Genomic DNA, 72,089 nt, shown 5'->3' with positions numbered 1-72,089 from the left:
CAGTTCTTTCAATGCAGCTTGTGTTGGGAGTCAGTTGCTTCCTCTTCTCTATTACAAGGGTGCCATTAATATCCAGTGCCACTACAGCAGCTAGCAATTCTTCACTGCTAGAGCAGGTGGAGATGAATGATGGACTGTTTTCCTCATGCAGAAACAGAGTTCCTGGGCTCTGACACAGACTGGCAAGGGAATTGCAAGAAAGCAGAGTGGAGAAAAGCCTTAAGAGAGAAGCCAAGAGTGATCTATAATGGAAAAAACAGAGACCCATCTGATTTTTTTTATAGTAGCTTTAAGAGGTATTAATCAGTGATTTATGGAGAAAAAATTACTGTGATCTTTGCTCAGATACTATATGTCATTATTACTTTATTACAGACATTTATCCAAACAGGGCTTGCTATCCATCCTGATTCCTCCAGCATAAAATGCCTCCAATGTAAATTCTCCTAGCTGCACGTCTGCAGGAAAACTAGAAAGCAGTTACGAAGGGGAGCCAGTGAGTGTTTCTTGGAGGTCTTTTCATTAAGGCAGGTTAGTTTTAGTGTATATGAAGTCAGTTCACTAAGCTGAACAGAAGGGAAGTGAACAATGTGACACTCGTAAAAGGAAAAGTCTCTCTTTTTTCCTTAAATTTAACTAGTTTTAGTTGAGTTTCTGTGGTGTTTGGTAAACTGCCTCTGACTTTTGCACTTACCTAATAACAAAGACTGTTTCAACCTCATTTTTAATATGTGTATTGTTTCTTTCCCTACCCAAAAGAGTAAAAATCAACTGATAACAGTCTCAGACTCTGCAGGTCATAGTTGATACTGAGCTTCTGCCCACATAATATTTTCCAGATGAGAGACTGAAAGCTTGCCTTGCTTAGAGGAAACCATTCATTCAATCCATAAGGAGCGTTTGGCCCCTACCCAGGAATCTGAGTGGATTCCTTATTGATACTGTTATTGTTTTCAAGAAATATCTGTGTATTGAAAAGAGTGGAGAAAAAAAGATGAGATTAAAAACCAAAACAATCATGTTAGTGTGATTTGTTTGCATAAAGGGTATTTTCAGGAATAAAACACTATGGCACTAATAAGAAGCTAGGTGGTTAATAGTGTGTTTCAGATGCATGAAGTGTTTGCAGACTATCACAAGGAATTATGCATATCTATCAATCCAACAATAAAGTATGTGATTATGTTGCAGAAGACTTGCTTCCAAAAATATTAAGTTCAGCCTGGAGTCTATAAACATTTACACATGCATTTAACTTCATTACATAGCAAACAGCTGTAACTTCCTTTACAGCTATCCACCATTCTTGCTCTTGAAAGACCTCTTTTGATCTCTAGGGGCATGGAGTTTAGATTTTCTTCAGGTCTGGTGCTGACCAGTAGAAAGGAGGAAATTCTCCTCTTTGATTGCAAAAGCGCTAATGAAGGGTTTGATGCTCCAAATGCAAACTTGTATGTCAGCTTTACTTAACTGTTCCATTGTTTCCACAGGAACAGTCTCCAAATGTAAGTCAAAATATATAAAGCTATTGAAGATAATGAAGAATAAAAAAAATCATGGAGGAGTGGGAGGCTAGATCTTTTCCCTGTACAATTTTACATTGTCTTTAAATGTTTAGGCAAAACAGAGGGGTTTCCTATGATGAATGTTGACACAAATTTCTACAGGGTGCCACATGCCAATGATTCCTGAGCTAGTACTTACCACGATGAGATTTTCTACCTTCAGGGTGTTTTAAACATTGGCCTGCTCCAGCATGAACCCTTCCATTGCATTACTTGTCTGCAGAATCAGATATGGGATCAACTACCACCCAAACCCGGATACATTAAACCTCCAAATCACTCTCTGTAATCTTAACTCATCTGTCAGCTGAGATGTGATAGTACTGTGACTAAGATCCTCTTCACTTGAGCCTTCAGTCCAGGATGCATGTGATTGGAGAAGACCAGCTACTGTCACTGGGGCTTCTACTGACTTTCTGAACCAAGCAAAATCACTTGTCTTTTTTGCTGCTTCTAGTTCTGAGTTGATCAGTTCAAGACATTGTCCATTTAAAGCAAGGCTCTACATACATAGTGTTAAAAATGCTCTTGAATTGGCACTATTGCTAACGACACTATGCCTGGGACCAAGGTATTTATCACCAATACAATGTGTTTTAATTTTTTTTTATGCTGTTTGAAAACATCTCTTTGAAATACTTCCTTTTGAAATGGAAGACAGTACCATTCAGCATGATATGGTTTAGCTTTTTCTATGTGATTTGACTTATAAGTTTTTGTGAGATACAAAGATACACAAGAATAGGGTGAAATGAGAAATAATTATGGATTATGGAATTTACCTTTTAAAAGGGTTCTGGAAACAATCCTACTGGGGTGCCCTAACAGCCAGTTACTGGAGTTAATCTCTCTGTCTCAGTGAAAAGGGCCTCACTGTGTTCTACAAAGTAAAGTCCAACATCTGAAGCTCTAGTTTCCAATCAGATCCTTGTTCTTCAGGTATTACTTAGCTATCAAGACAATGTAATTCTGGTATGACAGTTCTCGGTGGAATTTTTGATCTGTGGTCCTATGATTCTCATTCATGAGGGGAACCCTCTTTGTATCATGTAGGATTGTCGTGGTTTAAACCCAGTCAGGTAATTCGTTCGCTCACTTCCCCCACTTTCTTTCCCTCCCCCTGCTCCCGGAGGGACAGAGAGGAGAATCGAAAAGAACGCAACTCCCACATGTTGAGATAAGAACAGTTTAGTAACTAAGGTATAACACAAATCACTACTGCTACCACCAATGATAATAATGATAAAGGAAATAACAAGCGAAGAGAATACAACACCTCAGCACCAGCTGACCAATAACTCGCCCCCCAGGCCCGACCAAGCTCCGACCGATACCTCCTCCAACCCTGCAGTCTCCCAGCCCTTCCGGCTAACTCCCAGTTACATCCTGGGCATGACGTGCTGTGGTATGGAATACCTCTTTGGTCAGTTTGGGTCAGGTGTCCTGTCTCTGCTTCCTCCTGGCTTCCCCTCCCCCTGGCAGAGCATGAGGCTCACAAAGTCCTTGGCCAAACCAAAACATCACTATCAGCTCTGTTCCCGAGCTGAAAGTCAAAACACTGCACTGCACCAGCTACCAAGAAGGAGAAAAATGACTGCTACTGCTGAACCCAGGACAAGGATCAAGCAGGACCATTACTGAAATTTTTCTCAACTGCCCTATAATATAAGTGTTTGCGCCCACCTTCGTTGATACTTAGCATTTCCAGTTCTGGATTTGGCAGAGAGCTCTGTGAAAAAGTTGTGGGTAAAATCTCATGTCACTGAAGGAGAGTTTCTGTTGTGTGAAGGCCTTAACTGCTTTCTTGGAGATACTTTTGGACACTGGTTTTACACTCATCTTTTACACATGCTTCAGTCAACTTTTCCTGACTTATTTACCATGCTGCCATGTGGATGTTGTCTTCATAGAATAAATCTCGACATCATCCAAGGAACACATCCCTCTTTTCTACAGAATAATAATCTAATGTTGCATTTCCTCACATATAGAGCAGGAAAGAGCAGTATTTCCAAACTGCTGTAGGGTATGAACCGAGGGTGACTTCTAATGTATGGCTGCTCTACATGAAGCTGGGAGTTAAGCCTTCAGTGAAATGCAGTTTCATCAGAGAAGCTTTGCCTTTCCATCTGTTCCTTAGATTTAGATTTCTAGTGTTTCATTGTGTTCATATTATCATGCAGCACTATGTCTGGCATAGGTATTAAAATGTCTGGGTGCACAGGTTCCATAATCTTACCACTAGCTTCATCTTTCATGTACTGTAATACTTGGTTTGTGGTATTTTTATTGTTACCAGTGTAATTGTATTGTGAGGGCTCTTACCCCAGCTTTGGCCTGTTAAATAAACAGAACATATCCCTGTGTCTCATGCCTCCACATCTGGAAGGGATTTAAAACTCTTCTTTTGTCTGCATGTTTTGGCTGAGCTAAGATTTTCTCTTGGAAGACCCTGCAAGTTTCAGGGTATGTGTGTATTATGCAGAGTTCGCTTTCGTTAAGTTGTGAGTTATTACAGCTATGTTTGTGCTGCGGGTGTTGAGAATCGTGGAGTCCAGTCCCTTTTAAACACTAAAGAGTACAAAATAGACCAGGAAAATGCATCTTGATTGATGTAGCTGCTGCTGCAGCTCACATGTGGTATAACTCTACACTGTTGTGTTTCCTAAACAGTGGGTTTCATAGACTGTAGTATCCCATGATGGCACCTGGTAAAAGGTCAAGAAGTAGTAGAAAGAAAGAGAGCCACCTGAACACTGCAAAATAATAATATTTTTCTAAATCTTATCCACTGTTATTATTCAGCCATAGTCTGGCATGCTTATTTTCCACCATTCACCTAGAAATCACCCTAAAAGGTGTTCTATTCATGTGAATACATTAGGATTCATTCTTCAAGTAAATACTAATATTCAACATACATAAAGTGATACTTTTCTGAAACCTGCATTTGGAAGGTGCTTGCTTGGGAACATCTCTAATTTGTCCCTCCAGCCTCAGCCAGAGGAAGCAGAAACATGAACTTTCTTCACAAAGTTTGGGAGGGAAAAATCAGTTAGTCTATCTTATACCTAAAAAAATATATATTTTTTACAGCAATATTAATAAACTCATTTTAAGATCCTTATGAGATGAAGTTTAAACAGCATCCTTAGTCATTTTGTGTCAGGCCTTAATCAATCTAAAATGGATTTCCTCATTGGCTGCCCTACATTTGCCTTGACTGGATATAACTATTTTTCCTACATAGAATCATAGAACAGTTAGGGTTGGAAAGGACTTTAAGATCGTCTAGTTCCAACCCCCCTGCCATGGCCAGGGTTACCTCACAATAAACCATGTCACCCAAGGCTCTGTCCAACCCAGCCTTGAACACCACCAGGGATGGAGCATTCACAGCTTCCCTGAGCAACCCATACCAGTGACTCTCCACCCTTACAGTAAAGAATTTCTTCCTTATATCTAACATGAACTTCTCCTGTTTACGTTTGAACCCGTTACCCCTTATCCTATCACTACAGTCCCTAATGAAGAGTCCCTCCCCAGCATCCTCATGGGCCCCCTTCAGATACTGGAAGGCTGCTATGAGGTCTCCACGCAGCCTCCTCTTCTCCAGGCTGAACAGCCCCAACGTTCTCAGCCTGTCTTCATATGGGAGGTGCTCCAGACCAATCATCCTCCTTGTACCCTCCTCTGTGCTTGTTTCAACAGTTCCATGGACTTTTTATGTTGAGGACACCAGAACTGCACACAATACTCCAAGTGAGGTTTCACAAGAGCAGAGTAGAGGGGCAGGATCACCTTCTTCGACCTGCTGGTCACGCTCCTTTTGATGCAGCCCAGGATACGGTTGGCTTTCTGGGCTGAGAGCGGACACTGAAGCTGTCTCATATTCTTTTTCTCATCGATCAACACTCCCAAGTCCTTCTCCACAGAGCTCCTCTGTATCTGTTCTTTGCCCAACCTGTAGCTGTGCCTGGGATTGTTTCAACCCAGGTGTAGGACCTTGCACTTGGCATGGTTAAACTTCATGAAGTTGGCATCAGCCCACCTCACAAGCGTGTCGAGGTCCCTCTGGATGGCATTCCTTCCCTCCAGCGTATCAACTGAACCACACAGCTTGGTGTCATTGGCAAACTTGCTGAGGGCACACTCAATCCCACTGTCCATGTCACCAACAAAGATGTTGAACAAGACCGGTCCCGACACTGATCCCTGAAGGACACCACTCATTACTGGTCTCCAGCCGGACATTGAGCCATTGACCACAACTCTTTGTGTGCGGCCATCCAGCCAGTTCTTTATCCACCGAGTGGTCCATCCATCAAATTGATGTCTCTCCAATTTAGAGACAAGGATGTCATGTGGGACAGTGTTGAGCGCCTTGCACAAGTCCAGGTAGATGATGTCAGCTGCTCTACTCCTGTCCATCAGTTCTGTAGCCCCATCATAGAAGGCCACCAAATTGATCAGGCAGGGTAGCGGGATTTTCTATGGTCAACATTTATACTGTTAAAGTCACTTAACCTTGTTTTCTGCCATCTTCTTTATGCGGCGTTATTTCTCCCAGCTTTTTCGACAGGCTGCTCAGTTGTCTTCTGGGATCAAACTGGGTGGCTGACACCTTTCTCAAAGCATTGTGCCCCAAAATGGACACAATGCTTCATTTTAACCACTATGAGTCCAGCGTGGGTTTGAGGGATTACTTCATGATTCCCATCTCTTCATCAAGGACCGTAGTGGCAGGACAAGGGAGAATGGCTTTAATCAGACAGAGGGGAGATTGATATGAGCTCTTAGGCAGAAGTTCTTCCTTGTGAGGGTGGTGAGGCATTTGCACAGGTTGCCCAGAGAAGCTGTGGCTCCCCCACCCCTGACAGTGTTCAAGGCCAGTTTGGAAGGGGCTTGGAGCAACCTGGTCTAGTAGAAGGTGTCCCTATCAGTGGCACGGGTAGGAGCTAAATGATAGTAAGGTCCCTTTACAACCCTAACCATTCTATGATTCTATGATTCTATGATCATTGGTCATCCTTTCGGGCATCCTCCGAGGGTGTCCATCTCCTTGCAGTGATGAGGCACCAATGACTCATGTTCAGCTGTGGTTCAAGACAATCCCCAGCTACAGTCTGATCTCCAGCTGGTCATTCCCTATCTTCTCTTTACACAGTTGTTTTTTTTTATCTGTCTCACACTTCTACAGTTTATTTACATTGTCTTGTCTTCTACATATTTCAGACAATCATTGTGGTTATATGTATCTTCTAAAATTTGAGTTCCTTCATTTGAGTTCTCTCTTACAAACTGGCCTAGTTACAGTCTGATATAATGTGCGCAAATGTAAGTGAGATACCTTCTTCCACTCTTTGACACACACAAAAATGCCAAATATTGCCAACCACACACAGACTCTTCTGTAGATAATTGCTTGAAGGTTTATTCATGAGCTGTAAAGCCTTTGTAATAGTTTAAATGAAAGATACATGTGGCAAATCATTATTTACTACTGAGTTTTAATAATATATTTATGTTTAATTTCTCAACATAAGTTATTTACCAAACTGGGCCTTTTCCAAAACATCCACATGTATTTCTTTCCGTTAATTTGTTTATCTATCCTCATCCTTATGTAAAACACCTTTTTTTGTCTTCCACCTGTATTGTAGTGAAGACAATGGAGATTTATTCTTTCGTCCTTAGCTTTTGAGGCTGAATAGATTATAGACATGGAGGAAAGTTTCCAGCCTTTTATAATGAAGAGAAACTTCACAGCTTGCAGATACGTCATTCTTTAATAAAGGAAATGTTTAATGCTAGAAGATATGATTACTTAATGAGTGTCTCTTCTTCGCAAGCTCCTAGCTAGGATTGTAAACTTAGTAGCTCATTTTTGTTCCCCAGCCCTTGTTTCATGCATGAACTAGGACCCTACAACCCACCTCTCAGAGCATGAGCACAGGAAAAACAGAAGTCACCAAAGGTGTCTGGAGTACAGCTGTATGAATAACTCCATCTGCACATAAATACATGCAGAGTCAGTTCAAGGCTTCTCAGCACCACAAGCAAACATGAACTTTCTTGACCTCAGGCTTTTGCAACTGCAGAGGCTGAGATGGCTACAGTTAGGTGGGCTCCTCTTCCCTCCATCACAGCCCTTTGCATCTCATGTCTCTTCCCCTGGGGACAGCAACTAGTTTGTGACATTGGCCTTAAACACTGTGAGGCCACAAGTATTTTGCAGCCACACAGCAGTCTGTTGTGCAAAGCTTGCTTTGCTCATATGTCAAAGTTAGCCCTGAATGTGCACAAAAGGCCTGGTGTGAAACGCATCATTCTTCAGATCCTTATTTATAATGAAATTGCTTGGGAGTTTATAATATTTTTCCTGGTTGCAGTTTAGAGGCTGGTCTGTATTATGAAGAGTACTTCCTTAATTATGTGAGGTTCATGTTTCCAAATGTGTGCTGTTTTCCTCAATATATCCCTTGTCACAGTGATCTGTGCTATTAAAAAAATATTCACTTTGTCTGAGTTGCCCTCAGTTTTACTGGCTTAGCTGAAATGAGCTTCTCTGGAATTGGGCTGAAATCACCTGCAGAAGGATATTATTCACAATTTTTCATGGGATTAACCCTACGGGCAACTTTTGTGAAAACACATGGAGTATTGAAGGCATAGCTGAAAGCACTCACTACCCTTCTAGAGAAATTGGAGTGCAAAAACTAGTGATGATGACTGCTTATTCGTGCAACGTATCTGATCTTTTTTCAGGTAGAAAGAGGCACAGCGATCAGTATAGGTGTTATGTTTCTGTATGAACCACAAGGTTTTGATACTTGAATTTCAGTAAGAATGAAAAAAAACTTTTGGGTATGATTTATCCGATTTTTACTGTGAGCAAAGCACTAGGCTATATCCATGTTCTCATTACCTAAAAATTACAGTAATAATATACTTTAATGGATTAAATGAAATTGGTTTGGGCTGAAGATGAGGATCATTACCTTTTATTATACAGAAAACCAGCCTTAGAAAGAAAGGGCAGTTTGAAAATCTTTATGAAGTAGCTTTTACCTTACAAGAAACCATGCATTATATTAATGTGTGGTGACTGGGCAAATATATAGCAAAATGTGTGCTTTCTGGAGACCTTATTTTATGACTTCAGTGATTTCCTTCTCAGACAGAATGTGCCTTGATGATGAAGCTGAAATCTCTTCTCAGTTGCCAGAATTACTCCAGGTTTAACATACATGAGACAGTAGTTTCAAACCAATCATCTTTTTAAGGCAATGGACAACTTCCATTATTTCTAGTGAAGATTATGTTGCCTTATTGTTGAATATGTAATTGAAAACACTCTAGAGATGAGATAAGTGAAGCACATTTTAATATGGATTTGTAGTCATTTTGCAATCCCCCAAGGACTAGCAGTAATCAGCAGACAGCAGTTTGGAAATGTCTCTGTTTACTGAATTACATACTTGCCTCTCTGCTTTGTGTTGTTTCCTCTGCTGTATGATGCCTTTTTTTTTCCCAAGTATCTCAAACATTCCAGTCTCTTGACTGCTAAGGAGACTTCTCTTCAGATCCCATTTCTGCAGAATTTTAATCTAGCAAAAGTAACTAATACAAACACTAAATAGGCGAAGGATAGAACAGTTTGAAATTTCCAAAGATGTTTCATGTTAGCAAAATTATTTCTGCTTGTCAATGAAAAAAATTAAATGCTTTAAAATCCATTTAACTTGAGACAAAAAATGTTTCATTTGCTTTAGTTTTTGCTCCCTGATTGAAGTTTTCTGATTAAATCGGTCTGCAAAGGTATAAAAGTGTAAATTTTCTTGTGGAATAAGAAGAGGATGAATAAATAATAGCTCTTCAGAATGTCTTTCAAACTCTGTTTGGTTTGAGGTCTAGACTTTTTAATGTATTCATAAGTGGTGTGAAAAAGAAGCAAGAAGTGACATAATTAAAATTGCTAATATGCAAATGGTTCAGGACACCTGCATCTAAAGAGGTTTGCAAAATTTTTTTGATAGATTTGGCAAGATTGCCTAGTAGGTAAAGAAATTTAGTATATTTAAAATCCTTCACTGTACATATCCTAAAGAAAGACTCTTAATTTTTATTATCATCACCCAGAAAAGGAAAAAAAAGTAATCTTTGGCTATTATTTTGGGTAGTTCCCTAAGAATTTAACTCATTGCTGCAGGATGTGTTGGAAGCTGGATGCAGAAATGAATTCTATAAGGGCTGAGATATATTTGTGCAATGTGTACTATTTAAAGGCTGTTTAAGACTACTACATCTAGGCAACTATTATCTCAGTCTCTAAAATGCTGGCTGCTGGGGACAAAAGAGGACATGTCAGAAAAGATACTCAGTGGCTGATTTTTTTTGTATATATTGCTGTCCTCCACAATTCTCATAAGCATGTATTCCTGAGACATATGTAGCCACTGGCTTGACAAGAGGAGTTCTCTAAATGGAGAATGTCCATTTTCTTCTTTTGTGGGAAGCATCTGGGGTATTTTTTTGTCACATGTTCCTGACATGAAGTATCCCTGCCAGGCAGTTGCAGCCGCAGTTGGAACAGGTCTAGCAGGGAGAGAGCATTGTGCAACCTCATAATTGTCAGTTCGGGTCTGCCTCAGGAAATGTGACCCAGAGTTGCAGAAGTCTGTCAAGTTTCAAACCCAGTTGAATGAGTATTATCACTAAATAGACAAATTCTAAAATAACTTGAAAAAACACCTGAGATAATACATTACATAAATATCTTGCTTTGTCTTTTTTTCCAGCTGAGTTATGTAGTTGCAATCTGAGGAAACAGAAGCTAGTGTAAATTCAAACCCTACTGATTTTGGATAGTTTTTTTTCTGTTTCTGGTGATCAAGAAAATTCTGGATTTACTCACTTCATAAACACTATACACTTTGAGATACTTTGAATAGCTTCGGTTTGCAGTATGTTTGAAATTGAGTTGGATTAGCTGTAGTGTATAAATGTGAACTATATGGAATCCCTGACAACCTAAAAATTAATGGTAAACTTAACCACAAAAATGCAATACTTCTTCAGTTATGGATAATCAAACATTTTTACCTGCCACATATAATAAGATGTGTTATAACATGACTATCACTGAGAATTAATACATTATTTTTCAAAGTAAGAATCACCTTAATAAAATTTGGATTTTTTTTCCTCCCATTTTTCTCCATTTTTCTTATTACCCTTCCCCACCCCTATTAGTGGTGCTTGGGAAAAGTGAGGGAAAGGGAAAATGCTAGTCCAGAAGCTTAGCAAACCTATATACATTGGCAACATTATCTAGTTAAAGAAAAAAAAAAAAAAAAAGATATTGAGAGGAAGAGAAAGAAGGAAAGAGAAGATGAAAAAAGGCAGGGAGGGAAGTTAAGGCAGGCAGGCAGACAGGCAGAAAGAAAGGAGAGAAAGAAAGAAAGAAAAGAAAGAAAAAGAAACAAACAAGCAAACAAACACTGGTTCTTCTTAATGGCTGTTTTGTTGAGAAGCTATTGTTCACCTCTAAAAAGGAGACAGTAAAACAAACTGAGATGATTCGGGCCTGGGAGAATTCTGAACTAAGTGACTGTTTGCCTGTGCTTTTCTTTGCTTTTCTCTGCCTCAAAGAAACAGCACCAGCACAGTCATGGCAGCAAATCCCTATCTTTCTTCACACAGGATTCCGCCAGAGCAGTTTTAGATGGATTGGGAGCCTGAGACCAGAAAAGGACAGAGTTAGCAGTCTGTGGGGCATTCCCTCATTTCATGTCGCCCTGTTGAGCTCAAGTTACCAGAAACACAGTTTGGTATGTGGCCATATTCCACTTTCTTCTGGAAGATCCTTCTTCTTTGGTAGAGAACCTGGTGGCATGGCTAAAGTCCTGAAGTGGGTCTTCCACTTGTTGACTGATTCAGGAAGAAAAACCTCAGTAAATGTCACACACTTTGAATGGGAGAAAAAAACCCTCTCTTGGATTATACTCGAGACTTATTCAAGAAAACTTCTCCATGAGCAAAACATGAAGAAGAGCATCAGAAATATGACACTTCTGCTTCCATGCACAAGTGGCACCAAAGCCTTGGATAGTGGGTTGAGTGGCAGACAGCAGTGTGTATGCAGGAATACAGATCCAGTTTTTGGCCCTCAGACTACAATGATGATAGGATTACAGCACTGCCCTTGGGTGGCAGGTGCTGGGGAGAGGCTGGAAAGTGTTGATTCCTCCACTCTAATAATTTCGTGTGCTCCAACACATATCACAGTATGTCAGAGATTGGAAGGGACCTCGAAAGATCATCTAGTCCAATCCCCCTGCCGGAGCAGGAACACCTAGATAAGGTTACACAGCAATGCGTCCAGGCGGGTTTTGAATGTCTCCAGGGAAGGAGACTCCACAACCTCCCTGGGCAGCCTGTTCCAGTGTTCCGTCACCCTCACTGAGAAGAAGTTTCTTCTCAAGTTTAAGTGGAACCTCTTGTGTTCCAGTTTGGACCCATTACCCTTTGTCCTATCATTGTTTGCCGCTGAGTAGAGCCTGGCTCCATCCTCGTGACACTCCCCCTTTATATATTTATAGACACTAATAAGGTCACCCCTCAGTCTCCTCTTCTCTAAACTATAGAGACCCAGCTCCCTCAGTCTTTCCTCATAAGGGAGATGCTCCACTCCCTTAGTCATCTTAGTTGCCCATGTGTTTTCAACCTCCCCTGCAAGAAGAGAGACAGGAAATTTCCCAGGTGGACTTTTGCATTGGGTTGCAGTTTTGTCTTTACAGCAGTTTAAGGTAATGAACTCTTTTCAGAAATACTAATTTTTTAACAAAATCTAATAAAAGCATTTTTTTTTGGGGGGGGAGGGGTGGAGAAGGGTTTGTTGTTTTTTGTCTGTTTTTTTTTAGCTTTAGTATACAGTTGTGTATATTTCAGGTAAGATGAAATGCAGATTTACTTTTTTATGGGAACTACTTTCTGAAATTAATTCCTATTAGTGTATGTAAAAATGAATTTTAACTTTGGTTTTCATCCAATATCTTGTGAAGTTACAGCTGCTTTTAGTCATTTTTATGAGTGAAAATCTAAATAATCTTTTATATTTATTAGACTACATACAAAAGAAATTTTGAAGCAATTCAGTGATGCCAAAAAATAGAAGGATGTATGCAGGAATGTAATTTATATACAGAGATGATACAGTTGCAAGAATAAGTGAGAGCAGCTGTTAAAGTACTGGCAAATGATTGCTGCGCTTTATTGGCATTGAAGACCTAAGCTAGGTTTCCTTGGGTGTGACTGCATCACTTAGAGGCAATCTGAGCAATAGTGACACAAAATCCTGTGATTCCACTGGGGGGTTCTGGGATAGCACCATGAAATGGGTAGCACACTGCAGAACTTGCTGGCTGAGTGCCAGCACTATGCAAGTGTGACAGTCTTCCTCTGGGCTCCAGCCAGTGCCCTTGCACCTCATCTCAGAGGCATGAGACACTAAGGCTGAGAGAACTAGGTTTGCTCAACCTTGAGAAAAGAAGGCTCAGGGGAGACCTTATCACATCTTCCAGTATATAAAAGGTAGATATAAGGAAGATGGAGACTTCCTTTTTACAAGGAGTCACATGGAAAAGACCAGGGTGATGGGCACAAGTTAATCCTGGGGAGATTCCAAATGGGCACAAGGAGAGAATTTTCCACAGTGAGAACAATCAGCCATTGCAATAATCTCCCCAAGGAAGTGATGGATTCCCCAACATGGACACTTTTAAGGCTCAGTCACTTTTAAGGCTCAGCTGGACTGGGTGCTGGGACATCCAGTCTGCTCAAGATTTGCAGAGAAAGGTTGGACCATAACATCCATGAGGTCCTATCCTACCTGGTATTCTACAGTTCGATGAATTCGATGGCCTGTGGGTCCAAGACACTGAGTATGGTGGATCACTACACAAAGGAAGGAGAGTCCTTCTTCTCTTAATCCGCGCAGGAGCACTGAACACGGCTGCTCTTTGGGATCTGGAATCCCCAGGGACCATGTTGCCAACATTGCCCAGCTTCTCTTGATGGATACAGTGGAGAAGAGAGAGCTTCTGCACAGGACTGAAGACTGTTTGTGTTGGCTGTCATCTGTAGGCAGCCATATGTTGGTACCACATAAGCAGATTACGGTGTTGTTTGGCATCTCCTCCTCCTGAGCCCAAATGTGCACTGGAGCTGGAGCTGCGGTGGTCCTGTAAGGCGGTAGCTTACAGCATTGTCCTGTTTGTGTTAGACAGACTCGTGTGAATGGTTTTCCTCCTGAAAGTGAGTACAGGGACTTATCACAATCTCTCGGAAAGACAACACATACAAAATAAAGTACCCTAAAACCTTTTTAAGCCTAGCTTCTGCTCTGTAACAAAAAGAATATTTTCTGAGAGCTATTACATGATTTTAACTGACTTATCCAGTTTCTAGCCTTTAGTAGAATAATTTGGGAGAGATGGAAGTAAGGGTGCTTATTTATTCATTCACATTTCATTGGATTAACATTTTATTATTTTAATAGAAAAAAAATCCTACTTGAAGACTGAAAGTTAGAAAGATATTCTGCTTCTACCAAAAATCTTCTTGACTGCTATGCCTATGGTAAATTATGAAGTATAAAATACTTGACAATGAACTGAGACTTTCAAGAGGACGATATAAGAGAAGCCCTGGTTTTTAGTCACATTGTTGGATGCTTGATCTTCCTTCCACTTTTGCTGCTGCAGCATGGTCTTAATGTCACTGTGAGCAGGGGAGCTGAGCAGTGTGACTCTGGCAGAAAGGGTCAGAATGTCCTGCTCGTCTGAAAATATTGTTTTTCAGGCACATGCACTATTCCCAATAACCCAACTATACCGCTTTCTTCACACTTTATCCATAAAATGGATACTAACACATCCAAACCAAGTGAATCCTTACATCCTGCCATTTTATAGCTTATAAAGCAAACTTCACTCCTTTAAGCCAAAGGATTGTGCAGCCAAAACCAGGACAAAGCCAGTGAAAAAGAAAGAAGTGTGTGTGTGTGTCTGGCTCTGTATATGAATTATGACTATTCAAGGAAAAAAAAAAAAGAATGGTTGCCAAAAAGGCAAGTGTGTAAAGGGACAGCTGGAGTTTTATGCTGGAGTTTACAATGCATTACTGTTTAATAAAAAAAGGAGTCGTTTACAGCAGCAGCTCACGCATCACATGGTACATAAGCTACCTCTGAATACAGAGCACCTTCTTCAAAGGAAATGTCATTTTCTATTGAACTTGCTATTAAAGGAACAGTAGGTGATCTAGCAAGAGGTGTGTCATGGTGTGGAAAAGAGCTGACTCCAACGTTTATAATGGTTTGGTAGTACACCTACTAGGTGCAACCATCCTTTCCTTCCCATCATACTGTTCATGTCTGAGCACTTAACTTTTTTCTCTTTTCAAGGGTAACAAGCTATAAAACCCAGGCCAAGTTTTTCAGATTTGGCAAGATCCAATAGCTGTTTGGGTGCCCACAATGAGGGAAGGTAGAAGAAGGAAGAAAAGATGGAAGATAAGCTGAATCTTTGTCCAAAGGAAAGCTGGCACTTTTCATGTCCAAATTGTCTGAAAGCCTTGAATTTTCAGAGAAGGTTTGATGCCTAGCCATTATTTTTTTCTTCCATAAAGGCCAGTCAGGCTCTGTTGGATGCTTATAAGGTATTCCTTCCTTCATTTATTTTGTATTGTCTCTTCATGCAGAAATGGTAATTATGTGTGTAAAAGCTCCACACTTCTCTCACTGCTTGTTGAAATACAGCAGCTTTAAGAGATATCTGATATAGATCAGGAGGATTGGGAGACTGGGAAGGAAGAGAATATCATGATTTAAACCAAAAAAAGTGTAAGGAGGAGAGAGGGTCAGATCAAAAATGTTAGGGGATGAGAAAGATGTTCAAAACAGTGTGAGGTTATGGGAATAGCAGCAAAGAGGTATTTGTACCATCTGGCCATTGTGGTTTACCCATGAGAGAAAACCTCTGCCTCTCCATGTGCAGAGAACAAACGACTTCCCTCTGTTATTCCCAAATTTCATCCAGATACACTCCCTTCTGTAGAGGTAGTTGAATGCTGGCTGAAATGGGCCAGACACCTGAGCTGCATCATTGAACTTGGTATTTCTCTATGTTTCTGCTGACTTTGAGGATGCCCTTCTTGGGTTCAATGCAAAGCAAACCCAAAATCCCAGTGCTAACCTGTGTACTGCTTCTAGAGACAACAGCGTTTATGCTGTCACTGAATTTCTTTTTACTTTTGCTGTGTATCTTCAATTCATATTTCAATTTTTTGTTCTCCCTAAAAAAATAGATTTTGTAATGATAAGCACAGGGGGTTAAAGCTTGTGATGCTACAAGCATTCATGATTTCTTGTGTTATTCATGATATTTAATTTTCTTGCAATAGTTTCATGAGTCCTTGGATAATGTGATTAACTTAAGTACTAGTCAGCTTTCAAAAAGAACTTAATGGTGAAGAAACTCTGAACCTGTGGACTGTAGATTCTGAAACAGGGAACAGAAAATCTCCTATATAGTAAATTAAACAGCAAAACACAATGAAGGAGGTTATATGCAAGGTATAATGGCTTCCTGAAACCACCCAGACAGCTCAGAAATACCAGTTTTGCTGTATTTCTGAACAATGCACAGTATCTGGCTGAAAATGTTGCTGTTGAACAGTCATGTTTAGTAGTAATCACAAAGTACTCAAATTCTTTGGTTTTTTGTTGGCTTGTTTTCTGGGTTGGTTTTTCTTTATTGTTGTTTATTTGTTTTTCCAATGAAAATCACAGTAGAGTTAACTAGAAAAAATAAATTTAATGAAAATGAGGAAGAAATTGAAATGAATAGGCAAAAGAGTAAATAAAATACTGAGATTTTTTGAAGAGAGGCCCAGTGTAACATAGAACTGCTGATCAACCAACAAAAAAACTTTGAAAGGGAAGTTGAAGGAGAAACACAATTCAATAATAGTGTAAATAAGGCTGTTTGGTCAGGGAAGCCTAGGCATTTCTAGGCAACTCAGGATTAGAAAGAAGTTTTCTCTAAGGAGTATCCAAACAAGGAAACCACAAAGGACCAAAAAGGACCAAAAACCCAAAAGAACTAAAATGATCTTGAGGAAGAACTTTTAAAGGCGAAAAAATTAATGATAACCCTTTTTTACAAACACATATATCTTCCAAATTATCTCCAAGGCCAATAGAAGATGAAAGGATAATGAAAGCTCTTGGGGAAGATAAGAACTGGCATAAAATTAAAATAATTGTTTGTATCAGTGCTCACAGAGGAAAAGTTTAGGGGATTTCTCCCAGCAGATGAGTCACAGCAGCTTGCTCCAGTTGTGGTTTTGTGGTAGGCTTGAGTGGTTTTAAATACATGCTGCTGCCAAAAAGGGCAGTGCTGTTCTCCCCTTCTTGACCCTGGCCATGCCATCCCACTCCCTCCCTTGTTCCATGATTAGCATCCCTGCAGCCATATGGGCAGCCAGATCAAGAAGCTAATCCCATTAATTATCAGGCATGGGTCTGAGACAAGAGAAATCAAGTTTGTTTGTTTGTTTGGTTGGTTGGTTTTTTTTTCGCCTGTATTGCATAGTTAAACAGTACTATGAGATGCTATGGGGATCTGAAGATCAATCAGATTCTAAACTGTGCTGGTGAATTTGTGAAAAGACTCATCCAGAGCAGGTAAAATTTTCATTCATGGAACAACCAAGTCAATAAACTTGAGTGTGGTGAGCAGGTGTAAAGGAGATGTGCTTGCTCTGAGCTTATGCTCTTCCTGAGTATTTCCTATCAGTCTCTGTCTGGGTAGCAGGCTAAACGGACTGCTGGCCTGAAGATGTGCTGTCATGCTCTTTATGACACCAGAAGGAAACTAGCAGCAGCCAACGGGCACCTTTTTTAAAATGTTATGGTTTTAAGCCAGTCTCATGAGATTGGAGACGTAGCACTTCCTGTGGTATTATGTTTTGAATGTATCGTGTATGCAGAGTAAGCAGGGTGGCGATTATAGTGGTCAGTTTATTTTTCCTATATAAACTGTTAACAATAATATATTTTGATATAACTTTCATGGAATAAGGGAGAAAGAAACAAGGTTTTCCATTATTAATCCAGTCTTCTGTTCCAGTGTGAAAAGAAATTAAAAAGCATGTACTTTTTACTCTGTGCAAGAGGACAGGAGGGTATCGCTGCACTCTCTCAGGGGCTACAATTAACAAGACCTGTCCTTTTTCCCTTCAAAATAAACCTTTTGATCCACACTGAGACTAAACAAAGATTTCTCTGTTTACTTTTGGAAGCACTAAGCATCAAGACACTAACGCTAGGGGATAATCTATTAAAGGAGCATTCTTTGTATTAAAGTCCAGTCTTTGTAGAAGACTTTTTCAACAAATCCTACTAAAATATTCTTATATTATCTTAGTCTCCTTGTGGCAAAAATGCATCTGTAAATGTTCGTTGGTGCTTAACTATCTTTAAAACAAAAGAGAATAGAAGAAGTAAAAAGCATGCATCTGGAAGAATTTTGTTTTTATCAGCAGTCCCCCCACAGTTAAGGACACTGGATTTCTGCATCTCTGGTGCTTGGTTGCTTCATGTTGCAAAAGCTTCATTAGAGGATACAAACACCTCATGTACAGGTAATTTTTTTTCATGACTCACAGCTTCCACAGCCAATGAAAATTTACTGTTAAGCTAAAAAATTCAGCCTACCACATGCTTCCAGGCCTGAGGCTGCAGAAGGTATCAGCTGCAAGCACTGTGCTAAATAGTTGCATAGAAAGGACAACACAATTGATTTCCGCTGCTGGATCTCTGCAAGAGACTGAGACTTATTAGAGGGAGGAGAATGAAAGCAGATGGGAAATTTAAACTGTGTCGAGTGATATAAAGATGCATGGATGAGCCTCTTATTACACGGGATGATTGATGATGCACCAGCAACTAATACTGACCACACTTGTAAGAATGAATTTGGATGTCCAATTAGGGCTAGATTATTACTTAGTCCCAGGCTGCAAAAGAAAATCCCGCCTTTTGTCCAGGGCAATCTGAAGGTTTGGGATAGTTATCTGAAGAAGGAAACATGGTTTTGGCTCGCTTTACTGTATTGTTTTTAGCATGTCTGCCTCTTTTTTGGTCTTACAAGTTTACTTTTCTTCCGTTTTAACGTAAACTGCACCACCTGCTTCATCATGAAAGTAAGTATGCAAGGCTCAATAAGATCCTGTGTCAACATTGACTGCAACTCTAATATTCACACAATTTTATGTATATTATCTGCCCAGACTGTAATCTGTATCCAGACGGACAAGATAGCAGTTTGTTGATGCTGTGTGCTCCTGCTTATTGTCAGCAGTCTTGACAAATATGTTTTATTTCCCTTTGAGCCTGCACCAACAAGCCAGAAGGTGCCCATGGTGTCTGCACTCCCGTCTTTCATTCTTATCTGCATCAGGTCCCGGAGGTGAGGAATTTGTTGCATGTAATTGGTTGGTTTGTTCTGATTAAACATGCTGTGGAAAATCCAGATTCAACACCTATACAGCCACAGGCAAGTAGCAACACTACTGCCACCATGAGTAGTATAATTTGCATAAGGTCTTTATTAACCATACATCTGCCTATTGTGGACTGGGTGAAAATAAGTCATAATGTTTGTGCACTCACTAAAAAAATGATGAAGATTTGTTTCCATTCACACCTTATAACTGTGCTAAAGACATAGTGGTCTGCTAATGAGAGTGCTGGGTTTTCTTCTCCATTGCTAAGTCATCATGTTGAGCTGAGGTTTTGAAATCGCATGAATCATAGAGTCATAGAATCAATTAGGTTGGAAAAAAACTTTATTATCATCAAGTTCAACCATTACCTCAAGACTGCCAAGACCACCACTAAACCACATCACCGAGGGCCTCATCTACAGGATTTTTGAATATTTTCAGGGATGTTGATTCCCCCACTGCCCTGGGCTGCCTGTTCCAATGCGTCACCATACTTTCAGGAAAGAAATTGTTCCTAATATCCAATCTAAACCTCTCCTGGTGCAACCTTGAGGCTGTTTCCTCTTATCCTGTCACTTGTTCCTTGGGAGCAGAGATCAGCCACCTTCTGTCTCCACGCTCCTTTCAGGCAGTTGTAGAGAGCGGTAAGGTCCCCTCTGAGCCTTCTCTTCTCCAGACTACATACCCCCCAGTTCCCTCAGCTGTTCCCATCACACTTGTGCTCCAGGCCCTTCAACAGCTCTGTTGCCCTTCTCTGGACCCACTCCAGCACCTCAATGTCTCTCTTGTAGTGAGGGGCCCAGAACTGAACACAGGATTCAAGGTGCACCCTCACCAGTGCCCAGTACAGGGGGGATGATCACTGCCCTGGCCCTGCTGTCCACACTACTGTTGATACAGGCCAGGATGCTGTTGGCCTTGGCTGCCTGGCACAAGATGGCTCATGTTCAGCTTGGTTAATCAATACTCCCAGGTCCTTTTCTGCCAAGCAGCTTCCCAACCAGTCTTCCCCAAGCATGGAGCATTGCATGGGGCTGTTGTCACCCAAATACAAGACCCAGCACTGAGCCTTTTTGAACCTCATAGCGTCAGCCACAGCACATCACTCCAGCCTGCCTAGATCCCTCCTTAGAGCCTTCCTATCCTTCAGCAGATCAACACTCCCACCCAACTTGCTGTTGTCCACAAATCTTCTGAGGGTGAACTCGTTCCCCTTATCCAGATTATCAATGAAGATATTAAACAACACCGAGCCTAGAGGGACACCATTAGTGACCAGTCAACAGCTAGATGTGATGTCATTTACCACTACCATCTTTGGGCTCAGATGGTAGTGGTAAATAGTGGTTAAAACTGTCATCCAGTGAATCTAACACTGATGTCTTCAAAGATTGCTCCAAGCATTTTGGTCTGAATTTTCCTTCTGCTTTGTCTCTGAAAACTCACAGCTATTTACCATAGCAAGAGGGCGGTGCTTAGGGATGCATTTTTGGACACCAAATCCTGATCAACAGCTCCAGCAAAGTGCTCTCAAGGTCTCATGAGACATTGACTATACAGATATCTCTTAAGATGGCAGTTTCGGTTCGCAGTTTTGATGGTGTTGATGTACTTTGGGATGCTCCCAGCTGAGGCTGCCTTAGTTCATGATTCCTTCTCAAATTTGTTCCATATGTGTGACAGCCAAGTGACGGTGATGTTTTGTTTGTTGTTGTGGTTGTTCTAAGGGCTGTGGCTGGAGAAGTTATCCTGCACATATGCCTCTGCAATATTTCACAGACCAAACCTCCCAGTCATCCAAAACCCATGGGAGTCCTGCCATCTCCAGAGCCTTATGTTCAAAATCATCCTTTAAAGTGAGTTAAGGGTTTTAAAGATGCATATGGTCTGTGACAGTCAGGAAAACAAATGAAGGATGCAGAACACAGTAACATGGGGGGGTAAATTCTCTGAACACTTCTTTGGACAGGCCATAGTTACTGTTTCTCTACATATATCAAACAACAAGCTTTGCATCCAGGCATCCAGGTTTTCTAGTTTGATCTCTTGTCCTGTGCTCTGGATTGATGCAACTAGTCCTGATTTTTTTAGTGCAGTGATAAGATCAGTTCTTCACATCTACATGGAATAACAGTAAGGAAAAATGAAGATTTAGGAGGACAGAGGACAAGATAAATAAGTTTGTTGTGACACCTCATCACTGATTTCTTAAAGAGGTCACACTGCTGGCAACAGGCACCTGGACAAAAGATATAATTTGGGCAGTATGCTATAACCACTTACTTGGTGCTTACCATAAAAGCTTTAGAGCCAGGATGAAGGCATTTGAACTCATAAAATGGGAGAATATGCCATAATCTCTAAAACCCCTAGTGCTATTTAGGGACTGTGTAATAAGTGTTAAATAAAGACATAAAATTTTAGATGTCTCCCACTTGCATAGTATGGATACATCTAGTAATAGTAGAGGTTAGTAACAGCAATAGTAGAGGTTACTTATAAGATGCATACTTCTTCTGTAAAGTTTGTTTGTAGAACAACAAGAGGTACATGCAATGGACTGACTTTAGAGGCTATGTGTACTACAAAAGCCCTCATCAAAAATCTTGCAAGTTTTATTTATTTGCAAAAAACTTATGCTGGCTTGAGACAGCTGTGTATTTTGTGTTCTCAGAACTTGAAGATTCTTTCTTCTTCAAGCTTCCTGTGATCTTTAGGGTATTTTCCTGCAATGTGTGTTTTTGTGTGCCTGCCCCTGTAGTCAAACCTTGATTAAATGAGAAGACAGCCTAAGCCTCCATACCCCTTTCCTGCTTAAGAAGACAAGGAGGGATGAGTAAGACTGTGTACATTTCATGTTTAAATCCCATACTGTAAATTTGGTGGAATTGAGACTGTGTGCCTCTTTCTAGGTGAGTGTCCTAACTGCTACAGGTATTGACTGTGCTGAGGTTTCTTTCTCTTTGTGTTCCTTCCTTAAAAGTTCAGAAGTACTCCTTCTTGTCCCTGCCACTTTTTGCGTATCTTGGCATTGTTACTCTTTTCTTGGATGTGGGGCCATGTTCAGTCCTGAATAATAAAAATTTTTAGCCTGCTTCACTGTCATTACAGCCCAAAGAGAGGAAAGTAGTTTCATTTACAGTTTTAACATGTGGGAGTGCTAAGACTGATATGAAATGGCCAGCAAAGCCTTGTGAAAACTATTTATCTCACTTAGTTTAATTGTTCTTATGAACATTCCACTCATATCAGCGTTAGAGGGACATAACTGAATGGATCTACGGGCTGCTTTCTAGCTGAGAGTTGTAACAGTTCACTAAACTTATTTTACTATGAAGAGACCTAAGCTATACAATGGCACTTGTCACATTTCCCCTTTCCCTTCACTTCCTCACTGAATTTCACTGGAGAAGTCAAATGGGTAAGTTTTGTTCTTGTGTTGTTCTAAATTATTTGTTAGTTCAAACAGGAGGCACCAAGAACTCCTCTTGCTGTGGCTAGAGGAAGTTCAGACTATTACATTTGTCACACTGCCTAGATGAACTTTCTTCCGCAAACACAGCAGAGCAGATGCTGAACAACATTCACAGTTCCTGAAGAAACTTGTTACATACTGGAATCAGCATGAACCTGAAAGTGGATATGGAAGTTTATTTATTCTTCATTCTCTTTTTGGATAGCAAGGGGGAAGACATTTCTCCTTTTTTTTTTTTTTTTTGAGCAGTAAACAAAACAAGATAATCTCATTTGCCTTAGTAAATGGACGGATGTTTCCCTCCCTGTAAAAATAAGCAGCAGTCAATGGCCGAATGTGTGGCTGTAATAAGATACATCTATATATCACATGCGTTTTCAGACAAAAGAAGAGAGAATAAAGGCCTAACTCTAAGTCAGGAGAAACTCCATGGAAGTCAGCAGCACCACCTCTGGTAGGCTGTTTATGCTGCTGTTTCCCACTCGTATTTGATTGAATTCTCCAAGTCACAGCAATCAGCAGTACCATTTCTAAAGTTCTCAGAACATCCTTCTTCTTTGTGCTACCAATGTCTCACACTTGTGGTGCTCCCTTTGCCGGAAGACCACTACTTTCTTTTCACTGTCATGCCAAAATATAAACAATACTTATGTTCTCATGTGCTGTGCCTGATTTTTGTCCAGCCAATCATTTTGCCATTGTTTCCCTGCATCTTCCCTTTTGGTACCTCTTTTGGGGCAAAGGTTGTGTGTTTTCTGGGTAAAAAACGCACAGGGTGCTGAGCTCTCAGTCCCTGATGCTGCAGTAATGATAACAGTCATGATAAAAATTCTCTGTCTCAAGCCTCATATTAGGTAAGAACCCAAGGACTGTATTGCCAACACTTGTAGAGAAACACATTGGTACAGAGGAGACATGAAATATTTTCTCCTATGAGTTTTCCTGATGGAAGGAAAGTTTCATTATACACACATGCTAGGGTCACAATCTGATTATTTTGGTGTGATTGATCTCAATAAGCTTCAGTTGTCCAAAAGTTAAGTGTCTAATGTAAACTAAACTTGGTTTCTCTCTGTTATGGTTGGAGAACATCATATTCTTTCTGGAAGTGCTTGTATTTACATATTTTAAGATGGAATACATTACTTATGTGTCCCACTGGTGACTAGTAACTATGGAGTTAAGTATTTAAGACTAGAAGCTGAGCTTGTAAATAGCAAAAATTGGGCTAAGCAAATCTCAGCTCAAAACTCTGGTAGTTGGATTGCTGAGATCTTTATCAGGCTGCAGGTTTCTGTGGTTAAGGACACACAGATTAAGTCTGATATAAGAAATATGGGTGAACATGGGGAAAAAATGCAAGGCAGTTTGGCTTGAAATTATTTTTCAACCAAGTGCAGGAAAAGCTGGAGTTTTGACCTTTCAAGCAACATTTATATCCTGTATTGAAAAATTTCTAAGATTAAAATAGTTTTTTTCTTTGGTAAGAGTTGATATTGCTAAAGAAATCAGAATGGTAGCAAGTCAAGCAACCCTTTTTATTAGCTGTCAAAATTAACATACAGTTTTATGCCCAGGACATTGTTTTTTTCTAGCAAACAGGTATCTCAGAATTACACTTCATCATCTGAAATTTATTGAAACATAATACATGCAGGATTGTCAGCTTCACTCCCAATAATGCGTGCCCTGCCTAGGTAGAGATGCAAATATCTATATCCCACCTCATGATTTCCACACACAGGCACAAGACACACAAGTTTTCTCCAGCTGGACAGCTAGAAACTCGGGGAGAATGTACATTTCTCTGCCCCTGGCTGTCTAGCCACTGTGTGCCTATGAGCTATCATCTGTGTTGATAGTATCCATTGCCCTTCAAGCAGTCTCTTTGAAGACCACAGTTTTGTTATATTTTTCTTGTATTTGTTTCTAATGTGACCTCAAAGGACAAAAGGATAAATGAATTTTTGCTTCAGGGCACAATCTATCTGACAAACAACACAGTGAAAACGAAAGGCTTTCTGATTCTTTAGCTTCCTTGCTCTTTGGGTTATTAAACCTGCATGGTTATGGCTTCAGAGCTACAGTTCTAAACAAACTGGCTGTATCTCATTGTTACATCACCTTACCTGTACAGCATTCATTTAACCCAAATCATAAGTTCTTTGGGAAGACAGGCCATGGTTATTTCTGATCCAGTAGAACTGGGTTTAACCTGTCAACTTTTGAACCAGGATGCCAGCAGCATCACCCTCTCCCAGGGGCAGGAAGCGTACCCATGACTAATGTCACCATAAGCATTTGTGGAGTATGGCCATGCAAGTTCTGCCCTTTCCTTTTGCAGGTACCCTTCCTATTTTTAAAATAATGCACTTTTTTTTTTTGCTTTGTTTGTCCGTTGATTATCTTTCTTATTTTATCTAGTGTTCTGTCATTAATTTCTGAGGCCTGTTCACATTTTTTGGTCCATCCATGAAGCAACCTAAACTATGCTTTGAATTCCAAGATGCATATATCTATCATCCATGCTGCCATCATAAAACTTCTTCTGCTATAGATAATACTCTTTTCCATAAGAAATAATATTATATTTCATCAGCTCAGATGCCTCATCATGTTTATTGTTCTAATTTGTTATTAATGTCTTTAGGTTCTTGGTTTCATCCAAGGTCACAGTTCTAGAGTTTCCCAGTAGATGTTGCTTGTTCCTCTCTTACAGTATGTGACAACTTTCTGTATTTCATAATTTTCCATACTATGAAGGTACTTTATGTTCAGACAGCACTATCAGCATATTTTACTTACCAGAGAAACAGATTATTAAGGAGACTAAGCAGATAATTAATTGCTTGGGGAAAAATGAGGAAAATGAGTTTGAGAAAAGGAAAGATGCATGGGAAAGAAGTTATTAATCTCCCACATGGGTTTTCCACTAGAAAGCCTGAAATGAAAACACTCCACTGAGGGTAACTGTCTTCAGCTACGATAAAATATTTTTTCTAATCAAGAAGCTTTATATTTAGTACTTGTTGGAGAGAGAGAACGTGCTTTTTTGCATACATGGTGATCATATCTAGAAAGCTAAATATTCTTAGTGGATGTGATCAGAAAAATATCCACAGTAGTAGGCAGCAGGACCTTCAGATACCTGGTTTACCCTCTAAATACTTCTCTTAAAAGAGTTTTGCTGAGACTGAAATAAGAAAAAGCTACGGTTTCTTTTTGTTGCGCTCTAAATTTGCACTAATGTGGAAAAGCCACAGCCTTCCTGTTACCTCTTGTAAGTGTGAAATTCTAGTGCCAGAGACAGCTTGATGATGCAAAAAATATCTCAACCCTTCAAGAAAAGATGCAAATGAAGAAGAACCATTTATAAAGAGATTTTATAACTCAGTTAAGCAGAAAGGGCAAATGCTCTTCATCTTGTCAATCTGTCAACTTAGTCTAATTATTTGAATCTCAATAATATTGAGATTTTGCATATCTAAATCATTATAATGATAGTAGATATAATGCTTTCTTTGTAAGACATTGTAAAACATGCAGTATAAGCTTCCTTCCTAAGATTCAATTATGTAAAGTGTCCCTTTGACTTCATCCAGGTACTTGGGGGATTTCTGAAGAACAGATGAGAAGCAATAGGTAACTGACACTTCAGCAACTTCCCCAAAGACTTTGCTTTTTCTTTATCAGGTAATACTAAGGTTTTTAGCAATACCTTTTTCAGGATTTTAGGCTGTTGAATATCTTACCTTAGGATTTCAGGTGTATTTTGGTCTATCTGGCATTTGTCATGATGTGGTACTACTACCTTTTTTTTTTCCACATATTCTCTGAGAATATGTGAAAATACATTTCTGATAGTGTCTGTCAGTCCCCAAACCAATGGCTCTTCTTGATGGACAGAATAATGGGAAATCTCCCATTGCTGGCCAACATTTTGTATGTTTTGCAAGACTTAGAGGTTTTAATTACGTTTTGTTTCTGATCAGTTCTAGCTCATTTAAGCCTGTGACATTTACAATATATTAGACATTTCCAAGAGCTGGTGTTTTGAGCAATCATTAAACGTGCTGTTGTCGTGGTTTAAACCCAGTCGGGTAACTTGTTCACTCACTCCCCCCCTTCTTTCTCTCCCCCTACTCCCGGAGGGACGGAGAGGAGAATAGAAAAGAATGACTGCTACTGCTGAACCCAGGACAGCAGTATACTTAGAAGTTGGTTGTATTGTCTCTTTTCTTTCCTGATCTCAGGAAAGACCACATCCCATGAGCTGTCATTTTGAGCTAAGCATGGTTATGTATAAAAAGCTCTGTATAACGACAAGCAATTGCATGGGTGTGGGTCCTGGAGAATGTTGTGCACAGAGCATAGGGGAGAGGAAAGACTCTGACAGTGAAAAAATTAAAAAAGGTTCATGAGTAATACAAAATAATGTATTAACAAGTTACATGACCTTCAGGATTCTGGGGTCTTTGTCCAGAAGGCTGCTTTCTTACATGCTTTTTCTTCTGCCTTTCTGAAGATAAGGTCTTCAAGGAAGGGATTCTGTCAGTGCTTGGACAGTATATTCTCTTTTTGGGAAGCCACTGTAGTCTAAATTCCCCTGAGCATAAAGGCAGAAACTGGGCCAGAATGAAGGGAATAATACATTTCATGCTCTAGCCTGAATCATGTTAGACATGATAGCTGAGTATTCCCCGGTCTGAGCCTGGTATAAAGAGTGGAACCCTGTTAAAAGACAATTGATATGGAATAATATTTTTCTTTGAAATGTTAAACTAATGAAGGGTATAATTTTCTTTGTTTTGTGTTGTTTAAGGGATAACTACTACCACACCAGGCTGAAGATATTAAATCTTTCCTGCTCTTCCTGCTACCTCTGTTACAACATCCAAATGCCCAGGAAAATTTATCAAGCTGGAGCATTTTGCTGTCAGTTTCACATCCTAAAATGAGCTGAGAGCAGTCTTAATCCAGATGGTTTTGGGTACTTAAATATGTAGTCTGATGGCGGTAGAACAGTTGCAGATGAGCACTACAATTATATCTGTATGATCTTAATTATTTTGCCAGCTGCTGTTACTTTAGATTTTTCCAAGGATGAGTAGTTTGTGAACAAGTTGTGGAATGAGCTATTTTGCTTCTACGAGATGGCGAATTTATAATCAGACTAGGGACTGCTTTGGATTCTTATCAATTCTTTCAAGATTTATACCATATTATGTCCTCTGCAAATGAATTCCTAACATACAATTTGTTTATGTTATAATCCCATCAATTTTTGTGGAAGAAACCTTTAAAATAAAAAACTGTCTTTGAAGTAGAAATTGAAAGCAGTCAGTTCAGCAATTTAAAGGGCTGGAACTGATTAAAGTTTCTATAATTTATTTTTTGAGTAACGCCATATTTTTATCTTTGTCAGTTAGGTCACCTAGTGAAACTCACATGGAAGAAAGGACATTTACCCCTATGGTACCCAAAGCAGAGGAATTCCAGACCTGGAGAGGGATGTTCCAAAACAGGGAGTCTATATAGGAGCAGCCACAGTTACTCCTGGAAGATATGCCTTAACAAGTGGAAAATGTCAATTAATAAGTGTAAGATCAAGGTTTTAGCTAATACATTGGCTGATATGCCACAAGAGCATAGAGGCATCTGATTACTAACTCTACAGGCCATGGCTGTAGGCTGAGAAAGTTGGGGCTGTTCAGCCCAGAGAAGAGAAGGCTGCATGGAGATCTCATAGCAGCCTTCCAGTGTCTGAAGGGGGCCTATAAGGATGCTGGGGAAGGACTCTTCTTTAGGGACTGTAGTGATAGGACAAGGGGTAACGGGTTAAAACTTAAACAGGGGAAGTTTAGATTTGATATAAGGAATAAGTTCTTTACAGTAAGGGTGGTGAGGCACTGGAATGGGTTGCTCAGGGAAGCTGTGAATGCTCCATCCCTGGTGGTGGTCAAAGCTGGGTTGGAGAGAGCTTTGCGTGACATGGTTTAGTGTGAGATGTCCCTGGCCATGGCAGGGGTGTTGGAAGTAGATGATCTTAAGGTCTTTTCCAACCCTAACTATTCTATGATTCTATGATTCTATATTGCTGGCTGCATGTTAAAAGCGAGGAGAAGAGTGGGGCTTGTAATGTCAGAGAATTGGTCCTGGGACAAATATTATAAATCAGTCTAAACTTGTGAGTTTAATTAATTCAGATATTATTGCTGAAAGTTAATGCAAATGCATCAGTGCCAACAGTAAGGACCAGATTCTTTTATTTCTTTCCTCTGGTATATGAATGAATATTTCTTAGTCTCTATGTTTGTTGATCAAAGGTAGGAAATGTGACCAAAATACATCCAAAATTGACCATCTAAAAGATAAGAAAGTAAACAAAATGAAGGTAAAATTTATATTAAGTCCAATGTCATGTTGGCAGTCTAATTCCTATGCATGTATTTTGGGTGGTCTGGGAGGACAATATTTCTCTTTGCATTTTCCTCACCTCAGAGCCTCTGATCCCAAGAGAAATGAGTCAGTATGTCAGCTTCGAGCTAAAATATATTCTGCAGAGATGTCATTTTATGATAATAAATCAATCAATCAAAGCCACTCGTTTGATAAGTTGGTTGTTCATATGATTTTCTTAAGTCAAAGCTTTAGATTTCTGTTGATAAACCAGTACCATTTGAACAGTTTGGAAGTACGTAGAGAAATGTTAAACCAACTTGGTTGGCATTTTAGTTTCAAAAGGTCAGTTACAGCACTAATAGCCTCAGCAGCAAAACATAAAAAAAGAAAAAAGAAGTCCAAGAAGATAAAGATACATCATGTGCTATCTGTGAGCTGTGTGCTTTGACTTAATGAATAGTGAATGTTACAAAACCAAATCTGGTGGTACACAGAACCTATGAATAAGAAAGAGCTCTATTCAGGATAGTACTTCAAAACTTTTAGTTTCTGATATACATCATGTTAAAGCAGTTTCTCAGACCATTGTTTATTCCTGTTTACTGAAAAAAAATACTGTTTACTGAGAGGAAAATGCAAATCCCAAAGTTCAGGAAATAAAGCCTGAATTGTTTCTGTCTGCCTAAGCAGCCGCTGTTTCTCGTTTTCATTTCCTCTCCCTTCTCTCCTGCTTCCATGGCTCCTGTTGTTTCAGCTGCTGCTCTGTTTCCCATTCATCTTGTCAATTCCTGCCAGCAGTGAGGGTCTGAGGTCCCATTCCCCTGGGGCTGGGGGCAGCTTTCCCTGCACTGCTGAGATGAAAGACCATTGCATTGTTTCTCTCCTGTGATATCACTTTCTTTGTGGTACTTCACTCACATGCACAGTGCTCCCTTCTCTCATCTGAGACCATACAACATTTCTGAGCTTTGGGGAGAAACTGAATGCCAGATTCAGCAGGACATTTACCTGTTGGGCTTCTATCATGCTGCAGACACAACTGCCCAGGAAGGCTGTCCAGAAGCCTTTCATCTTCCTATTGCTGGAGCCAGAGCATCCAGAGCAAGAAGATGAACAGGACTGACATTGATTATTTGTAAGGATGTTATTGCAGAACAAGTAATCATAAAATCATGTCATAGAGTCATGGGCTGGTTTGGGTTGGAAGGAACTTTAAAGCTCATGCAGTTCCAACTCCCTGCCACGGGCAGGAGCACCTTCCACTAGACCTGGTTGATCCAAGCTGCATTCAACCTGACCTTGCACACTGCCAGGAATGGGGCAGCCACAGCTTCTCTGGGTACTGCTTACTATTTACAAGTGCTGGAAGATACTATCACTTATTCTTCTCTTACTTATTTTATTACTATCAATTTGATAAAACTGACAGATTTACCTGTGGCATTGAGACAAAGCATTTCTTTGGTTTACTCCTTCTTTCTCTCTCTTTCTTTCTTGTTCTTTCTTTTTTAACTACTTCCATGTCTCATAGCACATTTTTGTTATATAATCAAACAGATAAACATAGAAATATCAGCTGATAAATTCAGAGATTTTTATCAAAACTGGGGACTATGAGTTCAGACGCAAGAAGATTTTCAGCAATAAACAAAGATGCAGAGCTACAGATGGTCTTTATAGTTAGGAAGGATGGACAAGTATTTCATAGCAGAGAAACTGTAGAAACTATGGTAAAAAAATGACATAAATAAATGACAAGGAATGGAGAGTTTTTTTCTAAAAGAAGGGCTCACCAAGCTTAAACAAATCCAAGTCTTGTTCATTGGTATACTCATTAAATGGGTAAAAATTTAATAATATACTAAAAAATATTGACAATATAGTGAATGCATTAGTGGAAAATGTGACACTGAAAAAATAAACCAAAATAAAACCCATAATTTCCCTTTCTGCTCAAAGTAACCAGCAAATTCACACAGAACTCAGGGCCTTGCTTGGTGTTGTTTTAGATTAAATGGAAAAAGAATATTTCTTCTAGACTTTTCAAAAAATATGAAAGATGCTTGTGTGGGAAACCAAATAAAGAAATTGACCAAATTGAAATTAAGGAGAGATAAATATTAGCCAAAAAATAAAGTGAAAGGCCAAGTCAAAGCTGGCTGTGAATGTGAAATAACACCTTGAATGAAGTTCCAGTTCTTGTCTGTGGTGTATTGATACAGTCTCTGGGCACTTGTGGTTTATTTAAACAGGAAAAGTAGTTGCTGTGAACAACTGCCATTGCTACTCAGCAACCTGCGGAGTTACTGAGAGCTGCGATGAACTTCTGAAAACAGATATGACACTATGCAATTAATGTCTTCTGGCTGTGGCAATATCTACTGTTGACAATTCTTACTTCTGATTCCCACTCTGATACGCTTCATTGCTATAAATCAAATTGCATTATTTGCTGAAGGATCTTGAAGGATGATCTGTGGTATGAGGGTGAAAGGTTTCTTTGGTGATCTCTTTCAGGGATCAGATGTGCAGAGCCTGAATGGCAGAGTAACCTGGCCTGCAATTTTAGGGGATATTGTGGAAGAACTCCTGCACTCTTAAAATCAACAGCTATTATTCAATCAAGATAATGAACCATAAGAATTAATTCAGTGGTTGTCAACTGACTAAGACTAAGAACAGAAGAGCAGATATTTACAACCCAACTTACAAAGAATTAGAGGATGCTTGTATGTTCTTGAGAATGAAACACTGAGCTTCAGGGTCTCAGCTTTGTGTGTATGCTTGTGAGGGCTTACCAACCTTATAAGATTAAAGGAGACTTTGTAATAGTCTTCCACTACCTCAAGGGGGTCTACAAGAAATCTGGAGAGGGCTTTTGACAAGGGCCTGTAGTAATACGACAAGGGAGAATGGTTTTAAACTAAAACGGGTGAGATTTAGATTAGACTTTAGGAAGTTCTTCCCTGTGAGTGTGGTGAGGCCCTGGCACAGGTTGCCCAGAGAAGCTGTGGCTGCCCCATCCTTGGCAGTTCTGAAGGCCAGGTTGGATGGGGCTTGGAGCAACCTGGTCTAGTGGAATGTGTCCATGCCTGTGGCAGGGGGTTGGAACTGGATGAGCTTTAAGGTCCCTTCTAATCCTAACTGTTCCATCATTCTATGATAAATTGTAAATATTAAATGAGTATTTGGATGTCTATGTAACCTAAAACTCAATGAATTGAGGCCCTTTTAATCTAGGATCATGACACTCACAAGAGTCAGCTGATCGGAGCTAGCCTAGCTAGAGCCACAGCCGGCACGCTTCAGCGACGCGAGGGTCAACGGAGATTAGGAAAATCAGAGGGGATAGCGCAGAGACATCGCCATTCCAGACATCTCCCGATCCCCGAAGCCCCAGCAGCCCTTGCGAGAGAGCGGCTGACGTGGCGGGGGGCGTTCCCACGGTGACGGCGACCACTCCCCTGCTGCTTGCCTTGAAAAAGCCTTTGAGAGGGCAGCGATGGGTCGGTGCCCACCGGGCACAGGGAGGAACAAGCAGGTCGTGTTGCTGGTGTCCCAGACTGCGCACCAATATGGTTGCCTCCAGAAAGAGAGCTTGCAGTAAGGTGACTACAGCAACTCAGACAGAGACCCCGTCCCAGACCGTGGCTGTTCAGGTCTCTGGGTGCAGGGAGTGCCAGAGCCTGCTGCTGCCGGGGGAGGGAGGACAGCATTCCACCTGCGTGAGGTGTGAGCAGGTAGAAGATCTGCTTAGCCTGGTGGCAAGACTTAAGGAGGAGGTTGAGACACTGAGGACCATCAGGGAGTGTGAAAGGGAGATCGACTGGTGGAGTAACTCCCTGGCGGGCCAGTCGGAACGGTTCCAGGGAGATACCCCCCAAAAGGGGAAGGACCCCCTGCCTTCTCACACAGAGGGGGATGGCCCGAGGCAGCCCCTGCCCTGTAGCTGTTGCGCAGAGGTAGGGGACCAAAAAGACGACGAGGGTTGGAAGCGAGTTCCAGTTTGACGTTGTGGGAAACCCTCCCCCTTCCTGCCCTGCTTCCCCAGGTGTCCCTCCGTAATAGGTTCGAGGCCCTGGATCTTGAAGGAGAGGTAGGTGAGAATGTGGGGCAAGGCCAGCCCACAAGGCCACATAGGAAAGGGGAGTCGACTTTGCACCTCAAGACTGCCTCTGTTAAGAAAGAAAGAAGGGTCATTGTAGTAGGGGATTCCCTTCTGAGAGGAACAGAGGGCCCGATATGCAGAGTTGACCCTCATCATAGGGAAGTGTGTAGTCTGCCTGGAGCCCGGATCAGGGATATCACCAGGGCGCTCCCCAACCTGGTGCACCCAACAGACTATTACCCGCTGCTGGTCTTCCAGACAGGTGGGGAGGAAGCTGCTTCCCGCAGTCTGAGGGGGATGAAGAAAGACTACAGGGCCTTGGGGCGGATGGTGAAAGAGTCTGGGGCTCAAGTGATCTTCTCCTCTCTCCTTCCATCTTCCACTGATGTGGGAAGGAATGGGAAGATTCAGTTCATGAACAATTGGCTTCGAGACTGGTGCTACAGGCAGGGCTTTGGATTCTTTGTTAACGGCTGGTTTTATAGGGCACCAGTCTGGACAATGACAAGTGAGAAAGGTTTGTCTCACAGAGGGAAAAGGATGCTGGGGCACGAATTAGCAGGGCTCATTTGGAGAGCTTTAAACTAGATTCGAAGGGGGATGGGCTTGTAGCTGGGCTTGCCCCAGTGGGGCAGCGCTCCAGAATTAATGAAGACTGGGAGGCCTCCTACAATCCTAGGGTGAAATCGGTGTGCTCAGCTCGCTCCCTGAAATGCCTGTACACCAATGCGCGCAGCATGGGAAATAAGCAGGAGGAGCTGGAAACCTGTGTTAAGTCAGGAGATTATGATCTGGTGGCAATTACAGAGATGTGGTGGGACAGCTCACATGACTGGAATATAGTCATGGAAGGCTATGTCCTTTTCAGGAAAGACAGGCCAGCCAGGCGGGGTGGTGGGGTTGCTCTTTATGTGCGAGAGCAGCTACAATGCACCGAGTTCTGTCCAGGGGCAGATGACGAGCGAGTTGAGAGTCTGTGGGTGAGAATTAAGGGGCAGGCTGGCATGGGGGATACTGTTGTGGGTGTCTGTTACAGACCACCGGATCAGGGTGAGGAAGTTGACGAGACCTTCTACAGGCAGCTGAGAGCGGCCTCACAGTCACAGGCCGTGGTCGTCGTGGGGGATTTTAACTTCCCTGATGTTTGCTGGAAGGACCACTCGGCAACCCAGCCACAGTCCAGGAGGTTCCTCCAGTGTATGGATGATAACTTCCTCCTGCAAATGGTGGATGAGCCGACCAGGAGAGGAGCGCTGCTGGATCTCATCCTCACTAACAAGGAGGATCTGGTCGAAGCAGTAAGGGTTGAGGGCTGCCTTGGTTGCAGCGACCACGAGATGGTGGAGTTCAGGATCTTGTGTGGCAGGACTAGTAGAATACCAAGTAGAATTGCAACCCTGGACTTTAGCAGGGCAGACTTTGGCCTTTTCAAGCAATTGCTAGGGGAAATCCCATGGGCAGGGCTGCTTGAAGGTAAAGGGGCCCAAGATAGTTGGTTGACATTCAAGGACTGCTTTTTCCGTGCTCAAGATCGGAGCATCCCGACACGTAGGAAGTCAAGGAAGAGGGCCAAGAGACCTGCGTGGCTAAATAGGGAATTGCTGGGTATGCTCAAGTGGAAGAGGAGAGTTTACAGGTCATGGAAGGAGGGGCTGGCCACTTGGGAGGAATATAAGGCTGCTGCTAGAAGATGTAGGAAGGCAGCTAGGAGGACTAAGGCATCCTTAGAATTAAACCTGGCAAGAAGGGTCAAGGACAGCAAAAAGAGCTTTTTTAAATACATGGCAGACAAAACTAACACCAGAGGCAATGTAGGCCCACTGATGAACGGGATGGGTGCCCTGGTGACAGAAGATAAAGAGATGGCAGAGTTACTGAATGCCTTCTTTGTCTCTGTCTACTCTGCTGCGGGCAGTCCTGAAGAGCCCTGTACCCCTGAGACCTTAGATGAAGTCAGGTCGATGGAGCGGTTTGCCTTAGTCGATGAGGAATGGGTTAGAGACCAGTTGAGCAATCTGGACATCCATAAATCCATGGGTCCAGATGGGATGCACCCGCGGGTGCTGAGGGAAGTGGCGGAAGTCATTGCTAGACCACTCTCCATCATCTTTACCAAGTCTTGGGAAACGGGAGAGGTGCCTGAGGACTGGAGGAAAGCAAATGTCACTCCAGTCTTCAAAAAGGGCAAGAAGGAGGACCCGGGTAACTACAGACCGGTCAGCCTCACCTCCATCCCTGGGAAAGTGATGGAACACCTTATCCTTGGTACCATTTTAAGGCATATCAAGGATAAGAAGGTTATGAGGGGCAGTCAACATGGCTTCACCAGGGGGAAATCATGTTTGACCAATCTCTTAGCCTTTTATGAGGAAATAACACAGTGGATGGATGATGGCAGAGCGGTGGATGTGGTCTACCTTGACCTCAGCAAAGCATTTGACACAGTCTCCCACAGCATCCTCACGGCTAAAATGAGGAAGTGTGGACTGGATGATCAGGTAGTGAGGTGGACTGCGAACTGGCTGAAGGAGAGAAGCCAGAGAGTTGTAGTCTATGGGGCTGAGTCTAGTTGGAGGCCTGTGACTAGTGGAGTGCCTCAAGGGTCAGTACTGGGACCGGTATTATTTAATATATTCATCAATGATTTAGATGAGGGAATTGAGTGTACTATCAGCAAGTTTGCTGATGACACTAAGCTGGGAGGAGTGGCTGATACGCCAGAAGGCTGTGCTGCCATCCAGCGAGACCTGGATAGGCTGGAGAGTTGGGCAGGGAGTAACTTGATGAAATATAACAAGGGAAAGTGTAGAGTCCTGCATCTGGGCAGGAACAACCCCAGGTTCCAGTATAGGTTGGGAAACGACCTGTTAGAGAGCAGTGTAGGGGAGAGGGACCTGGGGGTCCTAGTGGACGACAGGATGACCATGAGCCAACACTGTGCCCTTGTGGCTAAGAAGGCCAATGGCATCCTGGGGTGTATTAGAAGGGCGGTGGTTAGTAGGTCGAGAGAGGTCCTCCTTCCCCTCTACTCTGCCCTGGTGAGACCGCATCTGGAGTATTGTGTCCAGTTCTGGGCCCCTCAGTTCAAGAAGGACAGGGAGCTGCTGGAGAGAGTCCAGCGCAGGGCAACAAAGATGATTAAGGGAGTGGAACATCTCCCTTATGAGGAAAGACTGAGGGAGCTGGGTCTCTATAGTTTGGAGAAGAGGAGACTGAGGGGTGACCTTATCAGTGTCTATAAATATATAAAGGGGGAGTGTCACGAGGACGGAGCCAGGCTCTACTCAGTGGCAAACAATGATAGGACAAGGGGTAATGGGTACAAACTGGAACACAAGAGGTTCCACTTAAACTTGAGAAGAAACTTCTTCTCAGTGAGGGTGACGGAACACTGGAACAGGCTGCCCAGGGAGGTTGTGGAGTCTCCTTCCCTGGAGACATTCAAAACCCGCCTGGACGCATTCCTGTGTAACATTATCTAGGTGTTCCTGCTCCGGCAGGGGGATTGGACTAGATGATCTTTCGAGGTCCCTTCCAATCTCTAACATACTGTGATACTGTGATACTGTGAAGAAGCAGAAGAGGGAAAGCACTTCTGTGTCATTCGAAGAGGTACATTGTCTCGAAGGTGTCCTCTTTGCACACCCCTGGATAATATTCTCCTGAATTATCACTTTCTCTAGTATCCCCATCTGGACATGACTTAGATTTGTGCATGTTCTTTTTCAAATTTCTATATGCTCATGTTGCTAGGTAGTCTATGCTGTAGAGGTGTTTTCACCAGCCACAGGTATGCTGGATCAACATCAGGAGCAGCAAATAACATATCATGAGAGAAGCAGGGCACAAACTGGGGTAGTGCAGCTTTCTGCATCTGCACTAACTCTCCAGTGCCAGTTCATGTGCCCACACAACCTTGTCCTGTGGCAGCAAAATGTTGCAGACTGGAGGAATATGAACATCTGATGACATGTTCCTTTTGCATGATAGCAACTTTCATGAAAGATATTAAGTGTGGTTTCGCTCTGTGCTAGTACCCTTATTATAAACAATATGTGAATGATCTTGATCTGGTTTTTATTGTGAGGTATAAATAAATTTATAGGACCCAAATAAACCCATTTTTTGACTAAAAACACATGGCAAGTACATGGAGTATGAGTCTTGGTCTTTCCCAGGGTATTGTGCCAAAGAAATATTGCAAAGGAAGTCTTCAGAATATCAGTCATTCCTTGCAAATTATGTTTTCTAGAACTTTGCTTACTCTTTTTTCTCTCCTCATTTCTCTTTAACCGACACATTTCTTGAAGTTCTGTGCAAAAAATTGGTCGCAGAATTCCACTTGAGCTCATACTAGTTGAGCAGCAGGACTATTTCACTTGTTTTCTTTCCAAGGTGCAAGTCTTTTTTAGTGTCTCAGGATAGTGTTAATTCTTTTTTGTAACAACATGTTAAACTTGTGACCCACCATCTATTCCCAGACTCTCTTCTCCCCAGCCACATGCTCCATACCTTTATTTGTGTACTAGATCATTCTTGCCAAAGGAAAATATGACTCTAAGCTCTATCTTCTCCTTTCAAAGTATAGAGATAATTTACAGTATACTCCTTTTCACCAACAGGTATGAGAGGATTATTTTGTGCAAACTTTATGCCCGCACTTTATTCCTTTATCCCTTTTCTTAAAGAAAGTACATGCCATCAAAGAAAAATAATTGCAATCAAATTAGTAAAATATTGAAAAACACATATAAACCTTTACTTGAAAGATTCTTTCAGTTTAACTCTCCAAGATAAATGAATCTAACAGTTTTCAAGCAATTCATAGTATTTTCTTCTAGAGTTTGCTTATAAGAATATTGTATAAAGTTGTGTCAAATGGTATAATTAAGACACGATATTTTCTGAGTAACAAGGTTCATGGAATCATGGCAAAAAAAGTAGTTTATTTGATTTATCTTGGTTTCCTCTAGACAAGTATGTTGCTTTTATATATATTTTATTTTTCTGGCAACCAGGTGGAACAAATACTATCGTTGTTTCTTCTGGTGCCTTTCTCCTGATCCTCTCTTCCCTTTCAGAGTTACATTTGCCCTTTTCACCACTTCTGGAGCCTCACCCACGGACTGTGAATTTTTCTGAGAAATAAAGATTCAGAAGGTTCCCCATCCAATTCCCTCAATCCCCATAACAAATGTCATCAGACCCAGCCTGCTTGAAATAATTCAATTGCCTGTATGCCTTATCTTAAGGCAATGTCTTGCCTTGCAACATGCCTTAATTAGTCTGTCATGAAGCTCACTGGTCCCTATTTAGGTATTTAAACTACATTCAAGTGCGAGTAGTTTAACATTAGCAATGAATCCACTTCCTATTGGAGTGGAAATGCCTTAGCACAATAACTGTGTTTAGATGAGAAAAGCTTTGTTCCTTCATACCGCTTCATTCATTAAAAAGGTTATAAAACCACCTTACAAGATGTGTCTCTGCTCGTGCCAGGAGTTTGGAACTAGATGATTTTAAGGTCCTTTTCAACCCTAACTATTCTATGATTCTACAATTCTATGTTAATATAAAACACTACTTTGATCAGCATAGTCCTAACTGAAGAGGGAACTCAAAATTTAACAACCTAAAGATTTAGACTCCCATTGCCAGATCAGTTATTGGAAGACAAGCCAAGACATTTAGGGTCTCATTTTGCTGTAATAAGGCATTTTTACCTGCAGATGAAGAAATTGGTAATGGAAATTAACCGTGGCAAATCCCTTTCCGGTGTTTGCAGCAGGGTGAGAGAGCAGAAGCTGGAGGTATGGGGCAGGACTCTGCTGAAATCTCTTTTACATGGGTCTGAGGAAACAGATTGCATTTTAGGAGGGGATGAATTTGCAATGCTCCAAAAACTCCCGCAAAGGGAATAAAGTAAGATCACTGTAAAGAGAGCACTATATCTCACCAACAGTAAATGGCATAATTCCTACACTGAATGATACCATTGTGTTTCTCAGGCTTGATCTCATCAAAGGATATCACCAGCTGCAACAAGCTTCTGCTTTCTATCTGCCAAATGTTTCAGCACATACTGGTCTGAGATGGTATGAAAAGCTAACATCTGGAGTTTATTCAGCCACAGAAATTTTTCAAGATATGCTTCCATGTATTATTTTCATACACCTCCAATATCTTAAATGGCACTGATGACTTCATAGAACATGACATAATCCATAAAGTTATGCTTCACTGTCTCAATGTATGTGAATTCTCATCAGAGTAAATAGAAATGCTTCTTAAACAAAGTCATCCTTTAATTTTCAGTCATATTTCTTCACCAAACACTTTTTAACCTGAAGAGGGTAACAGCAACTGAGATGGCAATATCTTCCAGAAATGCTAAGGAAGGTTAGGTTTGTCTCATGTCTCACAGACACCCATGGTATTTCAGCATTAAGGCTTCTTTTTATGACATCTTGGTATTCATGAATCTTTCTCCTGTTTGCCTTGTTCATCCAAGAAAATTTTCCTAAACAAGCCTTCTTTTAACATCCCAGTTTATAAACAGAAAGTATAATAGCAAGTACACTGAAAGAGGGACACTTCCGAGAGAAAAAAAAAAAACAAAACAACAGAATTTTTGTAAAACAACATTTGCCATTAAAGCTTTGCCTGCTTTTCCCTTGGGGATATACCTAAACAAGTTTTAATTAATTTGTTTACTACTTGGGGAGTGGCTATGCAAGCACAGACTAATAGCCAAATCATCTGTCCAGTGTTTCAGGTACATTTTGCAACCTGTGCTAACTACAGATTTTGCTAATAGGCTAAGAACTAAGGTTACATCATTATGCTGTTAGATATAATCAAGCTAAAAGTAAACTAAAGTAAAGTAATACAGACTTTGTCTGATCTCTTCGGTCTGGACGTACAAAAGCATTTTTTGATCCAGATTTGAATGTCAAGCTAGCCACTGTTAATGCCACAAAAGAGTTTAATTTAGCAGATGCAAGGAACAACTACTCTAAAGGAGGTGGGATATGCAGACCAGGTACTAGATGAGTAGAATAAAAGATTTTTATATTTTTATGTGTGATATATTTACAAAAGAAGAAGTGACAAGAGAAGGGCATGATCATGAGAATAATTTGAGGTCCTTGAAAACATTTTACACTGAGAAATTTAAGGAATTTCCCATTTATCTCATCAAAAAGAAATTTAGAAGGCAATTTGCCTGCAGCCTATAATTAGGGTCTTCAAGTTCTTTTGTAATCATTCAAGTACATAACAATATCACATAGTTAAAAGGGGAAGACAGAGAAAAAAATAAAAATGAAAAGGATACTTATCTAGTCTTTTTGCAGAGAAAGCTTTTTGTGATGACAGATTTTCACTGTTGAAGTAGATTGCTATGCCTTTTGGAAGATTCACTGTCATTTGTGATGTTATGTTTAGAGTAGATGTTTTCCAAAAGGTACTTGTTTAGTCTAACTTCATGTCATGTACTCTTGTGTCTAAATAGATGGGCTTATAAATCAATGAAGTTAGTCTTCAGTAACTAAGACTTCGGTTGCATGACAGAGGAAGAATGCTGGTGAAGTGCTTCCTGCTGAACAGTTTTTTTTTTTCATTTAAAAGCTTAAAATATGAAGGATAGCACTATGACCTTGAAAACTCAGAAAAATCATCGAGCATCCACAACTACATGTGGTAATGCATGAGCTAAATAGATAATATGCAGATATCTTGTATTCCAAGGACTCTAGCTGACATATACCTAGGATTGCTAGGGGGTATTACCTGGACTACTTATCTTGTCACTTAATGTCCTTTTGATTATGTCACTATATTGAAGCTGCAAACATCTGTGTCTTGAATAAGCATCAAGAGGAATTCAAGAACCGTGAGCAATCTGACACCAAAGATTTAGAGTTGTCAGAATAAGTCACCTACTGGAGACAGAAGCAGTGTAGGTTTATTTAATTAACGGAAAGGTTTCCCAGAGTTGGCACTGTCTTAACTGTGGTATCATATATGACTGCAGTGGAAATTTTCTTAGGCTTCTCTGCATTGTCTGCATTAAAATAGCTGTCTGATTTTTAGGATATTTCTTTTCAGCAATAAGGTTCTAATGACTTGCCAAATATTCAGATTCTTTCCAAACTGGGAATAAAATGCAGATGCCTCTGTTAAAAATTCCTAAAAGGTCTGTGCTGCTCAAGATTAGAAGTGTTGATCAGTCAGGCCACATCAGGATGGGGTTTGGCTGGCAGCATGAGAAGGGTAAAGTAGCAATTTAGAAATATTACTCTAGGTACATTTTCGCCCCACTTTTCCAGTCCGCATCAGGAATAAACTAAGACATTGTTCTGTCAACAAATGTCTATCTGTTTCTATTCTTCCTGTGCTGGTTGTTTGGAGCTTTTGAGGGGGCATTGCAGAACCACAGGAAATTCAGGGTGGAAGTACTCCAGCAAGTTCTTTCATGAGGGTTCTCTCTGGTCAGTTTAATGAGGACTCCAGCATGTAGGATCAGTCAGGTAACCTTGAGATGAAGGGCTGCAAAGATACCTGATATCCATCCTGAATGCTCACAACAGGGCATTTTTTCCATACCCAGAATAATCCAAACTGAGGCTGTTCCACTCACTCAGTTGCTTTTTGTGTTGACTTTGTAAAGAGGCTCTTTTCTGTAGCACTTGTGGTTTTTGTGGTTGCTTTCTTTTTATTTGAAAGTGTTAGAACATATTAAATTCCAACTCTGTCTTGACATCCAATTCCCATTGGAAGCAGGATCTTCTAGCCTATTACTGACCTGCCCTGCAGGGAGAATTTCAGGCACAGTGTAATAAACCAAGGAAAGATCATTTGCCAGTCAGGCAATAGACTCATAAGTTACTCATGCCATGCAGAGAATGAGGTTGTTCTGTGATCCAGTTTGTGATTTTTCTCATTTCTTCAGATACAGCAGACAATGCAGAAAGTGACCATATAACTACATTAGTCAATGAGCCCTCTTTGTTCTCCAAAGTTTGTTGTTAAGGGAACTGAAGACGTAATGCTTTTGTGCTCAAGGGGCAAAAAAATTCTATTAAAGCTGGAGACTTCTTTCTAAGTTCACCAAGGTCCTTTTCTTTTGGTACATGTCTGTTTCCCATAAATGGGCAGGAGGCTTACTGGTTGTATTCACATTTGAAATGATTCTTCATTAAGGGTCGGATGTCTGGTAGTACTTTGTCGTAATGTTTTGTTATTGTTGTTGTGGTTTTGGTGGTGGTGGTTTTTTACATTTTCATTTTAAACATCTGAGAGTGACCCTCAGGGTTTGGGTGGACTTTCCAGTACCTCTGCACGTATCAGAGAGCATTTCCTTGCCTGACCTGTGTGAAAGGAGTTCTCATGCAAGGCAGCACAGCTTCAATAGGAATATTCTCTTTTGTTCTTCTGATTCTTTAGAGACTATGTTTCCTCTGCCCATCTGCTTTGCTCGGATGTGTTTTTAAAGGGCTCCTTAGCTGGGGAGCTGGTTTTTGTGTGCTTTCATCTCAGGTTGCATTCATTAGCAAGAACCTTTCAAATGCAATTTGGAGTAAGCAGATGAAGCACGGTTTTTCTTCTTTTTCCTGTGTTTCTATGAAGTTTTGTAGCCATGTTGTTTATTTTACAAGTTGTAAATAATTATAAACATATTTATATTATTCAATGCTTAATTCAAATATTCATGTGGCTTTGGTATTAGCCTGGCTTAAATTAATAATTGCTTCAAGATAACTGTTTAACAAGAAGTTAACTTCATGCAAAGAATCAGTGAATCACACAGTGGGGATTCTGGAATACCTTCATTATTACCCAGGATCACCAGCACATTCTCCAGAATATTCAAATAGTGGCAGACTGTGCCTTGTTGCAGTCAGACAAAAGTCTTTATCCAAATTCGCATGGAGCACACTGGAGCACTGAGGGAGTGAGGAGGTCTGCCACATGAGGAAAAGAGGATATCCACTTATGTGAAGGTTTTTACTTGGTGTTTAGATTGGTTGTCCTGAAGTCTAATGAGTTCTACACCCGTAGTAATAATGCACTTTCTGACTTCCACTGGGGAAGAATGAAAAGCAGTAATTTGTCCTTGCTCAGGATGTTCTAGACACTCTTCTAGGATGGGGATTGTTTTGGTTCTTGGGTTCAAGTTTGTTACATGTTCAGCTTTAATGAAGATCTTGACTACCACCTTTCTTATCTTGAATAACGCAAAAAGTTAGCTCCTGGCACTATAAGAAATATCACACGTGACGCTTTGCTTTTGAGAGTTTGCCATTACCACTGCTATCTTTAAACCTACCCAGCACCTGCCTTTTTTTTTCTTTTTTATTTTCATTCTTTTTTCTTTTTTCTTTTTCTTTTTAATGTATCTGTGACCCTGGAACTCATTTAAAGTCTTACATCTGAACACTAACACTGCCAAGAGAGGAAGAGGCAGCAGTTGATAATACTTTGATCTCCAACATCTCCTTCTACTTTATTTTATAATAAAGATGTATTTTTCTCAGTGAAATATATTCTTACTGGCAACTTTGAATCTGAACATTCCAGAAAGGAAATGGTATTTGGTTTTACTTTTGTAATTTTTGCTCATCTCAAACTGTCCTGTAGGACATTTTCGATAGCATATGCCGGCTGTTTATAACATGAAAAGTCAGTTCCTTAAAAATATTTAAAAAATGGACAGTGTCAGGCAGAGAAATATAGATTAAAGTTATTCTATAATCACACATATATTATTTTTATATTTTTAGTTATAAGACAGTCGTATAAGCAGGACAGTAATGCACAGTTGGAATGGCAGTGACAGAAGATATGGCCAGCTTCATTAGTCTTGTGAAGATAAATGGACTTGTTAAGATTTCTATACAGACATATGAAATGTATTGTTACTCAGTACTTTTTTCCAAGCACACTACTGGAGATCTAAAGGATACCTTAGGTAGCATCTATGTGTATATATAAATTCTTAAATAAAATGATGCTGTCCAAGATAACGTCATGTTAAGGCGAAACATACCGGAGAGTTAATTAATAAGCATTCTATTTGTATTTTGTTCAGTATGAATCCCCTGCTAATGTTGACTCATTGGGGACAGAATTTTAATGAAAGTCCCACCCAGAAAGACCTCATATTCTAATTAGAAAACATGTAATGAGAGATGAGACAACGGAGGTAATAATAACCCATAAAATTAAACACAGTTTGTTAGGCCTGTGATTTTTATTCTGTAATTGGATTTTCACCTGTATGAAGCATCATTATCACCATGGCTGACAAGGAGGTTGAAGTCTGCCTTAAAGAGCAGTGGGTAGAGCTGACAGCTCCAGATGAATGACCAAGCAGTTGAATGGATGATTGCTGCTGCTCTCTTCCTGGTGCCCACCCTACTCCTCATTGCACAGCTGCCACCAAGAATTTGTGTGGATGTGGTATTCCTCTGCTAAGCCTGATCTGTATTATCCTTCTCTCATTTTTTTTTAATTTTTTTTTTTTTCAATTTAAAGTCTACCTTCAAAGGCAATCTGATTCATCCTACTAAAGAGATTTCAGGCATACGGCAAGTGATGCAGTGACAGAAATTACCCTGCTGACTTAAGTTATCTTTCTATTTGATGTACAAGGTATCAGTAGCGGTTAGCTGATTAGAAGATAATCTCATAGATTTTGACTAAGCAGAAGTCAGATGAATTTCCACTGTATGGAGCCCACAGGAGGTCCCAGGTTTGCCTGTTCTCACCAGCTGAGCTAACAGGAAACTCCTGAGATGTAGAAACACTTCTGCTAATTTCCAGTTTGCAAGGGACATATTTATGGTCACAGTCTCCTTCCTTTTCTTCACATTTTCCTCATCCAAACAGAAACCAACCTAATGTAGTGTTCAAAATTACTCTGGTGAGGCATTTTTGAGGGTCTTCAACTTAGGATGCCACTTGACTTTCAGGATGGAATTCGATTTACTGATGTGCATCTCAGATGTGTGCATGCATGCTTTACAAGGCTGATCTGTTACAGTGACATTGTGTCTACTTCATTAGATCTCTTACTGCAACGTTTCCATGCCATCACCAAAGTCATGCTTGTGGAGAATCTGGGGAGCTTTATCTCCCAAACTTTTACCACAAGTACTAAAAATGAGGAGGACATGTTTATTTTCAAATAGCCATGCATTTTGAAATGTGTAGTCAGCACTTAATTGTCTTATCACATTTCAGTGGCTTGCTGGTGTCTTTCAGTCCACTTTGCCTTTAGTTGTGTTCCTCATGGTAGGAACACATTCAACACGCTTAATGTTCTTAGACTTTTAAACTTCTTTATATTCTCATTTATGGATAAAATAGTGTTTAACTACAACTGTCTTTGCTTATCCAAAAGCACAACATGAAAGTGCATGGAAAAAGCTTGTTTTCCTGTAAAGACTGTTTGATTGAAAATTGCATTTGAGCCCTGATTAGCAACACCCTATGCTTGCTCTTTATGGAAAATGATTTGACAGCATTTGATAGTGTGATGAAATGACTGAGTACATCCATCATAAAGAATCAGTCATGGTCATCTCTCTGCATCAATGTCAAAAACTGAAGGTCCAGAAGACTGGTACGCCACCAGACTTATGGTGATCCTTGCTAATGATTTCTATGCTGTTGATGGTGAAGTTGTAGCACTGCTCTCAACCCAAAATTAGAAAATTTTCTCCTTTAGCAGCTCTAAATTTCTAAAACCCTAAATTTCTTGTCCTAGATTTAGAAAAGTTACTGGCATTGCAGTAAGAATCTGCAAGCTGGTTGTGTGTCTGTTTTAACAGTTATTGTTTCCACTATGACTGAAATAGATAAAGGACAAGCACGAGAAACAGTGGTTCAAAAGGACAACAAGCAGTGGTACAATAGAACATATGGTGCAGATTGTACTAATTACAGGTACTGATTATTACAGGTACTGATTACAGTGTTGGATAGACCAGGACATAAATCATCACTCTGTTTACATGAGTGAAACTGGAGTATCAAGAGTAACATTTACAGAAATATGCAGTAGATCAATCAGTGCATTTAGATAATACTAAATATACATTTATAGGTTACAATTGTTCCATCATTAAGAACTGAAGGGAAAGATATTTTAAGAATAAATGAAGAGAACACAGTTATTTTACCATTGGACAGGGACTTGAAAACTAATGTGTATTTTATTTTGAGATTAAAAGGTCAGTTCATCAAAATTGTGTAATTGGTTTAGGCAGCAGGAGAGCAGACACTCAGACACAGGGCAGACACTCACCTCTCCATCCCACACTGTCCGTTGGAGGGACACAACCACAGTCTTTGAGGTAAAGCAAGTGGCAGCAGTGGAAATCAAGCATGAAATTAAGTCACAAAAGGTCAAACAGAATTCTCTTTTCAGTTGTTGCAGGCAAGTTTTATGGTCCAAGAAACAGGACCCTAACGGCCATTAGCTACATTTTTAAGAGGCAGGCAACTCTCCAAGTGCGTTTCTCCCACCAAATCCCAAACAGTGCAATGAAAACAGTACTTATTAAAACAAAGTACTTGAAGTATGTTGTCAGAATGTATATGAATCAAGGGGTAAGGATTCATGGAGAAACTTGGAACACAAATGTTAAATTCCCCTCAGCTGAAGCAGAGGAAGATGATATACAAAAGAAAACTACAAATGGAGAAATGTAAAGTGTATTTACATTACTGGCCAAGGGGAAGCTAACTGGGAGTGATATCCAATATAGGAAATGGTGTATTCTTACAAATAATACCTTGGAGGTTGTTGAATTGATGTGCTTTTTTTGGCAAAGGGTGCTTTGTGGAGCATTGCAAGAAACATGCATCTTTTCAGTTGCTATGCCTTTGTCAGCATAACTTATTCACAAATACATAAATCATTTACCTACACCAACTGAATACACTTGTCAGAACAAAACCCTGCATCATGTGGAAGAGCGCCTATCTTGGAAGATATGTGACATCAGAAAATATATTTACCTGAAGAAAACTGAAGAGTTGGTGTAAGATTGTTATAATTTATATTATATAATATGTTATATATGTTATATATATAATATAATATGTTAAATATGTTATAATTTATATTGATTCTTTGTGAGTAGAAGGTGAATTTTGGAATGCAGATATGCCATTCTCTATTCCCTTTTGCAGTACTTGAGCTTGGCCAGCAGCACCTCCTGTAGTAGCATCCTGTCCAGGGTCACCAAGACATTGTTATGTTGTTTGGTTCTCCAGACATCTTACTGCCTTTTTGAACTGTTTTCTGCCTTTGCATTCTTCCAAGCTTTTGGAAATATCCGAGTGGTGTTTAGTCATGGAAATAGAGCTTCTGCTTGTTTGTAAAACAAATACAGGAATTAAATCCATCCCAAACTCCTCCCATGTGTCTCCTGTCATCCCCTCAGATTTCTATTCCTAAAAAAAGAACTCCTACAGCAGTGCCCTTCCATGTACTTCTTTTAATAATCTGTCACCATGACCCTTTCACTGGGACCTTCTTTTTTTCACTTGAGCTGGCTGACTGTTAAGTGCAAGCACATGTGTTGACTGCACTCTGGCCCTGGTTAATTTTCTTTTCAAGCAAGATTTGGTGCACATTGCTGCTTGTAGGCATTTAAAAGATTTACCTACTCTTGTTTCAATTACTCCCTGATTTCCAGTATGACTGGAAAAAAAGAAACCTCTGAAAAATTGGACAAAAGTTTTCTAGAGCGTGTGTCCAGCATGACTGTCTGTAAGAAACAGGCCACCCTTGTTTAATTGAAATATCCATGGTGTTGAAGTACCACCACTAAATAGCTGACTTACTTTAACTAATTGGAGATAACTAAGATACAGTGCATCTTTTCACTCCAAACATTATAGGCAGTGAAGGACTTAGTATCTCCATGCACTGATGGCTGACTTTTTCCTATTATTTAATAAAATCTCCATGTACAGATAACATTGCTCAGTTAAGTACACATGGTGAGTTAAAACAGAACAGTTAAGGAACACAAGTTCTTCATAATTACAAAATAATTCAAGATTTAAAATTTTAAATCAAAGTGTGCTCTCAACATATTGATTTTTTATAAAATAATAAGAGAAAACAATGTGTTTGTATTTTTTTTTAATCAATTTTCATTCTGTGTTTTGACCTGCTTTGGGAAGAACATTTCTTCTTTAGTTAACAGATTTGAAAAAAAATATTCACAGCATAGTAAGAGGTTGTCTGCTTTCATAATATATGAAAGCCTAAGCCATTCTAACTTCTGCAAAATAACATTAGTGGTCAGTAAAATGCTGAATTACAGGATGAAACAGAGCTGGTAAGGTTTCCATGAGAATTTGACTGGCTTCTCTTCTAATTCCCACAGTTTGATTCAAACTAAAATGTGGTGTTTGACAACTAAAACAATGCCACAGTATAAAAAGAAGCTCTCACTGGAAGAGATGGAAATGACCATGGATATTTTAATGAGGGGTCACGCTTCTATACCAGAGATAATAATCCCCTTTCATGGCTGAGATATCTTTTATTTCATCATGAAAGCTACACTTGAGTATTACATTTGTTCACATTCAGTTACGGGATCCAAGTGTGCAATACTGCTTTGTCATCCCTTGAGCTGTGCTTTGACTCACAATACAAATGTCATACTGGGGATGAGTGACTTGACATTGGCCAGTGATTTCTTGGCTTTTAGAGAAAAAACTTACCCACATGATAGGTCCATCACACTACAAGCCAATTGTGCTCTTTCACTGTCTGTCGTACATAGCAAGACACACAAGAAATAAAATACTGCACAGGACAAGAATTGAAAGAATGATGTTTTCCCTGAGACACTAATAATCTTTTTATTTTTCCACTGTGTATTTCTTTAACTTAATCACTTGTAAACTAACAGATTTATGAATCACCCAGGACAGTTTACTTGTTGTAAATTACCATATATATCAATAATGTCATGATAATATTAGATGCAACAATTTATAACACTAAGTTGCGTAAACTTTCTCAAGTAATTAAGTGCCTGGTTTAAATCCCACTGAAATCAGTAATTTACGTAGTGGATTTCACGAGCTTTGGATCAGTCCTGGTTTACAGTGCTCTCGGTATTCTAGTCCCGGACTTAGCTTCTAGGTAAATATAGGTGCTCCGGATGTAAAATGTACATTGTGTAAGCAAGTAATTTCACCCAAGAGTTTACCCAGATATGTGTACTATTTTTTAAAGTCCACAGTATGAGTTTATTGGGCCACAGAATTTATTAATCTTCATCTAGAAAAAGCATGTCAGAATCAAAAATCCACCATGCAATCATCTGGTTTATAAACTAGAAATCATGAGCAGAAAAAAATGTGCACTGATTGCAATACTTTGAACTGAGACAATGAAGTCAGATATGAATGCAACTGTCAACTTTTGTTCTTTTTTACATTTCAAATAAAATAACTGCATGTAGCTCTGGGAAATGCATGCAGATGTGATCCGTGGTTTCTTCATCAATTTTTCTCACAAGTGTTGTCCCCATTGATGCCAGGGAATTTATTTTTTATTTGAATTGGTGAACCAGATCTAAATTATACCCTTTGTTTATTATATTAAACTCACCTAAATACAATGAGTGAAGATATAAAGCACGTTCTCTGGAAGTATTCTAATTTCATAAACGTGAACAACTACTTCATTTAGTGTAGACTATGAATACAAAATTTTGAGAGTTACTGATTCCAGATAGAGGATTGCACAGATCTTTCAGTGGAAAGGCAGAAAACCAAGAAGGAAAAATTCAAATGGAAAAGAAATACCCACTGTAGAATTTGTCTGGTTAAAAATGTCTTTTCAGTTTGTAATTTCAATGGTATCAGTATTGCAGAATCACATCACTGTAACAATCAACAAACCTTAAGTAGCATAAGATAAATACTACTTAAAGACCATTTATCCACGGACACCTCTGAGGGTGTAAAAAAATGCACTTGCTTTTGATTAGGAATATCATACCAAATTTTAAGGAAAAAAAGGGTGTGAATAAGTAGCAGCATGGTAATTTGAATGGAAGTTAAAACATTTATCACAATATCATCATCTCTACATCTACATATCACATCTAACAAATTTCTTGCAAACTGAAAATCTAGCAATGACCATTACTGAAGACTGGCCCAGATGGAGGTCCTGTTCTTAGCCCCTACATGCACAAAAGATCTTCCCTTTGCTATTTTTTTTTGTTCAAAGCTTTCCTTTTCCATTAGGTTGCAATTCTATTCTGAATCCCACATCAATCTGAAAACTTGTTTTGATTTTCTTTACTGTCTTGAAATCTTTGTATCATTCTGACATCAAAACACATTGCAATGTTCTAGGTTGAATGGTTGGTAATGCCTAAGTTGCCTTTGCTATCCAAGCCAGGGCAAAACCAGGTCCCTGGTCAGCCATCTGTAAAACTCCCTTGTGGCTTAAGTCCCATTTTTCCTGCACTGAGAATGAACTGTTCAGCTTCAGATTGGATGTCAGAAGTGAGTTAATATATGTATGTAGCATGGACAGTCAAAGGGTTAGGGCTAAAAGTGAGACAGTTTAGAGATCTCCCCAGAGGTCAGGGAGGCTGGTTAACAAAATGTTTTGGCCTCCCAGTAAAGCCCATGGCAGAATGTCAATATAATAATGCATAGGGCCATACCCTGTCACTTCTTTTTAAAATAAATAAGTACCTATGCACAGTGTAAGGCAGCAGAATAGAGCCCTGGATACTTAATTTCATAGATTTTGCTTTAGGTGTACTTTTTGTTACAAATTTCTTGTAAGAAATCAAGCACATTATGAATTAATCTTGCCTAGAAGTGGGAAGTTTATTAGCAGCCAAAATACCTCCTAGCGTGCTTGCAGCATTGCATCCAGAATGAGCATACACATATAAAGTGTACCAGGAGCCAAGGCATGCATTATCACATTCAAACACAGAAACATCTCTGTTATGCATGATGCATAGATGCAGGTAGTGAGAAAATACAGGACAATTCCTTCTCTGTTAGCACAAAATTGCTTCTTTCCACGTAAAAATGTCTCCCAATTGTGTGTTGTCTTTGTTGCATTGTCATGTGTGTCATGTTAGCACCTGTTAACCATGAAAAGGGATTTACATAACTCTGGAATTATGTTGAAGATGCATAGGTACATTAGCTATTAATTATAAAAGAGGATCCAAAAAGTGCTAAGCAGGGGCTCTGTGCCAGATAGGTTTGGTTTTGTACGAGCTACGGCTTCTGCACAGCCATGAGCTCGCTGCACAGCCCATCTCCTTGCCAGCACCGAGAGCACCATTACCTGTCCTAAGGTCTTGCCACCTTTGAAGAACTAATCAATTGCTCTTATTAAGTTTACTACCAATGTATGAGGGCCTTTACTAGCAAAGCACAAACTCTTGTTTGCAGTAAGTGTTGGAAGTTTCCTTAGGAAAGTGTATTCTGGTTAAAAAAATGGATATTGTATAACAGTATTTTACATAAGTAGGGAGTGCTCTTGCTAAACTCTGGTTCTGATATGGTGGGGTCTGAAGTCCAGAAGGGACCAGCAGGTCAGATCAGGCAGCCTGACATCACAGGTTTTAAATTTCACCCAATATTTCCTAAATAGAGTACATTGACTTAGGCCGGAGTTTTTCAGCCTGATTACTTAATGTGGGGTACTAAACCATTGCCTAACACAAGAGTGGACTCTAACTGAGACACCCGCAAATCCCAAGAGCCTCTCCAAAGGAAGGAATTGATGGGTTGAGCAGTCCCTTGTGGTACAGGGATATATATGTATACAGATATAGAACTTTCAAACTCTCTTAGCACTATGGCTTTGAGGGAATTTCCTTTTAGCCTTCAAATGTAGCATCTCCTTTAGCTCTGTGCATGCAGGGGGAAGAGGAGAAACCAAAAGGATAGGTCACAGTATATGGGAGCTCTGACCTCTGCCAGGGAGCATCCATCCCATCAGCTGCTGTAGGAGGGAGGAAGAAAATGGCAGTAAAAATTCTCTGTGAACAGAAAGAGGAATTGTTTCCTGGCTCCAAGGGCACCGGGAAGGGAAATACAGTTACAGTTGTGAGAACAAGGAAAAAGCAACCCTGAACATAGTTTGATCTGATGGTCCATGAGAAATGCATTGCCAATTCTTTTGAATTGATGGAGGGAGGTGTAAAAGTTTTACAAATTGCCTGTAAGGTTATCAAATGAAACCCTGAGTTGGAAAATTAAAATAAAATAAAATAAAGAAATTAAAAATAAAATAAAAGAAAAAGAATAAAATAGCAAAATAAATTAAAATAAAATAAAACAAAATAAAATAAGTATATTTTTTAGACACTTCATGTTGCCACGAGAACATGTTCCATTTGTTCTGGATTGGGGTTTTTCTCCCCTTGATTTATATTTCATATTTTCATTTCAACAGAACCCAAAAATATCTAGTACTTCCTCCATTCATACTCCTTTTGTTCTTTGAAACTTGCCATGAGAAGCCCCAGATGGCAGCTAGGTGACATTACTATTGTTTCTACAATTTTTGCTTATGATTCTTTTTATCTTGCAAGGACTGCATTCGCCCTGTTTCCACAGATTGAGGTTTAGAGCACTTTTCAAGGCAATTATTTATTATGTTCCCTAAATTCTTCTATGACTCACTGCTTTCTAAGAAAAACCTTCTGTTTTCTAGGAAGAGCATTTCTTCTTTGTTCCAAATCATGAACATTTTATTACTTGCAGTGTTTATGAACATGCAATGATCAGAACTAATAATCAGAACTGTTAACGAATGATTTCTGATAGGACTTTTCTAGCTTTCTTCTTTACTGTAATCTCAGCAGTAAACAAGGTATTTTAGACATGAAATATTTTAATTACCTAATGTTTCTGCAATACCAAATGTTATACATAATGCTCAATAAAGAATAATCAATATTGTTATTTTCCACATAAACTCAGTGTCCTGATTTCAAAATTAATTCTATCTTCTGCCAAATCGGAGTGATCATATGTAACAATATTGATGTTGTTAGCTTTATATGACAATATACAGAGGAATCCCTGAACTGAAATGATCAAAATGCATCCATGTTTATGCAGACAGGTTCTCCTTTGCTAAGGAAGTATTTGGCCCAAGAGCTGACTAATTGTCGTGGGACCTCCTGGTGCCTACTAGTGCTCTCCTAGAAGAAACTGTACTGAAAACCAAGTGAGTACATTCCACTCAGGCAAAAAATCTTCCTTGATATACAGCAAAAAAGAAATTGTAAAACTGTGCATGCCATCTGGCAGACTCAGGTTTAAAAATATTGCAACTTTTAACAAAGATTTATTGAAGGAGTCAGCCCAGAGTGTGCTTCTTGAGGTCTCTCTAGAGAACTCAGAAAGTGATGGAAAGGTGATTCTGACTGAGGCTAAGTGAAACTTTCATAGAAAGGTTATCCTAATTTAGGGGAACCTTTCATCAGCAAATCTGAAAACCTGTCCTTATTCTCAAGTAAGAACAAGGATAGATGGAAAAGATGATTGTGGAAATACTGCCAGTGCGAGCCTGTGTTGTGAAATAGCTGCTGCCTTCCCCCATTGAGCAACCTAGTCTAGTGGAAGGTGTCCCTGCCCATGGCAGGGTCTTGAAACTGGATGAGCTCTAAGGTCCCTTCCAACCCAAACCAGTCTGTAACTAATGCACGATTGTGTTGGGGGTATTTTGTAGGTGTCCTGATGCACAACAAAAAGACAAAAATCGTGTTCAGCTAGAAGGTGAGTGTTGCCTACAAGTGGGTGCAAGAGCTATGGTAACTTGGCCTGTCTTCAACTGACATTTAAGTGAGTTTTCAGACTAAATATGGTTTGTATGTAAGGTGAGGCTATTACAAGATCCTTTGCAAAAGAACACTAGAGAGCAGGGACGTTTACACTGACATCCTCCTCTTGGGATGATTATACTGACATCCTCCACTGTACCTCCTGCTTTTCAGCAGAGGCAAGAGAGGGAAAAGCAGCTCTGCCTGCCACTTTTCAGCCTCTTTCGGATTTTTTTTTTCATTGATGGGAACCACTTCAGAGTTTTGCTTAAGCCTTCTAAGAAGGGAATACGTTTTCATGCTCAGATACATTTTCTTTCTGCCTGACCTCCTGGCTGCATGGTTGCATTTGCACTCCATTCTCTCTGCACCGAAGAGCACTCACCCAGCCCTCACATGATGATGTTGTTCTGCAGATTAGCACAATGTGCTTGACACAGTGCACTCATCAAACCACATGTTTATAAATGGTGTTCATGAGAGGTTTTCCAGTCATTACTGCTGGTCAGTTAAATGGAGATCAGTGCAAACTGCTGCTTAGTAAGTCACTGTTTTAACCCCTACAGCTTGCAGAAGAAGTTAGGAGTTGTTTTCAGAAAGCAGTAGGAAAGTAAAAAGCTATTCTCACAATAAACACTGAATGGCAGGCTGCTCTTTTGAAACAGTCGTTTGGGTTAGGAATGGTGAGACATTCAGTTAAGACCTACTCTTTTATGTTAGTAAAAGTACTTTCCTCCCTTTAGCACAAATTATATGGATCAATATTAGTGGATTTGTTAAAAATAACACGCATTTTACCCAGCATATTTTTCAACTAAAACCCGATTACGCTGGTTTTGAATAAAGAATAAAGACAGATATTCAAATGTACATCCACACTCCTTCTTCTTGGTTGTACAGAAGAGGTGCTGGGAATTAATCAGTCTGACAGGCCTGCCAGTCAGAGCACATTATGCCAAGCAATTCTTTCAAAGCTGACGATGGGCTTGGGTGCCTAAAAAATTTCCTCTGTTCTTTCCAGCTGTATCCTTTTGTTAAATAAAGCCACACACTCTTTGCAACCCTCTGCAATCCTGGATAAGGGAAGGGCTTTTTTAGTGTGGTTCTCTATTTGGCATAAATTAAAGCAGCCATAAAGCTCCTCTGCCTTACATCTAAGCCAAATTAACTCCATGATTCCCCTGCCAGAAGGGAAGTTTGAAAAGTCACTCATAAACCTGCCTTCCTTATCAGCTTTGCTCATAAAATGACAAATCCAGCAATTTTAAAAATTTGCTGCCTGTCTCAGAATATATCATGGTATTACTGTGTTTGTTTAATATCTTGTTCTCACCTACATTACTGTGAATCAGTAAAATCAGTGAATATATTTACTTACTACCTATCACTTGATGCAGAATTTGGATAAATATAAGAGATATAACTTTTGATGTTAAAACAAAACTACTAATTTTAAACATTCAAAGCCATTTTTAGTATTACTTTTGAGGAGGAATGAAAGGAATTAAATTTAGATCCTCAAAACCAATGCCTAGAATTCCTAGGAAAAAGATTAAATCCTATATTGCCAAAGCAAAAAGATAGTGGGTTGACTAAAGGATATTGACTTATCTGAGTTTACAAGTAAATAAGCAAGTTTCAGTTTTGTTAGAATTCATCACAGCTGGTTGGACCCTGCAAGAGAAGTTGTGGGTTCATCCAAGTTATCTGTGTTGCTCCAGTGCCTACAGCAGTGGTTTGGTTAGCACTCTTGTTAGCTCTTAGAGAGGAAGACCACTGCTACGAAAGCTATGGGGAAGAGAGTTCTTGGAAAAATCCTTCTCCTCCCCTGCACTGGGAAAGCTGGTGAGCAAACCAGAAGAGAGGAAACCTTTGGTGTTGTGGGCACCTTTCCTTTTGAGGCTAGAGAAATTTCTTTCGTACCAAAGCCAGAAGGTGCTGGAGAACCCATCACAGACCGCAAATATGGTGAGATTTAGTAACTAGCTTTGCAGGGGGGAACACAAAAATACCCCCTAAACCCCCTCCAAAACACAAAACAACCCCCCCCAAAAAAAAAACAGACCAAAACAAAAAACCCAAACCAAAAAATAACCCCAAAGAAACACACAAACAAACAACCAAACCAAAAAAAAACAAACCAAAAATCCAAACCAAACATTGAGTCAATTTGGATCTGCCCTTGGAAGTAAATTTTCAGCCAAGATGAATATAGTGTGCTAAGTATGCAGCACGTACAGTACAAACTTAAAGCTTACGTAAACCAATATATCCTCACCAACACATACACACACACACAAAAAGCCCCAAAAAAATCTCATCCCAAAACATTGCCACAATTCTGATTTAAAATGGAAAAAAGAAAACTCTTTTCTTTGTCTATGTCTTTTAAAGTTAAAAAGCTGTTGAATTACTTGGATTTGTCTATATATTTATTCTATTTTTTATATTTATTTTTTTTTTCCAGAAAAAACAAGCACATTCACAAAGGTAGACAGGTTCAAATTCCAGGTCATGCTTATCAAAGCACACAGGATTTCTTGATAGATGGTGAGTTTTCTAAAGGGCAAAGTTACCAACTATGCCAAATATAATCTGACATCCAACAAGAATACAAGGTGAGAAATAAAAGTGCCAGAACCGTTTTATAATCTGAAAAGACTTTTTAAGAAATCCTTATCCCTGCTTTCCCCACCTTCTGCATTTGATAGCTTTTATAACAATTTCACTGTTCTACCAGTAGAAACTTTCTGGCAGTCATTACGAGACTGTTGATTATTGTGTACTTGTCCTTTGAAAAATGCTTCTCTTTGAAGTGTCATTTTAAATGTATTATTCTTATAAGGCAAGTTCCAATTTGCCATGTAAGTCCTGTTAGGATTAGCTAGTCTTCTGTTATATAAGTAGTACTCTTCTTATTCAGGATTTTTCAAGATTTTGAATAAATAGTGGCTATCACTTGCCTTTAAATTAAAATAAGAAATATGTTTATGCTTTTGTTCTATTATTTTACAAAAAACACCCTGAATTTTTTTTTTTTTCCCAGCTCAGTTCTTAAGTCAAACTAGAGAGCAATAAACAAAGCATGTGAAAATCCTGCCTTGCATTATTTTCCAGGACATGACATTAAAAACCCCAAAGAGTTTGTTAGCTCTAAGGGTGAGTAAAGCAATACTGTACCTGACGTTTAACATGAAAAACAGGCAATCCTTTTTTTCTAATTGGGTGTACTATTATTTTCTATCAGTATTATGATTTCTGCTGATTTACTTCCACTAAAATCAACAGGAGAAGAATGAAGGAGTGACCTGCCTTACTTTTAATGGTGGATTATGCATTTTCACAAAGAGCCTGATGCAAGGCCTTTTGTCTGAAGTGAACTGAAAAGCTTTTTACTCACTTTTATGGCCTTTCTATCAGGTTCAAAGATGAATAAAAGTCTCATAAAAAGCTGCTGCTGCTCCTGCTGTATTTAGAGAAGTAACTAATAGCAAGGCTAGAAGGAGATCAAAGGGCTATCATGGGTAATTAGAAAAGTTGGGGAAATTCTTATACAGCAAAACCTGTACAAAACCAGAAAAAAACCCAAAGCAGTGTGTTGCTGTCCTCCCAAACAGAAAATATGTTTCTTATTTCTGTTGCAAAACAGGCTCAGGAAATAGACTATGATTTGTTTCTCTGTGCTACTTTAACCAGTCATGGTAAAATGCAGTTATGCCAGTAAGAAGCAATAAGAGTGACCTAGACATATGACTGCTACTTGCTTTTTCATTAGGAAAGCAACAGTGAGAGACTATTTCACTGCAGGCAGAGAATTAGAAGAGGATTAGGTTCATTTGCTGCGCTTTTACTTTGGACTCCATGTGGTCCCCATCTGGAGTCATCGGAAGAGGAGTGCTTGACAACACATGCTCTCCAGCTTGTATTTGCTGATGTGACACTCATGACCAAGGCATGACACAAAATCTCCCCAGGCTGCCCTGGCCACCCGAAGCCAAGCCCTGTGGTGGGCTGCAGTTGTAGTCCACCCTGACCCCCTCCACACTGGTGCCTATCCTTGCTTCAGGCATCTTCCCCTTCTTCAGGCTTCCTGCTAAAGTTGAAGGACACATATCTGCCACTGAGAAGGCTCCTTTATTTTGGAAAATGGTGTTTTATTTGGGATTCTGTTGGGGTAGAGTGAGGGGGTCTGGAGTGGGAACCAGCTTGCAAAATGCAGTGCTTGCAGCATCATCCCCAGGGTCCAGCTTGCTGTCCCATGTGGCTGCATCCCCAGCTACGATGTTCGGGAACAGCATTTGCAGCTGCCCAGAAACACCAAGTGGGGATGTATGACCAAAACACCAGCTGCCATTTACTGGGGTCCCCTGCTACCAATGGAAGAACTATTGTCCTGCAGCAGGAAGAGGGATGAACCCAAGAGAGTGTGTGAAGATAATGTGAGGTCTAATTAATAGGCATGGTATGGGGATGAGGCACAGTCAGTCATGCAGGATCAGACACAGGGCATGCAGGAAAGACAACAGATGGCATGAAAAACCACTCTTCTCTTCTTCTTCCTCAAGGACATCATACTGATGGGAAGCATGCCAAAATTTTCCAGAGTCTCAAAGCCTGAGTAAAGAGTTATTACATTTCTATGATTCAGAAAACAAGTATTTTCAGTCAGTTTCAATCACAGGGTCTTCTCCAGCTGCAGAAGGCTCCCCACATTTGCTTCACACAGTAACTTTGAACCAAGGAGAGATGTAGAATCCAAAGCCTAGAGTGTCATTTCTCTGCTTCTACAGCTAAGACAATGAAAACCTTGACAACATGATGTTGTCACTTGTCTATTTCTTATTTTACACTGGTACGAGGTAGCGCATCCCCTACAGATGGCGAAATCATCAGGCATCCAATCTCACATCATGCTGACCTCTTGTTTCCCTGTCCCCTATTCCTTTCAAAGATTTCTTATTTTTAACAGGTTTATGAATTTGTGCTTGCGTGCTGCTGTGTGGTCCCACCTAGCTATCATGGTGATGATTTTCAAAGTCTTTTCCAGCCTAGTTGTTTCTATGATTCTATGGCAGGTTCAAGCCCCAAGAGCCAGCCAAGGGAAACACAAAGCTCTGTAGAACAAGAATGTGTTCATATTGTAGGTGTCACTCTGTGATATGGGTCTGCCAGGAACCAAGGGCTGGCCTCTATTACCCATCACACTTCAGTTGGAGGTGCTGTCTTTCTTCAGAGACATAAAACAGAGGTTCACGCAAATTGCTGTCATTAAAAACGCTGCAGCACTTTCCCTGCAACAGTAGGAGGGACACCTCCTCCACTGCTCAAGCCAGATTTTCATTTGACATGTTGCTTATCTAAAATTTTCCCGATGGTTTCTACTAGATAAGGCAATTTAAGTTTCCCTGATTGCTGCCATGTTCTGTGAGCTGCTTTTTCCTGTTGCACAGCTGTTGTGTTTCACCTCGAGGTAGCTGTACAGCAGCTGTTGACAAAGTGATTCTACATTTACAACATGTGTAAGTGTGTTGGTGAAGTTTGTAAAGCATGCTGAGCGCTTTCTGAATTAAAAGCAAGATGTTCATGCAAATGTGTTGTAATTACTATTATGCACATCTTCCTTCAAATATGCGCTTGCAGAACCTTAGCCTTAATGAAAGCTGCAAACATACATCTGAAAAGGACTCTGAATTCTCTCCAGGCATAATAGCTGCATCAGTAAAAGATGTGGTAATAGCAAATAGCTCTATTCATGTGAACTTATCAAAGAAAAACAACTGTTTTGCTCAGTACAGCAACATCAAAGACATCTTCATTCATTCATGTACTACAAATCAGCTTCACTGAGGACAAATGATGAGTAAACACTGAAAGAGAGAAAATAAGATAAGGAGCATGGGAGGTTTAACAAAGAGAGAACATATTTTGCTCTTCCCCCTGCCCTACATGGATTTAAGTGCCAGACCATGAGACCCAATTATGTTATTGTTGAATTGTCTTTGAAGCACTATGCAAGCTTTTATACTCCAAGGAGTCACAGGAAAGGATGTTGGGGTTGTTTTTATGTTCACCAGTTCTTAATGGACTTCATATGGTCTCTGCTATATTTCAAAGCAGCCTTCCTTATCACAACTAAAGCATGGCTCTCTCATCTTCTTTGCAAATTCTTTGTAACAATTTTACTGCTTTTTCCCTCTCCAAACCCATACACACATATATCTCTGTCCAATCCTGCAGATGCGTGTGAAGCAACAACCTCAGTGAAATGTTAGTTCGAGGAGCAACAGCATAAGTATAAAAATTAACTTCAGATAAACTACATTACTGTCTGTCGTGATGTATCTGGTCCAGACCAAGCATAGAATCCAAATTTGATGCTGAGGAAAGTGAGAACATAGAATCATAGCATCATAGAATAGTTTGGGTTGCAAGGGACCTCAGTAACTTAATGGAAATATCACCAAATCACAGCATGGTCATGCTTAGTGGAGATTATTTCTGCTCTGGTACCTCTTGGCTGTGTTTATGAGGCAGCACCAGTAGCAGAGCCCAGGCCTGACCTTTGAGGCACCTGATTTATGCTGGTCCCAGGGAGCACAGAGCCATAAGCAGAACAGAACTCCTGAGCAGCAGTCTCATTTCTTGGACTTTTAAAAATCTCTAGGACTTTTGTTTTAAGTCTCTTAGGTTAACTCTCTTTATTTTTTACTTTATTTTTTATTCTGTGCACTACCGAGGGTATGAATTAACTGTGAACTTTGACTTCAGTGCGACTCATACAAAAAAAACCAGAAAATAGTCATGAATAGTCCTTGACTATTTCAAAGTATGATGTTAGTCACCTGAATAGGTGAATTGCAAAGCTATGGTCTTAGCTTCTTGCTTCCAAGTTTATAAAAAAAATAAAATAAATAAAAATCTTCTTATCTTCTTATCAGGCTTTTCCTCCAGAAGTAGGTGCTCACTTTGTTTGAGTGAGACCAGCTTCCACATTTTAAAGCCTGAAACCTTCATCTGAACCTGATGTTACAGCTGGGCAGGATTCACAGCTGTGCATGCTGATGGCACTGTGCAGATAAGGCAATATTTGACCAACCACTGGTTGTACTTGGAGGAGAGTACTTGGAGGAGAGTTTGGGATTACACCCAAGTAATTCACATAGATGTATAGAAATCAGGATTTTTAAGTTGGATTTTTTTTTTTTTTTAGGGAGGTGAATTTTTATTGTTCTGATTTACTAACAGATGGAGATTGAAGTACAATGTCATCAAAATAGTTTGCATAACATCTAACTGTAAAATAGTATAATTGGTATGTACAAATATTGTCTTACTAAGGAGAACAACACAGGAATTATAAAGTTAATACAAACTTGTTTTAAGAAGGTGAAAACCTAGCTATTCTTAGTCATATCCATTTAATTTAAATATCACTAGCCCATTTTGTTTTTTGCCAGTATACTTAGAACCTGCAAAGTAGTGCTTTGTCAGAAAATGGGCTATGCTCAACCTGGGCAGACAGGCTAAACTTCAACTGAAGTGAAACTCCTGAATGTGCATCCTGTAGATGTGCAGGTGGCCTCAGCACCAGCTGCTTTGATTTATTGTGTCAAATGACTTGTGGAGCTGCTGGAGAAGAGGTACTGACTCATCTTCACATGGAGCATAAAAGGAGGACAGGGACACTCCTAAGGAGTTGGAGTAAGATAAGGTATGAAAGTCTGCTAAGGATGTCTCAAGCTGCAGCAGCCCCAGTATGTAATTCTTCAGTACAACTCTGAAAAGACACAAACTCTGCTAAAGGGACTACTAAAATCCACCTGGAAACTTTAACGTTCCTCAAAAACCATTTCTCATTTATATGTGAAATCCAGACATGGTGCAAAATCACAGGGACCTTCTACTTCACTGCAGTTCCTCATCAGAGCAGCACTGCAGACATCTCAAATGCTTAAAGTTACTTTATTTTTTCAACCTGTTTAGATTTGTCTGAGTCTGTACTCTTCCACACATAAGAGCTCTTTCTCACTGAGCAATCTCTATACATACATCACATTAGAAGCATGTTATCTTTTTAATGTCTTTTATTTCACTGCTTGGTTTCTGAAAACTTGTTGCTGAAGTCTGAAATAGTCCTCTCTGGAGCTGCCTGTGCAGAGAAAATCTGATGTCTCGTCTGCAGCCAGGCTGGCTGACTGCCCAAGTGGGGAGACTAAAGTGAATCTTTTAAATTTAAATTTAAATACTCATAGAATAGTTAGGGTTGGAAACTCTTTTAGTTGCGTAGGAATGAGATCACTTCCTTAGTTAATAACTACCAGGGTTGCTGGTTTACATTGTTCAATGGAAAAAAGAATAAAAATTATAGATGCTATTAGCTGCATAGATTTCTGAGAATTTCACATTTTATTCTGATATGATTTAAAAAAGTAAAAAAAGCACCATGACTGGCAAGCATGCTGTTTCTTTCAGGTGGCTGGAATGTACATTAATAATTTACATCATAAGGAAAAAGAAGTATAAATGACATTTCATGTATTGTTAGTCTCTGACTGATTTGTCTTTGTTCCTATATAAAATTAATGCAGAGATCTTTCAGTTAGCAGAATTAAGAAGCAAGATGCCATCACCCAAGAGCATCCAGGCAGATCATGAGGCTATTTTGCTTCAGGTATTAAAGCTAGCTTTAAATGGACTGAGCCAGATACCTCCATGCAGCATAATGCTGTGTAACTCAGGCAGACCCTTCTTTGCACTCTACACACACCTACCTGCTGTATTGCATCATTTGAAAGCTAGCTTGGAAACCTTTGACTTTTCAGCCATCATGATTTAAAAAAAAAGGAAGAAAAAGACACGTTTACTTTGTGAGAAATTAATTTTTTTTATAAGGAATGCTTGCAAAGTCCCCTGCTACTTTCACTCACATAAATAATATGCAAATTGTATCTTTATCTAGACAGTGTTTCTCAGGGGACAAGAGGTAAGAGAGTGATTTAGTCAATCTTAGATTCATCTTCTTGATCTCTAAAGCCAGATGTAGTACAAAAAAGAGGCTAGTTACACAGAAAGGCAGAATCTACATGTAGGAATATCAAATACTTCAGAAACTAAACAAAAAACAAACCACCCTCAATGGTATGTATTTCACTTATTGGTAAAATGATCTTCCTTTGTAATTTATTAAACCAAAGTTTTTTGTGATTTTTTTCTTGGGCTTTGTTTTCTTTTTTTTTTTCTTTTGTCTGTTTTAATATTTGGCTTCTTAACCCTACACCTACAGTGAAACTTGCTTTGTTGTAATTTTGAGGAATGATGCAATAGCAGTCAAGAAAGGAAGTTGAGCCTTTTTACTATCATCTCTCTGTGTCTCACCTTCATTACAGAATATTTTACTCCTGGCTGGGGAAGACTGTGAAGCTTAGTTTGCCTTTAGAGGGAACTTTGAAGCTACTAACATCCTTGCAAATGGGATAAGTGTTGCATTACAGTGGTTTGCAGATCCAGATAGGGCCCTTATCTGCTTTGAACTTCGGTAAGAACCTCAGAAAAATTCAAATGCCCTTAGAAGGCAAGAACTCACTTTCCTCACTCAGGTTCAGATTTCCAAAGCATAAAAAGCTTTTCTTTCTTATTTTTTTTTTTTTTTCCCATCCCTGAAAGCAGGACTAATGAGACCACAGTGAAATAAGAGCCGAGAGCCCCATCCTTCCAGTTTAGGTTCCTCTGAGGGAGCCCTTGTGAACAGGGGTATACTCTTAATATGAAAGAAATTGCCTGTGTGAGTATGGATTGCTTACTGGAGCATTTGTGTAGTCAGGCCCTACAGTATCATTCTATTCAGGCTGAAACAGCTGAAACCTTTTGAAATTGTTTGGACTATGCATGCCAGCAACTTAAATCAGAAAGGTTTTCTTTTACACAGTTGCAGTTTTCTCCTTTTTTTTTCTTCTCCCAGAGTGGTAATTATAAGCATAGTTAATCCAACTCAGGCTGTATCAGGAGATAGCTATAATTCATTCTGGCAATGTGGCCTTGCCAGCCATTTATAAACACTGTGAGAAAGGACTGGGTTTTGCTCTGCTCTTGTCCTCTGAGAAACACTGCTGAGACTGCAAGATGGTATTATACATGCTGTTTGTAGCTTAGAGGAAACAACTTTTCTTCCAAAACTCCAGCAAACCACTCATCAGCAAAGAGATAACTTATTATTGCTTCCATTACAGTAAAAGACTGCTTCTTATCTTAGCTCTGATTTGTTCGCAGTTATTCCCCAGCTCAGTGTGATGTCCCTCTGGAGTGTGGGGCTCTTTGAAGCTTGATGCAAGTGTCTTGGATCAGGGTAAGTGAATCTCTGTGTGCCTCTGCCTTTCTGAAACCATGAAACTTATGTCAGGAAAAACATCCTAAACAATAGTCCATTATCTTGGTTCAGAATGACTTTTGAGTTTCCTACAAGCATCACTGCTGTAAATGTCCCTGCAGAAGTCAGGAGGGGCTCTCCTTAAAAAGCAGCTGGGAAGTTCAGTCCTTGGATGAAATCTTGACTGATGAAGTCAGGGGGAGTTTTGCCATTGACTTCCCAGGGAAAGGCTATTGTTTAGCATTGGCTTTATCTGAAGTCAGCATATGTCAAGTGAGTCCAAATGGATTTTCGATGCCTGCATTTCCACTAATTGCCTGTTACTTTGCCTATTGCATTATGTGGAGGAGGCAGTTGCTGGTGTTGGTTATTGCTTGCACCAAGCAATGGCTATGTGTCACACAGACCTTGATGAACCTTTTCACCTCTGCTGTGATGCAGATGCAGACACATTGTGCACTACACCATTCAAAGGGTCCTTGAAAGTTCAGAAGTTCTATTTTTATTAGCTGTTAAAGTTCCAGTAAGTGAGAAATGTATCCGCTCCGAGATAACACAAATATAGCGCACTAGCGAGTGGTTAACAGGATTTTTACCGTACTTGAAAAATCTCACAGCAAAACCTTCTTGGTGCTTACTAAACAAATAACTTTGCCCTCAGAGAAACTGGAATCAATCCTGGAAACAGTTACCAGGCACCCACCAAGAGCCTGGAGGGGGTGCTCAGTGCAAGTTCAAGGAGTCTGCTCAGCGCAGAAGTATTGTTTCCAGGCTTAAAAGTTAACCAGCAGACTGAATGCTTTGCTGGAGAAAGGCTAGAGGACCAGTGTCCTGGAGAATCAAGCTCGCAAGATCAGTAGAAAGAATTTGAAGGGACAAGACTATAATTCCTAAAACTAAACCCAGTTCTCATCCCAAAAGCAATCTAAACAAATCATCTATGTCTCTTTTAAATAAATTGCTGCATAAACAATCAGAGAGTATAACTTGATAGGATGAAATTGGCAACCACTATGTTCACAGATTAATATTTAATTCACGAGTACTTTCATTGAAGTTATTTGAGTGAGCAGAGATTTATTAAATTGACTAAAGAGATCCTGAATCTTGTCTTTAGTGAAAGGTAAACACTTAACAGCTTAGGTCTGAGAAAGATTCCTTGAACCAGTAGCTGCATTGTACATCAGTGTGCCAGCTCAGATGGTGAGTGCTCTTTATGAGAGAAATTTCCAACCATCTCCCTATCCTGCGCTTCTGTTTGCTTCAAAGAAGGACTCACACGTCAAGGTGTGCATGAATGGAGTAGTTTTTGAATGAAACTAAGTGGATTTCAGGTGCATTCCAGTGGTACCTTTACTACACCTTGGTTGCAAACTAGCAGCTGGCAACCAGTTCCCAAGACTACACTTGGAACTTGTGTGAAGGAATCATGATTTAAAATCTCAGAAATGTGTAGAGTGAAGATATTGGACCCTAAGCATCACCTGATTTGCCATGCAGATGCACTCCCATTGCTCCTCACAACTTAGAACTGGTCCTGATGAACCAGAAACAATGGGCTGTGTTTTTTAACAAAATGTAGGCTTTGAGGATGAAAGAAAAAGCAAATTGCGACTGCCGTCTGCAGTGGCACAATCTGGTGTTCCCATGCCAGGCTTCACACCTCTTCTGAAGTCCTCTGCATGCCTAGAGACCAGAGATTTGCTGAGTCACTTGTCCTTCAGCTTGCCCTTGAAACCCAACACCTTGGGTATAGCACGAGTGGCTCTCACACTTGCTCCTGCAGATACGCAATTATCTGCTTCTATTATCGAGGAGGAGGGACAAAACAATGATATGACCTTGTGTTCAAGTAGTTGCTGTCCCTGTCCTCAGCAAGGAATGCTTAGGCAAGTAGCAAACACATCAGTCTCCCATGCCTGCAGAGGGGAAGAGACCAAAAAAACACCATCTAAACAGTTAAACAAAGCTAAAGGCTGTAAGTACAGCTTCTGGTAATTTATAATTACCATTTCCACATGGTGCTAAATGCTAATGCAAAAAAATACTGAGGACTCCTTTCTAATATGTTTTAAAGTGAAATTGGAAGCCTATTTCTGTGTAACAAGTCACTAAGTACAACTTCTTGGAGAATAATAGTCAATGTTTTATGGGATTGCTTGTTAAAGCTGTATCTAAATGGGAAGGACCCCAGGGAAGCTGGCATGAACAGCAAACATTCAAAGAAGTAATTTGTGGTGACAAGTGATTCCTTCAGTATTTATTTAACATTTAAAATTTGTCTGAATGAAAAAGGGGGCCAAAGACTGACTAGGTCTGTGATTTGCTCCTGACTGTCTGCCTCTGTTCATCGCAGGTTTCTTCAGGTTAAGGATGCTGGCAGGAGATAGCTCAGCTGATTCCTGGAAGCCATGAAGGCAATGCAATTTGCTCATTGTCCTGTGTGGTTAACTGTGCTCCCTCGGAGCTCATAACACATGCCACACTTTGGGTTTTTTCTGTTCCCCTGGTGAAAAAAATGGGAACAGTTTGTTTCTTAAATGCTTTGTGAACTGCCTTTTCCAAAGTGCAACTGTACCATAAAGAACCAGGACACTGTGCTGCACCTGGGAGACTGTTTCTGAAAAAAAGACAAGACACCAAAACCCCAGAAATATGAAGAATAAAATGTCATTATCCAGCCTTCCCTGATGTCCTCTGCATCCACAACCACACTCACCCCTATGTGTCGGACCATACAGTAACAACCCAGCAGACCAGTTTGTCACTAGCATAAGGAGCCTGCAGCAAAATAAGCTGTTAATCAAAGATGAAAACTAGTTTAACCCATATTTTTGTACTGAGCCTATCAATTAATTTTAACAGGAAGAGCTTTGACATGTTTATGAGCTTCATATTCTCTCTCCTATCTGAAATCTATGCAGGACCACATCATCTCTCCCTGGACAGCCTTGTGTCTGCCACCTCACAACTGTTCAGAGATTTTAATGCAGTCTTCCAAATATATATTTCTTCCACCAGTGAAAAAACAGGATTTGACAGAAAGAGAAAATATACGTGATAAACATTATCTCTTCAATGAATATACCCCCAGTCAGATTAATGGTGATAGTCTTTACAGAAACACCGAGGTTTGAATGGCTATACCTTAATTAAATTATGATAAAGACCAGATCTAGAATGGAAAACAAATAAAAAAAAAAATCCTGCAAGGCCAAAGGAGGTTAATTTTGAATTTGCAATTAATAGTTTGAGAAGAGATTTATCAGTGCTCCCCAGATATGTTTTCCCCCAGGAAAATAAACCTCAATAAATTATCATGTTGTATAGCACTGATAGACCTGGGGTTTTAATTAGCTCATTTTCATCTTTTTATGTGATTAGTGTTTCCAAAAGATTTTTGGTTCAAATAACTCATATAAAATTTGCTGGGTATTCAGTTTGAAGTCTGTTTAGCTACCTGTCCTTCTGTCTTCCAGGCTATTTGGCTATGTGGACAATACTCAGTCACCATAAACACAGTCGGGGTTTAGTGTGTGTGACAGTGTGAGTTTGAAGGGTTGTTATAAGTAAGGATATTACAGTCAGTCTTTTTGCACTTAATGCCTTCTTCCATCAGAACAGGAAGGGCAACTGGTATTTGCATCTTCTTTATGTTCAAATCGTTATGCTTTCTGAACTAAACCTTGAGGCTACTTATGTTAGCTTCCTAGTATCGCATTTAATGCTTTTCTTTATTAGGAAAAATCAATACTGTAGATGCAAAGATAGCTGTTCCTATAGTAACAACAGATATTTTTCCCTTATTGCTATTATTTGGCAATTATTCTAGACTCCTGAAGGAGCAAAAACCTGAGTCATGGTTGGAAAGTATGTTCATAACCTACATTTATCCTCTGAATGGGGTCCAACACATTTGCTCTATATGCACATTGTTGAGGCACTTGAGGGTAAGCTTTTGCACTATGTAGAGTTTGCTGCTTCTTTACTGAAGTATGCCAGCATATGGCTGGTGTTGTACAGACAGGCTGGCACAAGAGCCTCCCCAAGTGTTTTCCAATCTGCAGAGGTATAACATAATCTGAACTCTCAATATGACTACTAGTAATGGGAATATTTCTATTCAAAATTCAGTCTTCCTCCTCCCTTGCTTGAAATGGAGCCTTATGAAAATTGGAGTTTATTAAAGATTAAGGTTAGAAATCTCATTCCACACTTGCTCAAAGACAACACCATCCTTGATTTTCATGGCACAAAATTCCTTTCAAAGGTAGCTTAACATTTGTCAAAAAGAAGTGCTGTGAACATGTGGCTTGAATGTAACTGGATTACATGGATGCTCTGTGTGTGCAGAGAAATGCAGGAAATTCCATTATAATTACCATTAAAGGATTTTTATTGTGTCTGTAAAATCAAAGAAATGGTAAAGATAATCTCACACCTTGGCTAGAAAAAGAAAATGGACAAATTAAAAAAAAAAAGCGAACAAAGAACAATATATTCAGAAGTGTAGCGATATCTATTTCACTGTTATACTGTTGTATTGTGGGTGATGTCAGAAGTCTCTAGGAGGTATATGAGCATGGAGTAGGCAGAAGAGAGAACAAAAAACCAACCACTGGTGTCTCAAATCTGGCACTTTTCAAGTGGCTTAAGATCTGCATCCTTCACATCACCATTGCAAGCCATACAGGTATCCATTATAACCACACACATTGTCATATGTTTTTGCTTCCCCTCAGCCCAGGGTCCACGGCAGCTTTCCAACAATTCGTGTGTTATTGTACTTCTGCCGTTACCCGTAACAAAGTATGAAGTTCTTTCTCCTTTGAAATGATTTCCCATGCCATTCCCAGACCTTGGTTATCTTCCAAGTCCTCTCTAATCAATCTAGCATTGTAGGATGTCAGCTCTCATTTTCTTTCCTATGAGCTTATGTGACTATACATTTTTGATTTGTGGCATAACAGCCTTCTTTCTGTTTCCAACTTTTGTTCACTAGTTCCTTTCTTCCCCAAGAGGTTTTCTTCGCTTACTCTTTGGCCTCTCACTGAATCATCACCACCTCCTTCTTCCTCTGTGTGATGTAGCTGTGAGAATATTTTCAAGCAACAGCATATCAGCAAAATGTGTATTTCCTCATGTTATTGCACTTACTGGAGGTCCTGTGCTCTGTCTTGGGAGAAGGTACATAATAAAAGGAGCAGTCTACACTTTTACCTCTGGGCTGTACTGAAGCCAAAAAAAGACTTAAATCAAGAATAATACCCAACTTGTCAGGCTTCTGTTGGTGAAGGGTTGACATGACTGTGGGGCTACCCTGTGCCCTAGATAAGTGAGTTCCATGAAAGCTTAAGAAAAGGCTTTGATTTACCTTTACTTACCATTTGCCTCCCCCCTTCCCCCCATGCCCCCCCCCCCCTTCCCCCCACCCCCCCCCCCCCCCAGCATTGTTTCCTTCTCTCTCTTATGCAAGACTGACTTGTGGTTGTGTCATTCAGAGGGCAACATTGAGACAAAATAACCTCATCCTAATGTGCTGGTGCTAGTGCCCTACCTGATTTCTCCCGCCACATCTAAGCCCCTGAGGGACAAAAGAGGGTCAGCAGTGAGGAGCTATTGCCTTTCTCTCCACCACAACTGTGGGAAGGGCTCTGACTCTACATATAGGATTTACTGTAGGGAGTTTCTGCCCTGCTGAGCACCAGGCAGAGACTCTGTGGTGCTGGGTGGATTAGGGGTTAAAGAAAAGGGGAAAAAGTAAAGCAGGACTGAAAAGCAGTATTGTTCTCCCTTCCCCTGCACTGTAATCCACAAAGAAGTGATGGTTTTCTTCTGTGTATTTGCTGTGCTGATGAGTGATGGAGTTAATTTGCTTTATACTGGGAGCTTCTGTTTCCAGACTGATGTTTTAGGGCTCAGGTAGAGCGTTAGGTCAGATTGGTTAATTTTGTTGTAGGGAGCAAGAGCTGGGTACAACAGGTTCTGGCTGTGATCCTTTTCTGGCTCTTTCTTGGTCATGCAGGACTGACAAAATGAAATATTTTTATTATTTTGTTTGTGTACTTCCTCTCCCCCTCCTTTAATGTGTGTAAATAGTGGTCCTCAGAATGATATCTCAGATGAAAAACTTGATTTTTCCAAGAGAATAAAAGGATAATTTGTTAGGATTCAAACAGCATAATAGAATAATGCTCTGCTCTTCTGGAACAGATTTTATTAATAAATGTTTTCAGTTATCACAGGAGAGAAATAATTGCACCATCAGCATGTATGGAATAATCCATTCATCCCAGAACCTACGATTTTTTTTTTTAAGTATTGCATTTCTTTTGATTTTGAGCCAATGTATACTTGCAGGGAATTAAGGGGAGGAAATGAATACGAAGCAGGATGACTGGTCAATAAACACCATGGTGATAAGGTTTCATGTTCTTCTTCCTTGCTTGGCATACTGCATCACTGAACCCTGTATGATAAATTGTACCAGGGAGGACACAGTTTTCACTGTAGTGACAAAAAGACACATATCCTAAGCAAAGCTGACATTTTGGCGAAGGGAGAGGTGAGAGGAGATGTATGCAAATACGTGATGCTGTTTTGAATTAGATGGGAGTTTCCTGCTGTAATCAAAAAATAATAGCCACAAATTTTGTCCAAGAGAAAGGTAAGTCTCAGGAAACAATGAAAGGTCTTTTTCCCCCCAATTCAGACTCCATACATCTTTCATGAGCAAATGTTGAAGTGAAATAGTGAAAGCCATGGCAACAGCAAGCACTGTTGCTGGTGTGACTGGTGGAAGCAGGCAACATGCTCCCAGCATGACTCACTGTCTTCGCAAACAAACCCAATGAAAGCATCATCCGTGCCTGGAGATGTGTACCTGGGTGGGACAGACCCCATCCAGGAGCTGGCTGCATCACCCTGTCAGTGTTCTCTGCGGTACACAACCACGGCAATCTCTCTGTTGTCTGATGAAACCCACCAGCTGAATATTGGCTGTGTGGAGCATAACATGACCATGCCCCTTTCCGCTGCCTGCCTGCTCCCATCAGTTCATGTGGCCCCAGTGTTTGAGCCAAGGCCGTCATAATGGAGTGCCATGCTAAAACGAAAATGCCCCTTTAATTATTCTGCTTTTATTTTCTGGCTCAGCCAAGATTGTTTTTCTGTACAAAATAAACTGTTTCTCCTTCTAGATAATTCGCCTTGTTTATCCCACTGGCATCTTGCTTCCTTTATTGTTGCTCTGTTTTTTTTAACATCAGTAGCAAAGAAAGGGAGGACAGCAGAGGCAGCCCCATGCTAGATCCTGTCATCAAAGGAGGATGGAGCTGCGAGAAACTGACTCACACATGGAAGCAATGAGAAGGTCTGAGTGGATGCCCAGTGAGCTGAGAACAGATAGTCTCAGGGTGCTTGAGAAGGGCAGAGAGCTTGGTCTGGTGCACCCTTGTCCCTAGGGAATGGGTGTGAGGACAACAGCAGCTCCTGCTTGTGCTCCTGGATAAAACAGCCTCTCAAAGAGGGGTGGCATTGCACTTGAGGGTGTCCAGGAAAAAGTTGATACATTGGCATTTGTTATTTCATATTCCATGGACATCATGTATACCAATTTGTACACTAATATATAGCAGATGAATCCTTTCTCATCCTTTTTCCCTCTTCTTCAGCTCTTTTTTGTCCTTGTCACCACTTCTTGCACTCTTGTGAGTTGATGTGTCTGTTTCTTATGGAGTCCTCT

At 40.1% G+C, this 72,089-nt stretch overlaps 1 long non-coding RNA gene across 1 annotated transcript; it reads left to right on the top strand.

The window, feature by feature from the left end:
- Positions 1-45,973: 45,973 nt before the first annotated feature.
- On the top strand, positions 45,974-47,550 carry LOC130608492 (uncharacterized). The gene is made up of 2 exons (XR_008974551.1): positions 45,974-46,075; positions 47,327-47,550. It is a non-coding gene; the product is annotated as an uncharacterized LOC130608492 (long non-coding RNA).
- Positions 47,551-72,089: the final 24,539 nt, after the last annotated feature.

The sequence above is a fragment of the Pezoporus wallicus genome, unplaced genomic scaffold (genome assembly GCF_028554395.1).
Source record: "Pezoporus wallicus isolate ANWC-B61680 ecotype Strahan unplaced genomic scaffold, APGP_CSIRO_Pwel_v1 contig_4485, whole genome shotgun sequence".
Lineage (NCBI taxonomy): Eukaryota > Metazoa > Chordata > Aves > Psittaciformes > Psittacidae > Pezoporus > Pezoporus wallicus.
The sequence above is the reverse complement of the archived record's forward strand: the minus strand, read 5'-3'. Positions and strand labels throughout refer to the sequence as shown.